Raw genomic sequence first — 60948 nt, forward strand, 5'->3', positions numbered from 1 at the left:
ACACATAGTACTAAATTTTTGAAGTACATAATTTAAAGGCAATCTGACAGTAGCAAAAAGCGGATAGAAAACAGCATGAAAACTTGTGAAGGCAAGTCTCTGACAAACAGCTATGTTCTTAGGTTTTCCACCAGACGATACAAAATGATAAATGCCAATTTTCCTCCTTAGTCCTCAATAGTACTGACTGCCTTTGGTCCCCTGTTAAATAATTTAATCTGAAGTTCATGTGCGATAAATAGATTATGCAAGATTTAAGGTATGTTAAATTTTTTACCTGTTTTTTGTTTTTGAGTTGGTAGCCGTTTAATGTCATGTCTTCATCCTCACTCTCGCTTATGACTCCGATTAGCTTCCAGCCTTTTTTTTTCGGTGCCAACTTTGACTGATCCCTTGCATTAACTGTTTTTTTGTCTTTGATTGGATTCTTTTCTTGTGCAAATCATTATATAAACCAGGTAAACTATGAACAATTAATATATAGATTAAACATAAATAATTCCACAGAACCTTCTTAATCTTAATAGCTTTTTCTCGGTTGAATGAAGGTTTCTGTGATGAAATCACCCCTGCGTTGGCATTCTTCTCTTTGTCGGGCTTGGCTGGTAATTTTTTTTGCTTAGAAACATTATGCGAGCCTTCTGTTTCAACATCCCTGTCCTGCCATTGTATCCAACAACAGCATTTAGTTCAGAATTCATAATGACTAATTAGAGTTTATTACATAGAAATTAATTATGGGATAATAGTAACGGGTTAAATATCAAATTGGTCACTGAAGTGGAGGTCATATATCACTTTGCTCACTAATCTTAACGGGGTCTCATTTTAATCATTAAAGACATAATAAATGTCAATCAAGTACCTCCAAATTTTAGTCCAAAGAGTAAAAATATTATTTATAGAGTTTGACACATTACTTTTTATAACTACCACAACCAACTAAAAGGTTATGACTATTCCTTACAAAAAAAAAAGGTTATGACTATTAGTATTTATGACAATATATTTAGATTTTATCAATCTTAATTTACTATTTATTTTTGATTAAAACAAAGAAAATATTAATATAACAAAAATTAAATAGTAAATAGACTTTATAAAATCTAAAAATATTATCATAAATACTAGAAATCATAATATTTTACTTGGTTGTGTTAGTATTCAAAAATAATGTGTCAAACTCTATAATTTGGAGTTACTTGATTGATATTTATTGTGACTTTACTGATTAAAATGAGACCCGGTTAAGATTAGTTAGCAAAGTGATATATGACCTCCACTTCAGTGACCACTTTGATATTTAACCCTAATAGTAACCTGGACATTGTGGTCATCCTCAGCATCTTCTGACATTTGGTCGACATGTTTAATACTTCCAACATTATCTTGAGCATCCATTAGTATGTCACAGACTTCATAAACTTCACTGATCTTGGATATATTATCTTGATTAATTGATAATGTCAAACTATATTCCTTGTTCAGCATATTTTTAAGTATAAGCGGGAATTTCCCGGCTTGTTCCTAAATTAAATTTCGACGTCAAATTTGGTAATGAAAAATATTCAAGCAAGCAGCAATTAAAATATATAAATATTAGTAATTGTCTCAAACCTCAGTTAGATCCAACTCTACGTCGAAAACCATCTTCCCCGTCAGACGTCTTATTTCGCGATCAGCCAGCATTAAAGGCAGGACACCAGTTTTATCACAGCTAAGGGCAAAGACTCTAAATCTGTAATAATGCACACGTCAACTTGTAGTGTTGATCATAAAAACTACATATTGAATATAATGTGTTAATTCTAAATCACCTTTTCTGTAGCCAAAGAAAGAAATGACTGCATCCACTGCACTTGTATCTTCCATCAATGAGATCGAGCTCTAAGTTGCATTTTGTGCAGATGTAGAAGAACCAATTTAAATGTTCTTCAATTTTTTTAACAGTAACTTTGCAATTAACCTTTGCCTACATGTCCAGAGTCAAGAGTATAAATAAAATTTTATGAACATTAGTTGAGCACATGTAATATCGGGAAAATATTTCGTACCTCTTTGTTCATTTTTTTTATAGCGGCAATGGACATATCCTCGATAACAACTTTTTCTAACTGAGTGACTGTGACTTCCTTCTCTACCAAAAGTCTTATCTTTGGACCTGTATTTTTTTTGATGTGGCGAATATATTCCGTAAAGAAAATAATGAAAACATAATAAGTTGATAAAGATATGAATTGGAATGGCATTGTTGAATAGCATGTTTAAAACCTTTTTTGCAATCTCTTCACTGCTGGGTGATCAACATTAATATAAAATCTTGTTGCTGGATAATTTGTTAGGTTAAGATCACCTAAAGAACAAATCATATTTTAATTAGGTTTTACTTCTAACAACACGAAACATTTTGTCAATAATTTTATAACAATGCTGTAAGATGATTAAATCTCAGTTATGTACTACATTTCTTAGGATAATATTACCTTGAAACTTCCCAATCTTTGCACTACTGAGAATGAACACAATATTTCCAGTAGTTATGTTTTTGATGGCTTCTTCAAACGTCTTAGCCATATCATCAAATAGTGTAACGCCTACATCCGTGCTGTGACATTGATAAAAATTGTTTAGAATTCATCGTAATGTTATTCGAACAAATATAAAGATGAAAGCTAACAAAATTTTTATGCACTAATATACTCACCTCCATCTGTTAATGTAAATTTCTTCTGTTGTTTTGCCTCGTCGCTATCATTCATGTAGTCTCTAAAATCCTGAGGATCTTTAAGAACTCCGCATACATCTTCATTATTTTATATATTTAAAATGAGTTATCATATTTCTTTGACCTAAAATAGCTTTCCAGTTTACCATGCAGTGAGTTAAAGAGTTACAGTTTTGCAGAAAGTACCACAAAGAAAACGTTTATCTTCTTCCATTGGTTGAAGGTCTTTCAAAGAGAAGAGATCCACCACCGGATTTGGTATAGTTAAGATTGTTGCGCAGATTTCCATTTTTGTGTAATGAGAGAAGAAGATATGTTTTTCAAAACGAACGCATCTGTTAAATTCCATTCTTGTATAGTCTTGAACTATGAAATTTGTTAGCTGATAGATTTCCCCTTCTACAATTTCCTTTTCAAAAAGTGGGGCCAATTTTGCGGCAATAAACCCATGAATACGGGTACGCTGGAGGAAAAAATTACACATGATGTATATATCTGTGGAGAATAGTTCATGTACGATTAAGATGTAAAGATGTTTTGAAGGAGTTAATGCACACAAACAAAATGTTTAAGCCTCAGAATTCTTTAGTTTCTGTAGTGATTCCTTTCCAAACAGCTTGCACTCTTGCCTTTATAGTCCATTTTATTGGAGAAGAATTCAAACTTGTGATTGGAGTGTGGCTGATGAATCCCATTTTCTTGATCTTGATAAGTGTATAATTTTATCAGGATGCAGTTCAGTGCAGTGGAAGTTACTTTTAATATATTTGTGAAATTGAGTTTATGTGTTATGGCACATGCATGGAGTGTTATGTTACACTACGCATTTAATGAACTCCGTAGTTGGTGAATGATCACAACTCACAACTGAGTTGTCTGACCTAGCTTTGACAGTAAAGCTATATTTTTTTCGCGCCTCTGCAGAAAGCTTATAAACCAAGGCGTGTTTACAGCTAATTTTCTGATATATACTGTCCTTCGCTTCAGTACTTTTCAACTGTTGTAAAGTTTTGGAAATGCAATCTTTTTTTTCATTTAAGAACCGGAGATTATTCAATTTTTATTATCCTTTTAGCATATGGCGTAGTGTCATTGTCTTTTATATCTGCTGTGTTCGTATTCTATCAATATCTTGTAAGTTATGAAATTACAATAATGTTGAAGAAATATATTCTCGATAAACATAACGACCAACATTTGACATAATAATCATAGATTACAAAATGAAAGCATAATATAATGAACCGCAGCTGCTGAACGATCTACTGATATTGCACTGCTACTCAAATCCATTTATCTCCCAGAACCTTAAAGGATTATAAAACATGAGCATGAACATAATTATAATGTAAATTATTTTGATGTATTAAATTTTTAATAAATTACCTTTTTCTAAGAACAACCTCTCTGCCAGTTTGATAGTTGAGGAAAATCTGTGTTGCTTTAACAGTCCTTATGGTTGTTTCTCCATTGTATTGATTTTTTATGATCTTACAACTTGAAATAGTGATAATTGAAGGCTTGCTCCTGTTTTCATTGACTTGTTTCTGGAATTGAAGTGCACAACGGTCCCACAGACGCACACGTACACGATCACTATTGTTATGATATATATGAAAACATTATTTAGAAACTGACATATAAAATTCTAAAATGAAATTTTGTTTAAGGTTGAAGAGAACTTACATTAGATCAGTCAAATAAAATTCTATGTAGAAATGTTTTTCAAAGCAGGACCATTCACTGGCTCCATAGGTTTCAGATCTTCGACAATACCAACTAAATCTTTGGTAAAATAGAAATAAATGGTTTTAGAAAAAAGCATGTACAATCTGGTGAACTATTGTATTACTAACCAACGTAAAGGGAATATTTAATTACCGATTAGGTAGTCATGTGTTTGAGCAGATTCGATCATCGTTTTCAGATTTTTTAAACAGAATATGTCTTTAGGAATCTGACTATAGCTTCTTGGCATGTCTGTTATAGCAGTGTTGCTATGGAGAACAATATGGAGTTCTGCTTCAAAACAACGATCTTTCTGGTTGAATGGCTCGACTGAAAAGTTGCTGATGACATAATGACATCCTTCGACGAACTTGTCCATCAAAGCATTAACAAGTTCTGAAGGTATCCAGCAGTGCAGACGATTATCCTGAAACAACATGAAATAAGACATGGTTACTAATTACAATATATCTATCTTATAAGTTACTATTCAACAAAAGAAATGGTTACATATTTGTCAATGATGATTAGGTTGATCCCGTGAACACGTTCATCGGAATCAGTCTCCGACCATTTTCTTGTGACTGCAACTTCAATGTTTAAGATGGATTTTTGGTGCAAGTGTAGATCATAAAGATAGGTCATCTCCATATCTGAAAAATGGCTTATGCTGTCGTTAGGTGTTGCCCTTTAAGAGCACTTTATAATGTCCTGCATGGTAAGTGGACGTAATGAATGCTTTCCACCTTTTCATTTTGTTGGTATGGATTTAATAAAGCCTGCATGTAAAATATACCCACATTAAAGATTTTACTTGAAGTATTTACAATGGATGGATATTTAATCATATATCATATAAATTTTATATTCATAATATAGGAGTTAGATATAATTTATTATGCTTTGTTTAATATTAAATTGGAATAAGTAGTTCAAATGATATAATGTAGTAGTATTCCTTTTTATATTATATTTTGTATTTAATTTTTGTTTTTAGTGTTTAAATGACTTTAAAAGAATATTTTTTTTGTAGTTGAAGCAAAGTGTTACGTATAAATTAATTTAATTTAGATATCTAAAGGCTAAGAAAAAAAAAGAATTAATGTAGTTGTTTGAAATATATTCATGGTTTTTGTTTAAACTTATAAATGAATTTTTTGGCTCTAGATTTAAAGAACATGACCGTTGTTTTTGTTGCATTACACTAATATCTGAGATTTATATTATTCATTTTTTAAAAATGTTTACTACTATAATACACAGAACACATATATATATTTTATGCTTAACCCCGAATGAATGAAATATAGTTTTAAAAATTAGGTCGATTTAATTATATATTTGCCCTAGGCTATTATCAGAAATATAATTTTTTAAGCAGAATTGACAATGCAAAGATGTACTATGAGCAAAATATCACTGTTACAAAATAAAAATACCAAAGGCCAGTGCGGTAAGATGTAGTAGAAAACATCAGTTGTAGATAAAATGATGAAAACATTAATACTAAGGGCCTATACGTAATTGTTAAGATCCTGCTTGTCTGATTAAGCTAATCGAAAATAATCTCGAACAGCATCTGAAGAAGAAAACAATAGCTGCATTGGCAATTTCTGACCCTGTCGATATGAGCTGGCCAACTATAAGGTGAGAAATGATCAGCGGGTTGTGTTTTGTAAGATTGACACATGGGAAACGACGGCTTCATAACTTGTCTTGCATCCCATCCTCCGGTGCATAGTCTGAGCCTGCCATTGAATGCCTCCGTGAAACTCTGCAGCTGTCCATTGAAAATTTGGTTATTCTTGAACCTAAAGTGAACAGCTTTTGCCGATACCTGGAAAACATTATTATCGAAGAATGGTCTGAAGATGTGTAATGCAAGAAACGAAAGGTGATCATGATGTGCAAGAATCTGAAGAAGAGACATATTTTGGTTTACTTGGTTATTGAGAATTAGATTGTTGCATGCATTGTAAGCAATGGCATGAATAACCATCATCTCAGTAGATGTTTCTAAGAAACGACTGAATCGAGAAGAAACAACTTGATTCCATGATAGTTTGTGAACATGCATGTTTGTCCAGTCAAGATGATGAAGAAGATTGAAAACCTCGTCATCATTCTTGTACATAACAAAAACTTGAAAGAAATTAGTAAATGCAAGAAAATTATCTCGGAGAAGGAAAGAACATATGGTCAAGATGATGTCCATGTTAAGATTTAGGAGATACTCTTCAGGCAGAGGATATCTTTTCATTTTGGGAAGAAAACAGGCTGTGACAATGGAGAGGAAGTGTGAGGAGAAGTTATGGTTGTGTGTAGCCTAAAGGAGTGTAAACAATCAGTACCTATAGCATAGAGTAGTAGCGGTGCTGTGAACGTGCTAATAGTTTATTACTAACCTTTTATATTCTCGAGGTAGTTTTTGGCGAAGTGTGTAGCAAAAAGTCTCCATAATAACCTGTGATGACTGATGTATAAATCAGAGGTAGGTTACGTTACATTTTTAATGGAAAAAAATATCAAAGTGGTGACTCGTTTCATTAAAATATATCAATTGAGTGACTACTTTCCAATTTGACTAAAGTTAGTGACCGATGCTACTATTATGTATAGGCCGTTAGAGTCAATTAAAAATGTTAACGGTCAAAGAGTGACCTGGAGTGTTTGATGACATGGACTGAGATACAACGGCTCTCTTTTCTCCTCTATATATACTCTGTCATGGCTGTAAGTATATCTAGGGTTCTTCACAACTTTTTAATTTCTTTCTTCCTAACTAGCTTCTTGGTTGTAGTGTTTGGATAGCCATGGCTGGAAGCTCTACTGGTTCGATTGGTTCCATTGGTTCCATGAACATTTGTGATTGCGGGAAGAGGGCAGCCATGTACACATCTTGGTCACTAAAAAATCCCGGAAGGAGATTTTTCACTTGCAGCGAGAAGTCGGTAAGCATCTTGCTCTATCTTCGATGTTGAACTTATCTCCCCATTTTGTTGGTATAATTATGTTTTTTTCTTGTGAAAATAGGAGTTGAGATGCGACTATTTTCAGTGGTTTGATCATGAGGTTCATGGAAGAAATGGGGATGTCATAACACACTTGAATAACCGGCGGAAGAAATATAGCTTGCCTAAACTCTTCCATTGAAGCAAATTTCAACCCAACCTCCCATTTCTGAGTATCACTATATTTCTCATTGTAATATTTTGCTCTCTTCTTCCTCTTCTTACCAGGAACAATACCCACATAACCCTGTTTCAAATTTTCATCCTCACTAGAGGAGTCATCTGTCCTCAGCTCATCATTATTGTAGTCACTCTCAGCATACTCACTGTCACTCTCATCTCCTTTCTCCTTTCTTGCTTTCCTAGCAGCTACCAACTCCTCATCACTCTCAGTTTCACTCACCTCCTCAGCTTCATAATCAGGATCCTCACTGTCCTCACTCTTAAAATCACCCTCATCCACATTACCCTCCCCCTCATCCACATCACCAGGATTTGACACAGAACCCCCAATATCATCATCCTTGTCTTTTAAATCAGGTCTCTTAGGAGGGACACCTCTACTTTGATGATCAACATAGATTTTAATTCGTTTATAACGCAAACTCGCAGAAATCATTTTCCTAACCGAATCATCATCATATAGTAACCTAATCCCCTTCTGAAAACTATGACCATCACAGGGAAAGTACAAGAAATCAGTGCTACTATAATTAAATTTAGCAGCATACTCACTAAGATCAAATATGGTTATCAAGTCGGGGTCAATATCATCAATAATGCTCACTTCACCCCCGACATACCCAGCATTACCCTTAAACGTATTTGCCATAAAATTCCCATGATGATGCAACTCAATTGAAACCCTAGTACACATACTGAAAAAAAAGAGGGACACATTCGATTACACCACATGAACAACAATCAAAAAACATAATCATAACAAATAAACATCGCAATCATTGAAAATAGCAAAACCCATACTTCATCATTCATCAAAAATCAAAAAAGAGAGTGTAATCATCTACAGCGTGAAACCCTACTGAAACCCTAACGACAAGTTGTAGACGTACCTTACAAATTGATTCACTGATGCTACCCAAATCCTTAGTCGTCGACTCGCAACCTTCTTCGCCTTGCTGCAGCGTCTCCTCCGTTCGCTCTGTCGCTTCACTTCCCGCCCATGTATATATCTGTCTGCATATTTTGGTAGTGTTTTGTGTTTTTAATTTGTCTTAATCTAGTCAGCTGCCAACTGGGCTCACACGTGGCGGGGAGGTGTAGATTTAACGTTTATATTAACGTTAAACGTTAAACACGACCGTTTGAATGAATTGACTCTAACGGCCTGTATATAATAGTAACATCGGTCACTAACTTGAGTCAAATTGGAAAGTAGTCACTCAATTGATATATTTTAATGAAACGAGTCACCACTTTGATATTTTTCCCCATTTTTAATGGGGTATTGATGTGCTGTACTCCCTTCGTTTTTTTAAAATTTATCATTTGAAATGTTTGGATTATTCATCTCATTATACAAATGTAATTGACTTTAGCACTATAATATGAAATATAGGCCTCAACAGTATACTTTAAGTCGTCCATTTATCGGAGGTAACCTCGATCAAAATGTTTTTGACTCGACCAAAGTCTTGATCAAGTGTTAATTTGTTAAAACAACATTTTCTGAAAAATCGGTTGAATACGTGAATAATCGTTCAGAAGATTGTATTATTTTACCGAAGAAGGATATTCTTCCACGAATTGATCTCACTATTTAGAAAATCGGCATTTTGTGGATAAAATCATCAATTCATTAATATACAAAATTTTATTATTCTAAGAATATGTTAAATTTGTATATTCGTTCAATAATTTCGATGAAGAAAGGATTATGCGAATAATGTCTAGATGGTACATTTTCCGACTAATTGCAATTCTCGTTTTTTACAACAATGTCAATGAGCTATTATGTTTAATTCATATTGATGAGTATTTTATTCTAATAAATTACTTATATATAACACTAATTTGAAATAGAATGTATCAATCATAAAAAGTATGAAATGTTAAATGTGTCAAAGAGGAACTTGAGAACTAATAAAAAAATCTTGGATTAATGTTTAGGACAGTTATCTTTGTAAACAATGTATCTATTTATTATGATTATTTTAAAATATTAAATTTAAAATTGAAGAAAGAAATTTTGTCATTGTGTAAATGTTTCTTTGGTTCCGAAGAGGAATTAGTTTAGATGACTCAGAAATAACAATAGGCGGTTATGATGATATTTATGATATGTTTAAAGTGGTACATTATTAAATTTAAATTTATCTAATTTAAGTTAATTAGTAAAAAACAAATCATTAATTTGGAAAATTACACAGCACAAACTTTTTTTGTGTTTTATATTTGAAACCGTTTTTAATTTGTTTTATTCTCCATATCTCTGAAGCAGTTTTTGTTATGCTCTGTTAGATCATTTACTCTCATCGTCCACATCTACAATGATATCAATGGACTACCCATCTTTCGTCCCAGATTTTTTCAAATATCTAACTCCGGCTGATTGTTGTTCGATGTATGTGGTTTGTTTCTCCATTTAGTTTTTCAAACCTCGATCCTCTGTACCTTTTTTTTAGTTCATAACTGTGCTTATACATTTCAGATACTTCCTCAAAAGTTCTGTGACATGCAGCGACAAATTCTTCAAGATAAATGGATTTTGAAGTTTAGGAATGGTTAAAGAATGCATGTGTCTTATGATGAAAGAAACTGTCGTTTGGAAGGTTTGGGTGATTTCTTCACAGTTTTTGGACTCGTTGGTGGTGAGGTCCTACTTTTTGAATACGTTGACGGGAAAGATTTCATCGTGTATATATTTGGTGAAGATGGAAATGAGATTGACTATCCTGCAATTGTGAATGCATCGGAAACGTCCTCTTCGGTAACTGGTTAGTTGTGAAGTATTTTAGAGCACTGCATGTCATATTTGATTGTATTTTGATTCACAGATCTAAAATTTTTCGATCTTGTATTTCAGATTCTAAAAAACACGGAAGCTGGAAGTTTGTGAAATTTATTAGTAATGCTCATGTAACAGATGATGAAATTGTAAGTTTGATATTTTCAGTTGATTATAATTATGTGGCTGTAATGAGAAGATTATATACCAGGGCCCCTCGGTAATTTTTTAATAATTATTTTTTTGTTATCAGTGGCTGCCCAGATCATTTAGGATCGAAAATACCTGAGTGGGTCACCTATGTTCTAAAAAATAATTTTAGATTTGGTTGTCACTTTGATTTTCTTGGCCGTAAAATTTCTGGGCTGAGAAATATATGCGATGGATTGAGATTGTCTAGCTTTCAAAAGTTGGAGTTAATGGTTTTTAATTATGATGGTGGTCGGCTCTTTAATCTTAGTCTCTTTGATGGATGCAGTGTAGAAGTATGTCTTGATGTTCAGGCAATCACCTATGGTCAGTTTTGTCTTACATGGTTGTACTATTATAATTTGTAATAAGGAGCTAATTTCTTCAGTATTTTTGCAGGTTATCTATCTATGAATTTTCGTTATCCTTGTGACTTCCAAATCCATGTTATGCCATGTCACATGTTAAAGCATTTCCCTGGGGTGGTTAGTTGATAAAATATAATCACTGTTTTAATATTTCTATCTGATAAATTTGAGAAAATGTTAACTTTTGTTTTCATTTGATGTAGACGGTATCTGTTGATTTCAGCCGCTTAACTAATCAATGGAAAAACAAAGACAAAATATCAGTTTACAAAGGACATTTGTCATGGGTACTTGAAATTAAGAAACGTCGCAGGGAGAATCGGACTACAATACATGATGGATGGATTGATTTGCGCGACAGTTTGCATCTTACTATTGGAGATAAATGTTATTTTAGGTGGATTAATGAATCTTATCATCAATTTAGGGTTGAAATTGTTAAGGGTGATGTCTTCAACATTCGCGAATGAATTTGTAATTGAAAAAATGTATTATATATTTACTTACTAATGCATAACTTGCCAGTAATGCATATGTTGCCAGTAATTTGTTTAAAAAATGCCTAGAAGGATAAATATGATACTCGGGCTTATGCTTGCATTGCAAGTTTTGCCTTTAAAATATGAAAACTGGATGAAATGTTGCGATAAAATATTAACAAATAAACGCTTGATGCTTAAAGTAAAATAAATGCTTGATGGTTAAAATTTAAAAAATTAGAAGAAATTATAGGCAAATTAAAAAAAGTTTAGGAATTTAATTTTTTTAATAGGAGCGTATTTTTAATATAAAAATTTGGGGATAGAGTTATAATTTGTTATTTAATAAAATGGCAATAAACTTTGAATTTTGTGCCTAAAAGTAAAGTAATATATTTTTCAAAATGGAGGTAGTATTTAAATTGCTAGCGAATGGTTGACTAATACTCCCTCTATTTCTTTTTTCTTTCCCTATTTGTAATGTCGGTACTGTTCATAACATGAGGCAGATTACTAATTTACATTTAATCTATAAAACTAAATATAGCATGAGTGATCTTGTTAGATTCGTATTCACGAGTACTTTAATACGGTGAAGTTGTATATTTAATGCTAACACAAAATGAAAGATATTAACGATCAAAAGTGTGTGTTAGTAAACGTGAAAAACACAAACAAGAAAATTATTTAGAGACGGAGGGATTAATATATAAACTGCTTCTGTATTAAATATCATTAAATTATTGTCTCAGACCCTAAAAAATATTCAATCACTAATCACTAAAAAATAAACCCTCTTTCTCTCCAACAACTGGAAGGAGCTCTATTCGGTTTTCAATCCATTTTCCACTCCTTGTCGATGAGGTATTGAAATGAAAAAATTTTGAGTATAAACTATTATGCACAATTCTTATCACTAATTCTTGTGTTTCGTAATTGAACAGGATGTCTGTAAAACCTAGAAAAGGTAAGAGATTGGGGATTGTATGCTGTATTGGCATTACTGTCCTACTTTGTCAAACTAATTAGTTCCTACGAAATCTTCGTCAACAGCTTCTATGCCATTAACAAAATCAAGCGGTAGAAAGTTATTTATATGTCGCATTGTGGAAGACCTGAATAAGAACGTCGTATTGGTATGGGCACAAGTTTTGCAAATCTGTTTTTTAGCTTTTATGTAATTCTATATCATATAGTTTGTTTTTAAATTTTAACCAATTTTTTTCAGAAATTGCCGACCGACTTTGCAGCGTCTTTTAGTTCACTTGGTCTTAATAATACAGGGTTGCATGTACCCCTAAAAAATACATGGATTGCACGCTTTGTTAGTGATTCTGAGACTGTTGAAGGAATAGAGACTTTACTGCAAGCGTATCGCGTAAATCCGTGTTATTTATTTTTGTTAGAGTACATTGGTGGCACTGAATTCAAATTAGAAATGTTTAATGAGTATGCAGTAGAGGTAGATTACAAAAATACTATGTCATGTGCCGAAGACAATGTTCATCTTAATAAAATCAGAGCAACTGGCAGGGAAAGTGTATTTGCCATTAGTGAATTACAAAAGGATAAGCTGCAGTCGACATTTTTTTATAATGCTTGCTCAGATTTTGATGGAGAACTTGAATTTGTAATCAATGGAAAACAGCTTGGGGACAATGAACTGATAGAGGTAATTCTCTGTCACAAGGATATTATTTCTGTGTTGTTATGGGATGGTTAGGTGACATGTATTATTTGTTGCAGGTTCTTATATTTGAGGAAGCTGCGGGCATTGGTATCGATGAAGAAACTGAAATGATTGAGCTGGGTTTTAAAAAGTTTGTATGGAAAATTAAACTGCAATGGCACGGGAAAATGTTGTTGTTCGATAATGAATGGTGTAAATTTGCAAGAGCTTGTGACCTGCAACTTGGCGACAAATGCACTCTTCTAAGCACAGATGGAGAACATAGATTTGAAGTTGCAATACTTCATAAAGAACAATTCAATACTGTTTACAAATGTGGTATATTCTTCATCACAGACTTTTGTTCAATAAAAATAATTCAACTTCTGCTGAATTTATTTGATATTTACATATATGTTATATGATATTATATAATCATTAGGTTCTGTGGAGGGAAAGGGTCAGATGAATTGGTTAAAAGTATTGAACTGGATAAGTGTTCATACCGGTGAAGCGGTGAGCTAAGTTCATAATCAAATTTACTGTCGACTACAATTTTTTTGTGGAAAAGCGTTGGCCACCTAAGTAATATTTGATTTGAACTCTTATACACCGGAAGTTCCGTCAATCTTCGTTGAAAGATATGGAGATGAGATTAGTGATACTACTAAAATTTATTTGGCTGATGGGATAGTCTATAGCTGTTACTTTTCCAAACCAAACAAACTGATGTTTGGCATCAAGACTTTGATGATGGAGTATGGTGTGAAAGAAAATTACACACTGTTTTTCGATTATTTGGGAAATTCTAATTTCTATGGTTCAATCTACAATGAAGAACGATTAGAAATCTTTCACAGTCTACAGGAGAAGTTAATTTCATACAATTTGGTTGAATCAACCAGACCAGAGGTATATATCATCACAGATTGTGATTCTGATGAAGGTAAAAAAATTTGATTGAAAAAAAAATGTCTTCATTCTATTAAGTAGAAATGATCTATATATTCATCTGTAAGTCAGGTGATGAGTTCGCTGGTAATTTGGGAAGAAGTTTAGGGAATGGACAGGCAGTAAAATATCAAGCTAAATTGTAATATAATCAGACATAGCTGGAAATTCTTCTTTTATGTTTTCATTAGTTCTTTAAATTGATTTTACTTTGAATTGTAGTTAAACGTGCTCCACTGGTTGAAGATGATTGGCTCTCAAGCTTTACTGTCAAATTATTGAAGTCACATGTTGATCAGAACAACCATGGGGTGGTATGTCTCTTTCAATATCAAAATTATTGCTGCTAGTTTATAAATGCAAATAACGAATTTATGTGTTGATTATAGTTTCTACCGAGGTATATGCATGAAGTTTATAAAAAGTGGAATAAATCAACAACGGTAAAAGTCACTATGCATGGTAACACTTATGAACTGAAAGTGTTGAGAGGAAAGAAGACCTGCAGGTTTGGAGTTGGTTGGAATGAATTCACAAAGGGGAATGAACTTGATGAAGGAGAACAATTACAATTCACTTTGAAGGAAAAAACCACCTTTGAAGTGAAGAAATCTTTTTAGTTCTAATCTGTCTACTTTAAAAAAATTTATGTTATTCTTAATTAAGCTATTTCTGAGAAAATGAAATGTTTCGTTAGTAGAAATGCTATTACAGCAATTGCTTGAACATGCCAGAAATTTTTGAAGCAAAATTCTTTATGACAGTGCAGCTGACAATAAAGATTTTTTCTACAAAGTCAATCTACACTATTCCTCAGTGCCCGATACCTGAAATAGGATAAGATTTTTGTTAACAGGGGAGCTGAAATGTGATTTGAAGTAATCTAGCAGAATTTAACCTTTTCGGAGCTGATTGTCTTGTGGAGATCGGTAGTTGATAAAAAATCTTGTTGATGGTGAGTCAATCAGTAAAATGTTGTTAGTGAACCGGTTGTATTGCATCCGGCAGCCTGATATTGAAATTGTCATTGGTTCCAAATCATTCTCAGTCCAGCTGTTGAAAGCACTGTTACAGAGCTTAGCCATTCCATTTCTGAATCTTACTGTCTTCTTATTTCTGCATCCTCATATTTTAAATTTTCTTGAAAAATATAAATTTCTTGTTTGTTAAAAAGTAAAGATATCCAAGTGCTTACATGTTGTCCGTTATCTCAAAGTCCAGATAGACTTCCTCTTCATTGTGTTTGTTGATGAATATATCCAAAGCTCCTCTTTTTCCAAGTATGCCAATGATGTCTAAATTACATTGAATCAAGTAGTTTATTGTGTAAGCATAATTTCATTTTGTTAATACGAAGATAGTTAGAGTTATAAGATGAACTTATATTTACCTATACAATGATTTTCTTGAAAATGTTGAACATCTAACATTGAGAGCTTGGTGAATTTGAATGTTTCTGTTCTTGTTAAATAATCTGCTCTTTGCAGGGGCCGAACAATGGTTGTGTTCATGAAAATCATAAAAAACTCATCGTTAGACCACCTACAACTTGATACATATCTGCTGATCATAAAGTTTGTTATTTCATAGCATTCATCTTCTTCCAAACTTTCACCGTAAAACTCTGCCAGATTTGAAGGAATCCAGCAGTATATGCGATTATTCTAAAATGGGAAACAGCAAAATAATAATGTGACATTAAATACGTACATTTGCAGAAAATCATAGAATTGATAATGGACAAATCTTACTGAATTGTCTGTGAGGAACATGCTGATACCTCCAAAAGATTGTGTTTGTGCTGGAATGTCTTTCCATCTCCTTGAAACCTTAACTCTGATTCTTTGTGTGTGTATACCCGATTCTAGTAATTCTTCAATACCATAAAATCTGTTCAGAGCCATGTATAACACTAAAAGAGCTCCTCAGTTGTTTCATGCCTTTGTAGTCTAATAATCTAAAGTTTATGATTATTATTCTGGAGACGTACAGAGTCACGAAGCTTCACGTGATTTCATCAGCTTTCTCTGTTCTATGTATACTTTTGCCAGAACTCCAGAAATAAAATACTGTAAAAGGGACTGCATTGTACAATGCTCTACTTTTAAATAGTTGTAATTTTTTCAGTTTTTAATATTAAATGAAACTTAAGCCCTGTTAAAGTTGAATCTCTTGTTGCATGTATTCCACACCTCTGCTATTATTCTCTTAGGTATGGGAAAGACTTTTACTTTGGTTTTCAATATTGATTTTTGACCGTGCTTGAATATTGTTTTGATATCTTCACAGGGAAAATCGAGGAAAAAGGCAAGAAATATTATTAAAACGATTTACTCTTTCAGACAGTTATTTTTTTAAAGCGTGATTATCGACTGAAGCAGTTATTAAAAAACCAAAAGGTATGCAGTTTAATTCAGTTTTTTTGTCAGTTCGAAAAGCTTTTCATCTCTAGTATATAAAGGTTAAAATAGTGCATGATAAGAATTGTATTTATCTTAAGAAAATGGCTTCAGCCGATGCTGCAAACCATGCTGCAAAGAGGAAGAGATATGAGGACATGAAGAACAATGTTGTAGATGAAATTTATAATCTAGTTATTGCTTCAGATGCTTTTGTGACAGACGTTGAAACAGCGACGGAAGAACTCAGTTCTATCTTCCAGAACATGGAGAAGCGTCAGAGCGAGTTGATTAAGCAAGCAGTCTTAATCAACGAAAGATATGGGTAAATTATACTCTTTTGTTAACACTTGTTTGTCTGTTTGAATTAATTGATATGATATGTTGGGAAATTAAAATTGGCAGGAGCATTGCTGATCTTGTTGAAGAAAACAAAAGGCCAAAAATTGGAGAAACATCCTCCTCGTTCCAAACTTTGCCAATGAGTTATTGTAAGAGTACAATTAGATTTCTTGATGATTCTGAAAGCTCTCTAGAGAGGCACACTGAGAAAACATGTAAAGCAGTGGACAATCTAATCAAAAAGTTTAATGAAAGTGTTAAAAGTTGGAGCAAAAAGTGTGAAGAATTGAAGCATGAGGCTAATGTTATTGCAAACAACAGAACACAAAATCGAAAGAAAGTTAATCAATTCAGGAGTGTTCTCTATGGCTTTATTCCAGGGATCGATTCGGATGACTCAGATGAATCTGGGTAAAGAGTTCATGAACAGTTATTTTACTTGCATGTAGTTGGTTGTTTATTCTTCTTTTTCTATTCTGACTTTGTAATGTTCACTACGTTGCTACATTCTGTTTCATGTTATTATGATAACGTGGATGAAAATGTGAAACTGAAATCTTTTTATGCATGTCCTCCAAAATTTTCAATATTTTTATGTTCTTGTCCTGGAATCTATGGGGAAAATATATTTTAACAGTCAGTGATGTACACAAAAGGAAAATGTTCAATGTCAGGCAATGTAGTCTGGCATGTGAAAGTAAAATTTGACGATATTCTCCATTTTATTTTACTCCTCTCTATAATATAAAAAAAAGGACAAATGACACATGCTTTTAAAAAAATATAGATCCTTAATTAACTACGACACTATATAAAAATTTATTCTTGATCATATTAATTATCGAGTCTTATATCTTTGGCACCACTATACGGGATTATGAAGCATAGTGTCTGTAACTCAATATATTTTGGAAGTATTTTTAAGCTACACACTTATATTTTTTTGTCATAATAAAAAAATGTTTAACTAATAGAAGAAATTTTGAAATGGTGAAAAAAAATGTGTAGTTGCGTGGCAAATTATATAAGGTTTAATACGTTGAATAAATAAAATTTGAGGTTGAATTTTTCATTTTTTATTTAATATTAATCTTAAATATTTTATATGTTATTACTTATTTTTCTATTTTAGATATTTTCTATTTTTTTTCATAAATTTATTGTATAATATTAAAGGTAGAAATTTTAAATTTTGCTTTGTTGTTTTTGTACTTCGCCCAAAATTCAATATTATATTAGAAATAGGGTTTGACTAAAATAATTTCATTATATTCTCCAAGTATTATGAAAAAGTTTGTTAGATAGCATTTAACAACATATTAGATATATTTTAAAATAAAACTGTTAACAAAAATTAAAGACTATTTTCTTATTTCATAGAAAATAATTTCCTTGATAGTTTAATGTCCAGCGTGATATGAAGCCCAATATAAGATATAGTCTGGTTAGTCGTATTCATGGGCTTGTCCAACAAACATTGTCTTCTTTTGAATTGAATTGAAACAAATTAGGGGAGAAGACTTCGTCGAAGACAGAAATCAAAGAAGGGCGTTTAGTACAAACACTTGAGCAAGTTTTTCATCTGTAGCTGAGTGGAAGATCACTTTCTTTTCTCAAATTATGAGGTAACGGTCGTTTCTTTGTCATTAGACAGATCTGATTTAATTTAAATTTTCCAGTGTTCATCTCAAAATTGATTTATTGTGCTGTTATAATATCTTTAGGTCTATTGAGTGTAGCGGTATAGTAGCTGATAAATTCCTCATTCTGTTCAATCGCAAAGACACTTTGTCAAATAAACTGGTAATGTATTGAAAAGTTGAGAAGATTAGCGTACTTGTTCTGCTTATAGTTGTAACATGTTTTTCTCCAAAAACCTAACCTAATTTATTATAGAAACTTCCGGCACAATTCTGCTCGAAATATATTGAAGTATTGGAAGAATCAATGGAAGTAAAAATGCGCAATGGATATGTTCTACGTGTTCAACTTGATTTACTGAAATGCGAAATCAAGGGTTTTTTGTGGTTTTATAAGGACTTGGAGTTGAATGGGGGGGTTGCTTCTTTTTGAATATTTTGGACGTTTGAACTTTAACGTTTATATAATTGGGGCTAACGGTTTGGAGATTAAGTACCCAAGCAGAGTAAATTGCCTTCAACAGTGTTTGCTGAGAAGAGGTTAACTGCCTTTAAAATCATGGTAGTTGTCTTACACATATGAAATTAAAGTAATTATATTATTGTGTCTAATTTTGTAGTAAACCTGCAAGATGGTGGCTGGAGATTTGTCACACCAATTCTATTTCTGGACGAATGGTTTTTGATAAAATTATAAGTCCATGTATAAATTTTCTCACACCTAGTTAGACATTATGGCGCTTGACCATGTTGATTTATATTTTAGGATCCTCCTGAGGCATTTATTGATTGTTGCGGGGAATCCCTGCCTAAGCGTATCATATTTGTTCTTCGTAATGGGAAAAAATTTGTGGGTTCATATAATTCACAAAGTTGTCGACTCAGTGGTCTGCGAAAAATGTTTGATATATTAGGAACCCAGAGTATGAGTGCTTTGCGTCATTTTTTGTTTACTTATGATGGGTCTGAAATGATTTTCATTTCTGCATTTGATCACGAGAAAAATGAGATTCTTTTTCCAGGGACACCACTTTGCATGGGTAAGCCAGTTCATTCCCTTGACGTGATTTTTGTAACCAATTTATATTATTTCATGCATTTAATTTTCCTGACAATTATTCTTTTTAGATGCAAATGGTTCACATCCTTTGTTAGGTCCAAAGTATCGTAGAAGGGGGGGTTGAATACGATACTCACTACAATTTAAAATTCTTTCGAATCTTGCGGATAAATAAATTGCAGTCCTGTAATGGGTTTCGTGTTCCGGATATTTATTGGGTCGGTTTCTGAGGATATTAAAATATTAAACCAACACACAATATTTTCCAAGGTATATCTGTATATTGATAAATACCTCGAAGGTGCTACAAATCCAAACCCGAAGGTTGGCTACAATGACCACTCCTCTAAATATTACAAGCCCTATCCACTACAAATATTTATGGTACAAAACTAGGCTAGGGTGTGTGTATATTTGAGAGAGTTTGTGCAAAGCACTTGGTCATCCATCCCGAAGGATGATGTAAATTGTGAGAACCACAATCACATATTTATAGGCTTTCATAAACTAACCATGGTTAACGAGTTCGTCCTGGACGACTTGAGTTCGTCCTGGACGGATTCGATTTATAAAAATAAATCTAACTCAGAAAATACCAAGGGGTGGCGCAACTTACATATACATATATATGAGTATATATATATATATAAATCAAAGTTGCGCCTCAAATACATTCCACCTTTACAGAAGTCAAACTTTGCGCCACTTCAGTCAACAGTTGCGCTTATACAGTGCTCCACAGTGTTGATCAACTTAGAATTTTCCACAGCTCTTCAAAGTTGCGCCTAGAGATAATGGTTGGAGGCGCAAACTTTGACTTAGTCAAAGTTTGCGCTCCAGGAGACTCTCCTCTGTGCCCAGTGGATTTTCTTACTTAGAAAAACAATACAGGAGAATTGTTAGCGCCAAGTTTGACAAAGTCAAAGGTTGCGCCTTTGACTTTGGTCAAAGGTGGCGCCATTCCCTTCAGTCAAACTTTGCGCCAAACACTCATCCTTAGTGTGACAGTGGTGACTTAGAAATTTTCTAAGTGTTTAAAGGAAGGTTGAGGCGCAAACTTTGACTTAGTCAAAGTTTGCGCTTCATCAGTGATGATGCTTCCCCTGTAGTGATCACTTAGACAAATTTGCACCATTATATATATTTATATTATATTATATTCATAATATTATATAAATATATGTATAAATAAAGATATATATATAAATGTATATAAATAATATTTATATAAACATATAGTAATATATATATATACATATATTTAAATATATTCTCATATATTTAAATATATATAATATACATAAAATTATATGTAAATATAAATATAAATATATATATAGGTATATATATATAATTATCTATAGATATAAATATACACATATTTATGTACATAATATAATATATATATACACTTAAATATATAAATGTTTATGTAAAATATAAATACATATACTATATACATATATATTTATTTAAATATATATACATATAAATATACATATACATATGTTTAAAAAACATATATACATATATATTATATATATTATATTTAATTAAATATACATATATACATATATAATTATATTTGTACATATACAAATATATAAGTGCACACATATATAAAATGTCACTTCTGGATATGGCTTTCTGTGGAAGCTTTGACATATGGCATTTGAGCAGTAAGCATTGGCATAGCTGGCATTTGGCTTGACTTGGCTTTGGAACAAATGACTTGATATGACTGGATCAATTCTTCGATCGATAAATACTTTGCAAAGCTCCGTACGTGCTGACGCTTAGTGCACTGGTCTGGTTCACAAGCGACTAACACTGAAGTTAAACATTGTACCGTCTTTGTCAGCAAACATTGATCAGTCGGTTCCGGGTTAGTTTATGCTTCAGTTTGTTGATTATAAATAACCAACCAAGATATATAGAAATATCTTGCTTCAGGGGTTGCACTGAAATCTTTCGAGTACTTGGACAACATCTTCATTGCTTCCACAATCTTGAATACTTCAATCTTTATTCTTCACTGAGGCATGAACATATTAATGAACTTCTTCCAGTGAACTTATTCCTTCAAGACTGTAGATGGCTTCTTCAACCTTTGTCTTCGTATCTTCCGATTCCGGTGCAGGCGTAGTGTTATTTACTTGTCCTGTTCTATTGTTGAGTTATCATCCCTATGTAACAGATAGGGTTGTCTTTACATTTAGACTTACAATCTCCCCCTATTTGTTTGTTGATCATAACAAGCAAATCCTCTGGAGGATAACTCAACTAACACTAGAAAAAGTAAAGTCCTGGACTAGTAAATAATGCTACAAAGTTTCTGGATCATATAATACATTTCCAGATTTCATGAATAGAAATAACAAATGTGCATATCACTTTTATTTCTCTTGTTCTTGCTTACCTGCCTGAAAGTCCTCATAGTCTGTCTTGAAGAGAATTCAAAACATTCCATTATGCAAAGAACAATCAGCAGCTTCATTGAATTCTTCAGTGGTAATGAATAAGTTCCTTTCTACCACTTACTGAAGAATAATTGTATCACCTTATACTTCTCCTCCCGTTACCTTGATCAGGTTCCCCTTAGTGATAAGTAGTTGTCTCCCCTTAGATGAAAGATCAATCCTCCTCCTTAGTTGAAAGAAGAATCTCCCCCTCAGTAGTACACAGCTAAAGAGTAGTTTAATCCCCCTTAGTTGTAGACAGCAGAAGAAAGCTAACTTACTTTTTCTTCCCCCTTTCATATATTCTCCCCCTAAATATATTCTCCCCCTTAGTTGTGGAATCCTCCGAGGATATGTGGTATCAAATATGGTCAAGGAACGTGTCCAATACATCCTGTACCAAAAGATAATATCCCCGTAGAGAACTAAACAACGCTAAAGCTGGGGTCGAAGAAAGAGTTCAGAAGAAGGGTTTACTTTGATTGGGTTGGTGCCTATGCTGAAAGAATAGGTTCCAAACGGAAAAGTAAGGAATAAAAACTGACATTCCAGTAACAACATCCACTATGTCTGTAGGTATAAATTTGGTAATTAGTGGGTGTCTCACTAAAATGTTCTGCAGGTGTATCACTCAACACTCAATTTTCTCTCGGTTTTTGGGTAAGGGTGTCACTCACGAGTTCTGTAAGTGTATCCCTCCACACAAATACTGAGCTTCCAAAATGCTGAGTACCTGCAAGAAAATCACCTTAGCCACCCTTAAAGGGGGTCACCGGTGGTGCAATGGGAGTTCGTAATTCCCAGTCCCTATAGACTCATCAGATAAATCCGAATCATGGTCCACAAGTTGCCAACCACTAAGTGGCTTATCCAATTAAGGATCCAGAGTTGTTTGCTCTGGGAGGTTAGACAAAGGCTTAATTATGGCAAAGGCCTACGTCCTCCTCAATGTCTGTGAAGACACTTGATTCAAGAGAATCATCAACCATAGGTTCACACCGTGAAATGGAATGAACTATAGTTGCTTCCGTCAATTCTTTCAACAACTTGTGAGCTTTCGATACCAAATAGTATTATATGTACCTCACAAGTGTTTCACTCTTCTCAGTATCCTATGTGTTTGCTCACTCATGCTCACATATTTCTCATTCGGATATCTAACTGGTTCTTCTCAGAATATCACCAAGTGTTTAACTCTCAGTGTTTGGCTCATAGTGTTTCTCTCAGCACTCAAAGTATGGTCTTCTGTACCTGCATGAGAAAATCACCATAGCCCCTTCAAGAGAGGTCACTGGCGGTGCAATGGGGTTTCGTAAATCCCCGATCCTCAACTGACTCATCAATAAATTGACTCATAGTCAGAGAGTTGCCGATCTCCTATAAATAGGAAATCCATTCCGATTGGATCCAGATCTGTTCTTATCTGGGGAGGGAGACGAGAATCCTGAAGATTTGGCAATTGAGATCCTCGTTTCCTCCTTACACCTGTAAAGGCATCAACCATCTTATCTACCGTAAAATGGTAAATGAAGAAGTTGCTTCTGGAACAAAACCTTTAACCTTACTGTGCACTCTCTTGTATTGTGTCCATAAAAAATTTTTGTTTAGGCTCTTCATCAGAGTGATTACTGATGATGTGCTTGACTCAATACAAGATGCTCTGGCTGACGAGCGAATTTCAATGGACTCATCCTGTTGAGAGAATGATTCCAGAGACTGTTTTATTGCCTTTTCAGCTCTATATTCTTTTGAGAGAATACAGATGAGCAACAGTTACCTCAAGTTCAAAAACACCTTTTCTTCTTGAGAGGTAGAGCTGTGGGTACACTATCCCTCACATCCTTATTTGCTGCAACAAGTACAGTTTCTCCCTTATTGACCTCTAGTCTAATAAGTTATTCCTTATCACTCCAGGAGGAAAGTTGGGATGTGTTCTGAATTTGGTTTTATAGTCTGGGATAAAGATTGTTGGTTTTCAACCTTATGACTATTTAGGAAAGCCAAGAAGCTGATTAAGTTCCGAAGAACAGAAAGAGATATAAATGCATTTTAGAAAATCTATGATTTTGAATGAAAGCAATTGCATTTAATCTTTTGAGGAAAAATGAATCAGTTGTGATTGTAAAAATGATTTGCATAAAGAATGACAATCACAACCGATGAAAGAATCAAAGTTTTCCATTAAAAACTGGTTTGAGTACAAGAGTCTGAATCTATGCATAAAAGGTTTAAATGAACTTGTCTTTGAAAAAGACACAGACTCCTGTTTCTCACTACAATTTTAAAAAGGAAACAAGAAAATTTATGCGCTACAGTGTATAAAGCACTCGCCACACTAATTAGTGAAAAGGCCTCATACTAGCACATCGTCAAAACAGACGCTGCAAGTGACAAAGATCACCAAGTACACAAATACAAGATAATCAATATCTCGTCTTATGACGCTACATGTATAGATGCAAAATATTCTAAGAAGTATTTATGAAATAGAGTAGTGGATACCAATTGTTGAAATCAATTGATAAGAAAATTTCTTTGAAGAAACTCACCACTCCAGAACATAAATATGAGACAGAATAAAGATTATGTTGTCTCCCTTGTACTCAGAATATTAAACACCTAAAATATATTAGCACTAGTGGTTTTAAGAAATATGCAACAATATTTCACCAGTGCCAATACATCACAATCAATTCACAAATAAAATATCAATAAAGCATCAGAAATAGATACCAATTAAATATTTCAAAAATGAATTAATCATGCTTCTATTATTCTATCAAAGTCAATCATGAAACAAATAGGCATATAATTGTGGATCACAATTTAACTAAGATAAAATAATAATTACCTACGCAATATCATATAATTATCAGATCAGCATATAACAACTAAAATCATGACAATCATACAAAGATATTCGCAAGCCCGAGGGAAAGTTGAAGAAAAGTTCACGAGTCTTACACAGATAATCATTAAACACCAGTGAACTCACACAACTCCTCGCAGAAAATATTAATACTTAATATTAGTGATCTACATATAAGCATGCAAAAATATCACTAACACTATAAGTATCACAACTAATGTAGTTAGACATGAAACAAAATATCAATTAATAAATCATCAAATATCCAACACAAAAAGTTATGCTTCAAGTATATACACTAATATAAATGGATTCAGCCTAGTGAGAATCTAAGTAACTCCACAAATACTAGTATATCATGACTAAATTCTAACTAGATTCTAACCACATACCAATTACTGATACAAGTCACAAGTCTAGAAACAAATAAGTCATGCTTCAGATTTTATACCTATAAAAATGAATTCAACCTAGAAAATAATCCTAAGTATGTTCACAAATACAGATATATCACGACCAGATTATGACAAAGTTCTCTACTAGATACCAATTGTTAAAGAGGTATAGATCAAGAAAAATAACATAATTAAGTCATGCTTCATGTCATATCTAATCATTTAAATCATGAACAAATAAGTCACTTAATTGTCATGCAACACAATTTAAATAATTGAAATAACAAACACTCATGCTAAAACATATAATCACCATCTAAGCATGCAAAGCAATAAACATGGCAATCACATAGAATAACAAAAAGCACGAGGTACTGGATTTTAAATAAATTCACAATTCCTACGTATAGACAATTTAATACTCATGAATTCATTTAAGAAATACGATAGACATGCTCATGAAAGAAGTAGTACCTTATAGAAAATATAGTATGTGATCCACTTGCAGTTGAGTAAAGTGATGAGTTGAATGCCTCTGAGACTTGACATTTCAGTTGATGTACCTTTCTTGTACTGATCAAGTCCAGTGGTTGTTGGCACAAGTCTTGGCAGGTCTAGAATCTTCCAAATTGCGCATATTCAAAAGATCCTTGACTTCCTTTTATTGCCATCATTCTTTAGACTAGCTAGTAGACCATAAAGAATTGCAACTTTCCAACAAACTCATCATATCACTAATCTGCATTCACTTAGCAATTATCTTGCACAAGTGACGTTAGTCCACATATAATATAATCATGGTATCACAGCACATATAGTTGTATTGTGTGTGCCTTGTATCATGAGAGGTAATAATTTGGATACCAAATATGACTCTAGCAAGCAGATATTTAAAAATAATATGCTAGTCAGAAGACATACCATGTCCGTGACGATCGTTAGGTCTTGGATAACAACTCAATGAGAGCTGATGAAGAAAGAGCATACAAATTCCGTTGGATCTGCAACTGCAAAGTCTTGAAATGTTGCATGAAGCTTCATCTTCTAGCTCACTGTAATATCCTGAACCCGAGTCTCGTCAATGGTGCTTTAGTTCAATCATGAAGGTCGTTGAGTTCCCTAAGATGTAGAGTTCTGAACTTGAAGATTCTGTTTCCATAATCTTCATAACCTTCTCCTTTGTAATAACTCTAAGCAACCAAATTGGCTTGTCCCTCGTAACAGAGCCAAAAACATCCAGTTGGAATCTAAATACCCGACAAATACTAAGTACTGAATTGTTATTAGGTCAGGGTATCAGACTCCGCATAATCTGCTTTCAAACTGACTGAGATCATCTTGCTGTGCAATCACTCAATCTGGATCCATTTAAGAGCTTCTGAATCTTCCTCAAGTTTCACTTCAGATTGAAACTCAAAGAAATAACATCCTTTCACAATAGCTCTCCCAGTCTTCACTTCACCGTTAGGAACATTTAAGAACTAGAACCCGGGAATGATATTGACTCCAAACCCTTTGTCTAAGCAGATACGTTCTTTATATGTCCTGTTCATCTTGTGTGGTGTTGAGTTTGACTAGTAGATCCACCAAATGCTCCCCCTAAGCTGTTGCTGGGATTTCTTTAATAATCCTTATCCTTGCAAAGAGATTCTGCTTGGATCTAAATCATTATTAAACCAATAATATCACCTTTAACAGCTTGGAGCAAAGTGTCGTTCAATCTCTTGTCCAGACTTACAATCACCTTCTGTTGATTAATCACAATCACCCTGTAGACTGCAGACTCCATAGGGTAGCCGAGGAAAATATTCTTTGATCTTCAAATGCAAGACTTGTAAAGAGGCATTTTCCTCCAAACACATACCAAGAGTTAGTGTTTGCTTCTGATTGGCCACTGGCAAAAATGGTGTCTTTCTGGATTTATCAATGATCAGGGTTCATCTTGATCAACCTTCATTTGTGACGTCTCGTCCTTCGAACACATACGAACAACACGAAAGAATCTAGAGGAGTCAATGATCATCGCAAAAAGATATCTAGCTTTGTTTGCAGACATGACATTAGCTGATCCGTAGAAATCCATACGTATCATCTGAAGAGGCTCAGTAATGTTAGTCATATCTTTGCTTCTGTGCGATGCTCCTTCGACTTCCCTATTGACATACCTCATGAGCTTCATCCATATTGAATTCCAGATGAGGTAGTCCTCTCACCAATTCTCTTCTTACGAATAGAAAGAGCTCCTTGTTTTGACATACAAGTGCGAGAGCTTCAAGTGCCATAGCTAATACTCATCTGATGAGGCTTCACTATCAAAACAGCTCACTCCATCTTCAGTTGAAGTTCCATATTAGCTACGAGCAAAATTCACATCCTTCCTGATTTGAGATAAAACACTATTCCATGAACTGACATACTGTCATTTGTTAGAGAACAGTCTGATACTAGGAATTTGTGTGCTTTGACTCTTCCAAGAAAGATATGCTTCCATGATGACATTCCAGGAAAACAGGCATGTCCCGCAAGAGAATCTTTGTTGTCATCTTTCAAAGATTATTGACGGAACTGCTCATACGATCACATTTGCTAACAGGGTACTTTTGGTGAATCATATGATTTCAGCTACTCAGCAAACAGAGTGCACCAAAAATCACATGGAACATATGTAACCTGCAATCACAAATGGAAAGAGTTCTATGGTCCCCAATCATAACTGGGTCCTGATGGATTAGAGATTTTTCTTTAACAATGGTAACAACAGAAGCAACCTTAACATGCTAATTCTTATCTAGACATTGCCCTAATGTGATTCTCAAACATGCTTTTCTAAATTCAATGCAAGTACAAAGAAATGCATTCATGACATGAAAATAAGCAGACATGATGTTGAATACACATGGCAAACAATCAAAGATAAGACAAGAGCAAGACAGGCAGTTATGCAATTCAGAAGATTCAGTACTCTCTACTTAAACCAATTAACACAAGTGCAACAGGTATAAAGTAGAATTACATATATTCAATAATCTTCTAAGAGCATAAGGATCTGATTCCAATCTGTTGTTATATGGCATTATACTATCTCTATTACCTAAGTCAGTTTTAGATCTAACATGAATACCTGAAAGTTCTACTGACACAAGGTAGACATTCCATCATAGAACAAAATAAAATCCTTAACAAAAAATTCAGATTAGATAAGCAAATCTAATTGTACAAAGTTATACATGCTAGGATCATAACCCCTAAAACTAAGAGTTGTGTTCCAAAGGAAAGCTTCTAATCTCACCATTGCAAATAATCAAATCCTAAATATTCATACACATGTTAAGAATCTGCTAAAGACACATGCACAAGATTATCATCAATCCTAGTTACCAGAATAGTGATCTAGCATACTAGTCCAATCATTATCTATTGTGATGTTATCATGCTTGTGCTTGTGTGTTAAACAATTCTACTCAGAGATTTATAACATGCTTTGAATATAAAGAAATATGTATTGCATAGTTAGAAAGAATTCGTACCTGAGATGTGCGAGTTGAGTCATCTTCAGAGAATGCTAGGATAGCCAGATAACCATAATCATCCTTCTCATCAGCAACTGATCCAGCTCACACCTTTCCTAAAATAGCATAAGAACTTGTTGTGATGTTTCTTTCAAAACATCCACTTGAATTTCAGACAAGCCTTATCATCCTTGTTTGTCGAGGCTTCAATATATATAGCAACCCTTCTTTGCTAAAGATACCAATCAATATTGTGTGTACTGACCAACTCAGTTTTCAAACAACCTGTCGAACTGAACCCTGAAGAGTCTCCACTTGAAACCAATGGATTCCGTCTGAATCTGACATGACTAAACCTCTCAGACAGTGTTATGTTAATCCTTGAAGTTCTGTCCTCACATTCTTCAAAAGTGTTAACTTTCGTCGACTTGAGCTTCCTCAAATTCAGCAGTTACAAACTCTTCTGTTCAATCCTAAGGTTCTGACATAAATGCACAAAACTGATTTGGTGCGGTAGTAACTCGATAATTATATCCATAAACCTCCACAGTTCTCTGTCTTTGGTTCAGTTGATTCTGGATGGATTTAGTATTGATACAATTCACTATGTAATTGTATATCCCTGAATCACTGAGTTAGATTGAAATCCCTTGAAGATTCGTCCGTAAAAACTTCTCTTTTCCTACTACCAGTGGTGCCATTCAAAGTTGACATTCCGAGCCCTGGGAAGATGCACTCAACACATAAAGCAAGTTCCCATCCTGATCTGGTGATCTGATAATCAAGTAGGAGTAATTACTCAGATCAAGGCCTGAAGTACCTTCTTCAAAATCCACTATTAGTAGTACCAAATTAGTCTTCAATAGAATCTTCTTCGAATCACAATCATCTTTGTCGAACATAGAAAACTGCTTCTAATAATCCTTTGAGAAATCAATTGGATTGGGTCATCAATGTACTTCCATTACCGGTTCTGAGAATCTGGTATTTGAAAGCCCGGTGTTTGTCTTGTAATCTGTCAGCCTGATCTGTCTCAACTAAATGTCAATCTGATTTGTCTTGGAGTAGAATAATTAAAAAGGTTACGGGACACTTGATTATTTAAACTAAGTTTAAATTATAAAGAAAATAAATTTAAAAATAAGTTTTAAAAGATGAAAGAAAATAAAGTATAAAATAAACTTAGTTAAATCTATAAAGTAAATTTAATTATATTTAAAAAATAAATTCAAATAAATTCATAATAAACTGAATAAGTTTAGAATAAATTTATTTCAAATTTATTTAGTAAATATATTAAAATTTATTAAATAAATTTAATTTTTGAAAATATTCAAGTGTCTCGTCTCCAATTAAATCATAGCTTCCAGAACAAATGAAATTGAACCCTTGAACTTGAACTTATATCCATAATCAGTTAAATCCTCTTAAATTTATATTTTATATTTTAACTTAAATTTAAATCATAAACTATACAAATTTAAATAATAAATTTATAAAAATTTATGATAAACTTGATAAAGTCTAAGAGTAAACTTTACAAGTCTAAAATAAATTTAAGCAAATTTATTAAATGAATTTAGCAAAGTTTATAAAGTAAATTTAATTAAGTTTATAAGATAAATTTAATTAATTCATAATAAACTCAATTAATAAGTTTAAAATAAATTAAGTCAAATTTATAAAATAAACTTATTAAAATTTAAAGTATAAATTTATAAGTCCCAGTCCAAAGTTCAGTATCCGACGGATAATCCTTGCTTAGGCCTACGGACAAATTCAGCAACACAAACCGGAAGAACATTTCCCCTAATCAAATATCGAAAGCTAGGTTCTTGATTTTCCGTACGATTAGGATCCTGATTTGTATATCAATCAACCTGGCTCTGATGCCAATTGTTAGGTCCAAAGTATCGTAGAAGGGGGGGTTGAATACGATACTCACTACAATTTAAAATTCTTTCGAATCTTGCGGATAAATAAATTGCAGTCCTGTAATGGGTTTCGTGTTCCGGATATTTATTGGGTCGGTTTCTGAGGATATTAAAATATTAAACCAACACACAATATTTTCCAAGGTATATCTGTATATTGATAAATACCTCGAAGGTGCTACAAATCCAAACCCGAAGGTTGGCTACAATGACCACTCCTCTAAATATTACAAGCCCTATCCACTACAAATATTTATGGTACAAAACTAGGCTAGGGTGTGTGTATATTTGAGAGAGTTTGTGCAAAGCACTTGGTCATCCATCCCGAAGGATGATGTAAATTGTGAGAACCACAATCACATATTTATAGGCTTTCATAAACTAACCATGGTTAACGAGTTCGTCCTGGACGACTTGAGTTCGTCCTGGACGGATTCGATTTATAAAAATAAATCTAACTCAGAAAATACCAAGGGGTGGCGCAACTTACATATACATATATATGAGTATATATATATATATAAATCAAAGTTGCGCCTCAAATACATTCCACCTTTACAGAAGTCAAACTTTGCGCCACTTCAGTCAACAGTTGCGCTTATACAGTGCTCCACAGTGTTGATCAACTTAGAATTTTCCACAGCTCTTCAAAGTTGCGCCTAGAGATAATGGTTGGAGGCGCAAACTTTGACTTAGTCAAAGTTTGCGCTCCAGGAGACTCTCCTCTGTGCCCAGTGGATTTTCTTACTTAGAAAAACAATACAGGAGAATTGTTAGCGCCAAGTTTGACAAAGTCAAAGGTTGCGCCTTTGACTTTGGTCAAAGGTGGCGCCATTCCCTTCAGTCAAACTTTGCGCCAAACACTCATCCTTAGTGTGACAGTGGTGACTTAGAAATTTTCTAAGTGTTTAAAGGAAGGTTGAGGCGCAAACTTTGACTTAGTCAAAGTTTGCGCTTCATCAGTGATGATGCTTCCCCTGTAGTGATCACTTAGACAAATTTGCACCATTATATATATTTATATTATATTATATTCATAATATTATATAAATATATGTATAAATAAAGATATATATATAAATGTATATAAATAATATTTATATAAACATATAGTAATATATATATATACATATATTTAAATATATTCTCATATATTTAAATATATATAATATACATAAAATTATATGTAAATATAAATATAAATATATATATAGGTATATATATATAATTATCTATAGATATAAATATACACATATTTATGTACATAATATAATATATATATACACTTAAATATATAAATGTTTATGTAAAATATAAATACATATACTATATACATATATATTTATTTAAATATATATACATATAAATATACATATACATATGTTTAAAAAACATATATACATATATATTATATATATTATATTTAATTAAATATACATATATACATATATAATTATATTTGTACATATACAAATATATAAGTGCACACATATATAAAATGTCACTTCTGGATATGGCTTTCTGTGGAAGCTTTGACATATGGCATTTGAGCAGTAAGCATTGGCATAGCTGGCATTTGGCTTGACTTGGCTTTGGAACAAATGACTTGATATGACTGGATCAATTCTTCGATCGATAAATACTTTGCAAAGCTCCGTACGTGCTGACGCTTAGTGCACTGGTCTGGTTCACAAGCGACTAACACTGAAGTTAAACATTGTACCGTCTTTGTCAGCAAACATTGATCAGTCGGTTCCGGGTTAGTTTATGCTTCAGTTTGTTGATTATAAATAACCAACCAAGATATATAGAAATATCTTGCTTCAGGGGTTGCACTGAAATCTTTCGAGTACTTGGACAACATCTTCATTGCTTCCACAATCTTGAATACTTCAATCTTTATTCTTCACTGAGGCATGAACATATTAATGAACTTCTTCCAGTGAACTTATTCCTTCAAGACTGTAGATGGCTTCTTCAACCTTTGTCTTCGTATCTTCCGATTCCGGTGCAGGCGTAGTGTTATTTACTTGTCCTGTTCTATTGTTGAGTTATCATCCCTATGTAACAGATAGGGTTGTCTTTACATTTAGACTTACATCCTTTGCTGAGCAATTATTTTCAAATAACGGTTGAAAATAAACACATGCGCGATGACTGCATCGGTGTTGTAAGGAGATCTTATCCATTATTTCTATCTGAAATTAGTGTTGGAAAATATTTCTGATATTATGTCTTCAAACTATTTTTCATTACCACAGGAGATCTCGAATGAATTTAAGGACTTGTTTGAGGAGTGGCAAAACTTTCAGTACATTAGCATCTATTCGTAAACTTGCTATTGGAGACTTCTAATAAGGAAACGGGACGACTTCCACTGTGCGACAATCGAAGACGGGTGGAAAATACTACGTGATGGTTTGGAGTTGAGTGTTGGAAACATATGTATTTTTGAATGCCCAACACTATCTTATGATCAGTTCAAAATCAGAGTTTTGGAAGGGGACGAAGAAATATGAAGACAAATCGAATACCCATATGTTTTCCATTAAGCTTATAAACTGTAATGTTTAACTTCTTAAACTGTAGGATTGATTTCAGCAGGTGTTGAATTTGTGTTGTTTTTCAAGCCTCCTAGTATGAACAGACATAAATCTATGTCTTTTGATTTTTATAGCATGACATAAATCTATTTGTGACATGCTTCATCTTTTGGTTAATTTGAACTACTTTCACTCTTATTGTTGTTGTTTCTGTTTTGTAATCATTAGATTTTGACCATGTTTCAACCATCTAAACTTTAACATAAGAAAATTACATCTATTTTCAATGTTTTTTTATTTCCATATATACTAAACACGGCAAAAAACATATCATACAGTAGTACAATTAAAAACTAAACTTTATGAAATAAAATAAGTTTTCTGTAGCAAATATTCAAATACAAAAATAGGAGATTGAAAATATCTAGAACATGTTTCTGAAATTGTTAATTAGCTGAACAGATCAAACTTACTCAAACTCAACACTTGTGTTAGTTTATCAACTGCATAAGTGAGTTTACGAATTTTCTTGTTTAATTTCTTCATCCTCTTTTCCAGCTTTCCTTTTGTCCTAGCCCGCTTTTCTCTCTCCACGTACTCCGGTCCTTTAGATTCACTTGTGCTTGAAGTCTAGGATGATTTTTCCCTGGAAATTTAGTCAAAAATTGGAACTCATCTTTGTCTCGAAAGAAATAATCTTTATAGTTCAGATAAGTTGATCATCTTACATGAGCCTCATCCTTTTTTTGTTTCGAGGTGACGGCGGCGGGGTTGGATACTTCGCCCTGTAATTAAACAATATCGCAAAAATGATTATAAGAGATAAAATGAGAGATTAAATGATTATATATGTTCTTACATCGGTAACATTTTTCTTTTGTTCTTTGTTGTCACTTTCTCCCTCTTTTCCCTGTAATTAATTAAAACAATGTTGCTGAGCAAAAGAATCAGAATAGATATGAGAAGAAGATTGTGAACTTACATTGGCACCATCGTCTCTATGTTGTTGTCTTCGTTCTCCATCAAGTTGTATGAGCTTCTCGAACCCTAATTTCCTTGAAATGTATTCTTTCGCTCCTTCAGAACTCTTTTGCTGTGTTTTTGTTTGTGGCCTTATGAATCTAAAATTTGGGCCTAAACTCTGTGTATTGGGCTGCTTAGCACTTATTTTTTATGTTTTTGATAAACTTTTGCCATTCATATACTGTGCACAGTTTGTGCTACACAAATGTAATAAAATTGATCATAAAAGAGTTTTTTGTGCAAAATTTATCGTTATGATGCATGTGGAAAAGGGTTTAACAAATTGTACAACGATAACAATATTGGAAATATATAAGTGACCATTACAAAAAAGTGAAATAGTTGTTTGCGATAGTAGTTAATGATATAAAAAAAGGCTAACCCTTTATCGTTGTATTCTCTTATATGACGCTACAATGAAAAAAATTCCTAAAATTTAGAATTTTAAGATTCAACAATGGTCAAAATTTCTATAAATTATAAAGGTTGAAAATAACAAATAAATTTGATATTATAGGAATCCGAAATATGTGAAGCCTTTATTTGTTTATATGAAGTGGTGAATTGTAATGAGTTTAATTAAATGAAGAATATGGTGAGGCTTTATTTAGATTTGTTTTTACATTATGTGAATGTTTGATTAGAATAAAAGTGAAAAGAAAACAGCACTTGATAAATTAGTTTCTACCGTAAAAAGTAATGCATTTTTAGATTGTATTATTGAATATATAAATTTATTGAATCCAATGAAAGAAGCCATTCAGTATACAGATTCTACTGCGAAGAAATTTTGGATTAGCTATAATGGGATATGAATTTTTATTAAAAATGAACTTTTAACATATTAAAGAAAAACTTATATTAAAGTTTTTGAATAAAATCTTTTGAGAAACAAAATAGTTTTGGTTTAAAACTTTATTGTAGTGCAATTTTATAGTACATTAACGTAATGAAATCCGGTGGAGCTGATTTCGAGAATTTGATTGAAAAACTTTATTACTTAAGTATCTTGCATCGCCTAAAATTAGCCTATAAGATAGTTATAGCATTACACGGCAGTAGGTCTGCGCAGTTTATTTAACCTTTTCCTATTCTGTGCTACTAATACTCTATTACACCTATGAATTAAATAATCGAAAATAGCTACTACCACTAAAGACAGTACATGCAGAAGAAACCAAGCGTGCGTGATGAACCAATTAATGATATCAGCATTGACATGCAGGTAAAATAAATGCTAAAATAGCAAAGTAACAAACCTATTGATATGAATTGTGAATAATATTATATAAAAACAGAGATAGTTAATTAAACGAACTGTAGATTACAAACTTGATTGGATTAATATCCTCGGAATATTTTGAAGTTGATCATGAGAATCATGCATTCCGAGCAAGAGGAGTTCACAATCTCCTTGTATGAGCAACCAAGACCAAAAACATCCATATTATGATCCTCCTCAGAAACATAAGAGGAGTATACACCATTCTGGGGGAAGATGTCTGGGCGACCATACCAAAGCCCATTGTATTTTCTATAACGTTCTTTCAAAGTAGTGCAGTTCTTTTCAAAATTGGCCCTAAATTCTGAATGCGAAGCGAACTTGAGATGGAGAAGGAGAGCGTTTTCCTGGAGTGTGGATGGGTGATAAAGAGTTTGGAATATGTGGTAAGCAAGGAAGGACATACTGTCATCACCTGATATGCTTTGCAATATTTTTAGGTGATGGAGAGGATTTCTTGCTTTAATCAGCTTCTTACATGAGACATAGCACATAGCGCCTTTGGCACCAATCTTTGCGCTGTGTTTGACAAATTTGTTGAACTCATGAACTCTACTCCAATCTAAATTGTTGAGCAGCGTCCAGGGACGTATCCAGGATTTCAACCTCATGGGGGCAAAATAGAGGTGATCGCGGTGCGGCGGTTTTTTTCTAAACCGCAAACCAAACCGCATAGGCAGCTTAGTGGAAAATTCAAACCGATAAAAAAGAGGGGAAGACAGGAGAGGCTTGAAAACTGAGGTGGGACAACAAACAAAAAGCCTAAAAAAAGAAACTGGGACAAAAAGCCTAAAAAAAGAAACTGGGACAACAAAAGAAACTCAGCCAGGAGTCGAACTATAGCTGATTCCACCAAAGTCCCCTGCTTGAACCATGGGGGCAAGTCCTCGATTTGTGAAATATGTATACTATAAATTACCAAATACTATGCAGCTCATTGGGGGCAAGTACCCCCACTGCCCCCCAGTGTGTATACGTCCCTGGCAGCGTCGCCAGAGTCTCCGGAGTTTGAAAAGGGAACCAGACTTCAATGAAGAAGAATAGATCAATGAAACCATCTTCTTGCAGCAGAGAACATATTTTCAGAATGATATCAACATCAAACAAAATCAGCGGTGACATCGAAGTAAAAACCTTCCGCTTCTTGGCTGGAGGTGAGTTTGGGAGTTGATTCATTTTGTTGAAGATGGGCGAATGGGTTTCTCAAAGAATCCTGGTTATATGTAGAAAGCAGACAATGGGAACGACTCTTGACATGTAATGTTGCAACATGAATAAATTAAGGACAAACGAACAAACGGCCGTGTTTCATTTAAAATGTTTTATATATGAAAAGTTATTTGTGGTCATTAAAGTGAAAGCATCATAAATTCCTGTGCATCTCGTGTTATTTAAAATTCAGAATTGTATTATATATATCGCGGTTTCATCCTTTAGATTACAGCTAATCGAATATGTTCAAATTTTAGTTAAAATGCCACTTGATTAGTAGTGGGAAAATAAATAATTGATTCAAACATATTGGTGAAAAATGTTTATAAGAAACATGGCTAAGTAATTTAACTATACTCCTTTTTTCTCTTTTATATGAAAGTTTTGACTTGTGCACGTGTTTTAGGTAGTTGGACCAGTATTAAAAATTAATTTTTGTAATTGGTGAATTATGTGAATAAAATGTTTGATCATGTACTTTTATTAAGAAAAGAAATTAAAAAAAAAAATTTAAGTACCCGATCAACGCACTTAAAAGTGTGTGTAAAAAAGTCAGACGTTATATTATAAAAAACAGACGGAGTAGCATTAAACAATAGTGTTATGGTAATTGAGGATCGGACCTAATTGGTTGAGTTACGGATTAAGTGAAATATTGGAAATAGTCGATTAATCTAAATGATTAATTTAGATTTTTAATGTTATATATTTGTAATATAAAATAAATTAATTTATATTTATTAGTTGTTATATAATCTATTTAGTAACGAATAAAACATTTAGTTCATGGACAAACATTTAGTCACATGTTTTATTCTCAGTGAGTTATCTTTTTGACATAATGCATTCCTTGTTCAAATAAACGAAAGTAGGAGTAACTTGTTCAGCAAAAATATGAATTTAAGAACAGCTGTGAGCTGTACATCAAAAATTAGGATACTGAAAATCTGCAAGTAAGCTTCTTGCAGTAGCAAAAACATAGTCTCAAATTAGCAGGTGTTTCATAGGGTAATTCTATCTTAGACTATAAAAAACCTCTAGATACACAACATTTTCTGTTCTGCGACTACATCTGCCCAAATCGTCATCTATGAAAAGTCGTAGCCCTTCAGGAGAAGTAACACGGCTGATGGCAACATATAATTGGCCATGACTGAAAACAGCTTTCGGAAGATATAAACCAACAAATGAAAGGGATTGACCTTGTGATTTGTTGATTGTCATTGCATAACAAATTTGTAGCGGAAGCTGATTCCGAATAAATTTGAAAGGGAGCTTCGTATCACTGGAACAACACTCGATTCTTGGAATGAAAAAAATGCAGGCCAGTAGAGGATCCACATATAACCTCACACTACACAGAATGTTTGAGGCATTTTGTGACTACCATCCGGGTTCCATTGCACAGGCCTACTGTCTGATCAAGATTCCTCATCAACATTACCATTCCACCTTCCTTCAGAATCAGCTGATGAGCAGGAACACCAAGCATATTAAAATTGTGCAAGTACTCGGATGGAAAACACATAGGAAATTCAGATTCAGATCCACCAAACTCCTGAGCTTCATCTAGACTGTAGTATGATACTGCTTCCCTTGGCAATTTATCAACAATCACAGAGTTGATCTCAGAAGCAGTTTTGTTTGTTGGAGTAAGGATTGCTCTTTCGGCAAGATATTGTGGAGAATGGTACAACTTTTGAAGGTCAGGAAATACTGCATCAACAATTTTTTCAACTGAGTTTGAATCTGACATGTTGCAATAGCAATCAGGCAGATCAACATCAAACTCATTGATGCCATCGTTTGATGTATCTACATTTGGAAATAAACCATCACCAATAGATAAAACCCAGTTGGCAAACTGCCTCAAGACCTCATTCCTCTCTTCACTATCTGATTGGCCTAAGCGCATGTTACGATTTAGTGTAAATACCTTGCAAAAATTCCATATCCGAGATCGGGTGATGCTAGCATTGACAACATCTGCACGAGAGGCGAATGGAATTACGGGAAGAACTTGTCTGAAATCACCACCAAAAACTACTGTTATTCCACCAAAAGGTTGATGATATCGTTGTGGATCAACTGATTTCATCAAATCACGCAGTGTACGATCTAAACATTCAAACGCGTAGCTATGAGTCATTGGTGCTTCATCCCATATAATTAAACTTGTTTCTTTAATCAGTGCAGCGATATCAGAGTCGTGTGCTATATTGCACACAGAAAAATCATCAAGAATGATTGGAATTTTAAAGCGAGAATGAGCAGTCCGGCCACCTGGAAGAAGAGTTGTAGCTATTCCAGAAGATGCTACTGGCAATACAATTTTACGCTGTGAACGTAACTTGTGTATTAGAGTTCTCCAGAGAAATGTCTTCCCTCAACCACCACTACCATAAACAAAAAAAACACCACCCTGGCCTTTCTCTACTGCAGTAATTATCTCTTCAAAAACTTTCATTTGATCTTCGTTGCAATTCTCAATCAGTTTGTCAAATTCATTCTGCATGGCAAGAATATCATAGTTTGTCTCGTCCAGTATGAGATTATTTGCTCCTGTATTTAAATAAATCGGTGGAGGTTGTGGCAGCATTGGATAATTAGACAAACTCTTTCCAACAGCCTTCAACAACTTATGAACATCTGTAAATGAGAACATAAAAAGTTATGAGGCGGAATATAATCCACTGCATTTAACGTGGTAAAAATTATTATTTTTGCCTGCAAGAGCATGATAAAGAATCTCCTCATCACTGAGATTGAGTAAGGGATTGCCAGTGCTTTTTCGTCGTTGCTGTAATATATCATCAGTTAAAGATTCAATATGCGAAGACCATAGTTTGAAAATATCGTTCACCTGGCTATTGACAATGATGTGAACAAACAGTTGTCTGATCTGGGATGCAAACCCACATTTTGCACACTCTACAATAACCTCATGCCATTCATTATCATCATTGAGAAAACCATAATGATTGGCAGCTTCCTGAAAAGAATTGTACAATTTTCCATCTATAGTCCTTAGAGCCTCGAATGAGACTGGTCCTTTTATCCGGGAGAGAAGCACACGTAAATACTAGACATCGCCGCTACTATGGTGGCAGTAGGTCAATCGCCATATTTGGAATCCCTTTTTACGGGGGTTCAAAGAACACAAAGAATCGTTCCAAACATAATGTTTTGGAATTTCATCGTATGTATACTGCCTGGCATTAGGGTCAATGGTATTGAGATGAAAAAATGCCTCCAACTTGCTTCTGCGAGATTTTTCTCTGTTGGCAATCTTTTTCAAAGGTTCATTTGATCGGAATGTGCATGAACGTTTCCCCGGAAGGTGGAAAGGTAATCGCTCAACGGATATTGACCTATGATGTATGTCAAAACCAAAGGTACGATATGCAGATTCAGCGCCACAGATATATCTTCCATCAAAATATTGTTGAATCTCGTCTACAGGGTCTTCTGGCTTAGTTTTTTGGATTTGTCTGGAACCACGTTCTTCAACAGTTGCTCTGTCAGGACCTTTCAAACAATATTTGAACAAATATTTGATGCTGCGAGCATGACAGCATATTTCGATATTGATATGACACTGGTATTTTACCAACAAATCTCTGTTGTAGGGGACAACCCATTGATTATCTAACTCTGCGTTTCTAACATTAACTGTAATCCCAGAGTTCGTCCTCTTGTACACGGGGAAACCGGATTCATCAAAAGTTGTGCTATTTGCATACCTGTTTGATTTTGGTTTGTAAGAAAATATGAGGTAATAACATTAGAGTTATGCAAGTAATGGTTGTTGTGAAGTTGAAATCTAAAATCTGTACTTACTTTTTGGGAAAATGCCTAGAACACTTGTGATTAACTATGCAGGGAGATTTTGGGAATTCAGGATCACACGGGCCATGGATCATAAACTGTTTGACAGCTTCATAACCAGCTGGATCAATTTATGGATCAGGTATTTCAGCTGAAACGAATTTGTCAACATCTCTTTTCAATTTAATCTTCGATTCTAAATCAAGCCATATGAACATATGAACGTGAGGCAGACCGCGCTTTTGGAATTCCACAACATACATAACTGAAAGCAAAATAAGCAAAGGCAAAAAAAATTTAAGGTATAAATTGACTTGAGTTATCAATGAAAATAGAGTATTAGTTTTGAAAGTAATGTATGCACTGAATATTATACCTCCAATGCATGTTCCAAAGAAACTTTCTTGCCGGATATCATGGAGTAGCTGATTAAGTTTTAGCTTAAATACTCTAGCAACGATATCTGGATTGTCAACAGGGGTACCATATGGAATCAGCTTCATCATCTCAATAACCTCTGGCCACATAGGATTTGATGTCATTGTAAGGAAAATATCCGGGTGACCAATGTGCCGACATACAGCAAGAGCATCCTGAAAATTCTGTTGTATATATCGCTTTGATCCAACATAGCCCGTGGGTAGAATGAAATTTTTGCCAAGATTAGATTTATCTAGATCACCAGATCGTATAGTATCGCATATGTGACTGTACAACTCACTCCTTAGAGTGGTCTGATGAGTTCTGTACCACCAAAGACGTGCCTGCTCAATTGTAGAAAATGCATCTACAATATACTGTTGAAACAGTCGTCCACCAAGTCTTGGCGACATGCCTACAGAACCAAAATACCTATGAATAGGCAGGTATACAAAGGTTTATCAAAGGTGGGAAATATTATAAAATACATACATTCACTGTGTCTGACTTGAAGTTTGTATGCATAATAATCTTTCAAGGTGATGCTTTCTCTTGTTTTACCACGCTGCTCTTCAGTTGGCTGATATTTTAATCCTAGGTGGAAGCCATCTTCACCATTAGGAAAAAGTAAAGGATACTGCAACGCCATTAATTTAGGGTTAATGTTGGGAATCCGTTGTAGTCCTGATTTGATCTCATCAACTATCACATCACGGCTCTGATCAGTCTCTTCTTGATCGCCGACCAAGATTCCAACAACTTCGTTTGAAGGTCCAGGGCGATTTTCCCTACCATCACTTGCTTTAGATACTTTAAAAATTATATCCAATTCAACAACATTGTCCTTTTCAAACCTGTCACGGGCAGTTCGGAATTTTTTCACAATTTTATTCTTTTCATCCAACATTACAATCAGACCACTAACAATTTCTTGATTAATTTCATCTGAATGATCAACCCCAATCCACCTCATTCTGTTTTGAACCTCATTAGCAGTGTCATAGATATATACTTGTGAGAATTTGGGATCCTTCCCTTCATCTGGAATCAAGGAACCAAAAAGGTGATGGTTTTGACCATTCAACTTATAAATGTAAGGCGATCCACCTCTATTTATAGATGTATCGACATTGCCACCAGTTGATTTGAAGGCAAACATAGTATTGTATACCCGTGTATTACGGTGAAAGTGAGGACCTTTGACTGGATCATTATAAATTGCCAAAGGTATGATGGTGTACTTGGCGCCGGTGGAAGCTTGACTTTGCCATTGCCACAGCATATAGTGTACTTGAACAAAGCTTTCTTGACACCTTTGTTAGATCTCTCCTCAGCCCACATTATGGACTGACATTTAACACATTTCCCCGTAGGTGGACCTAGGAAGCCATACCCTTTTGGAACTGCGTAACATTGTGATGCAGTAATTTATGCGAAGAAATCATAAAATCATAAAAACAATTATTACTTGAATGGATCATATACCAGGTTTTAGGTTTTTATCATATCTGGAGTTAAAGTCCTCGTCATGTTCGGAATAATCTAAAATTAATCCACAGAGTCACGAAGAGCAGAAAGATTATGTAAGAGCAAGAAAAAAATAGTTTAAGAAAACATGACAATACCATCATCGCCAAGGAAGTCATCATACACTTGATGATCTGCAATGAATGAGGATTCTCCTGTATATAAGCATAAGAATGTTCAGTTTACTGCATTTATGCACCTAAATTGGGAGGAGTATCTATGTATTTATAGATGTTTTTTTAATTTCTCAGTGGAACACATACTGTCATCAAGATGAGTAGACAAAACAGAAGCATCAAGTGGATTTGTCTGATTGGTTAAAATGTTTCTGGTAATACAACTAAGATCCTCAGCCACATGAAGTTTAGATTTCTTTGTTCTTTGTTTAGGCGTCTGTTACGAATGAACAACCTGCTGATCATCAGCTGGCTTCCTTCTCTTACCCTGCACAGCTGTAAAATAATATCTGATGTAAGAAAAGTAATCTACATTGAGAAAAAAAAAAGAAAAAAAAAAGTCATACTGGAATGTGGTCTTATATTAAACCTATGGAGTAATTCAGAGAGAAAGATTATGTAAGAGCAAGTAAAAAACAATTTAAGAGTACACAACAATACCATCATCGCTAATCAAGTCATCATACACTTGGTGATCTGAAATGAGTGAGGATTCTCCTGAATATAAAGCATAAGAATGTTCAGTTTAGATCATTTATGTATATGTTTATTTTATTTCTGAGTGGAGCAAATACCGTCATTAAGATGAGTGGACAAAACAGAAGCATCAACTGGATTTGTTTGGTTGGTTAAAAGTTTCTGGTAATACAACTAAGATCCTCGGCCACGTGAAGTTTAGATTTCTTTGCTCTTTGTTTAGAAATCTGTTGCGAATGAACAACCTGCTGATCATCAGATGGCTTCCTTCTCTTACCCTGCACATTTGCAAAATAATATGCTTCTCTAACAAAAGTAATCTACACCGGGGAAATAAAAAGGGATAAAAAAGATCGTACTAGAATGTGGTTTAGTATTAAACCGCTGAAGATGAACATTGAAATGACTCTGCACAGGAGTAGCTGGGCTATTGACTGAATCATAAAAAGTGGTCAAATAATAGGTTACTTCCTACAGATGCATGAGCATAATTATGTCATTGATAAAAAGCTGAAGGTGGAATAGTTTACCATTATTGTTTTCAGAAGAGAACAAACCTCTACTTGGCAGATGAACATCGGCCTAGCAAACAACAATTCGAACTTTATTTCCGAACCAAAAATCTTATGGAATCTTAAGTAAGTGTACATGTTTCAAAACAGCAAAGAACAAACCTTGTGCAATAAATCAATGGAACCAGGAGATCTAGAAACACAATCAGCACATGCAGCAGTCAATCCCTTTTTAGTACTAACAATAATGTTGACTGTTATAGTGGAGCAAAAAGACACGGTATGAGGCCTATGATTTATAGCTGACTGAAACGCATAAGAATTTAAAGACGATTTGGGAGAAGAACAGTTTGTTAAGTTTGTCAAATCAGTGAAGGGCGTCCTAGGCGATTTCCCTGAAAATGAGTGCAAAGAACTTAACTTTGAAATAAAATCAAACAGATGGGGACATAAAAAGATTTAGCAAAATAAAGTTAAATCTGTAACCTTTTCAATTCCTGTTTTCAGAAGCAGCAACAGAAGAAAGAGGACATCCACTTTGAAGCTGAAAAACCGAACACAGTTTTTGTATAATAACAGAATCCTGATTAAAGTTCATGCCGGAAGGGAAACAGGTAAAGCAATGTGAATAATAAGATTAGAATTAAACTTATATCGTCCATGAATTTGTGCAGCTGAAGTGTCGACTCTCACTGAATCGCCCAAAAAAAAATGGAGAGCAAAAAGGAGTGTGTGTTTTTGAATTTGAAATTCAAAATGCAAATATGGGGCATTCTGATTAAAAACACATATAACATTGAGGTGCATCTGAATATAAGCATTAGCCAGTGGTTCGCTACGTTACCCAACAGTTGTGCCCGCCAATTTTAAACATATTAAAAGCAAAAGCAGCAAGCCTCAGCAGTTTTGAAAGTAATGCACGTGGGTGTTGGGAGGACACGTGAGTCTTGGGGAAAAATAGCTGATTTTTAATGGCATGAGCCGTGAATAGAAGGGTGAAGAGGGGCAATGGGTGTAATCTACCAACTAAAATGGGAGGAGCATCTATTAGGGATGGGCACGGGGGCACTTCGGGGCGGGGAGTGCTATCCCCGACCCCGATCCCCGAATTGAATACACATCCCCGATTTTGCCCCGAACCCGAAACGGGGATTATTTTCCTCCCCGATCCCCGCCCCGAACGGGGAACGGGGATCCCCGCGGGGATTCGGGGAATTTTAGTTTTTAATAAAAAAATTATAACTTTATAATCGATAATATACTTTTTAATAAACAAACAAACTACTAACTCCTAATATACTAATAAAATATTATTATTTTATATTTTCGATATCAAATCATATTAAAATTGATTTATAATATAAATAAACGACAATTTAAAATATATTATATTACAATATATTTATAATCAATCAATAAAAATAAAGATTATTTTCTAATTTTTATTATATTATAAAATTTATCTATTTTTAATAATATATTTAGTATAATATATATAAATATATTATTATTTATATATGAGTTAATGACACCTTGTACCCCCTAACTTTGGCCCAAAAACAGTTTAGCCCCTAGACTTTGAACTTTGACAGGCTGCAATCGATAGTTTACAATCTCTTGCAATGTGTAACCTCTGCTCACTTTTCCGTTAAAAAACAGAGTTAACGTTAAGTGGTAGAGAAGTATGCTGGTAAATGCATGCATGGCAGAGTGTATTTAAATAATATATATTTAAATATTTAGTTATTTAGTTATAATATTAATCATTTAAAAAATAAAATTATGTTGTGATAAAAAATTTAAATTTATAATATTTTAAAAATTATTTTAAATTTTTATCGTTGTGTGTGTTCAGAAATAATTTCAAAATATAATACATAAACTTTGAGGAGTCACAGGGCGTAAAGTAGTTGTTAGAAACTAATATACACACTGTTAACTCTCAAACAGTTAAAGTAGTTGTTATAAATTTAAATTTTTTATCACAACATAATTTTATTTTTTAAATGATTAATATTATAACTAAATATTTAAATATATATTATTTAAATACACTCTGCCATGCATGCATTTACCAGCATACCCCTCTGCCACTTAACGTTAACTCTTTTTTTTTAACGGAAAAGTTAGCAGAGGTTACACATTGCAAGAGAATGTAAACTATCGATTGCAACCTGTCAAAGTTCAAAGTCTAGGTGCTAAACTGTTTTTGGGCCAAAGTTAGGGGGTACAAGGTGTCATTAACTCTTTATATATATACACAATCGGGGTCGGGGATCGGGGCGGGGAGACATCAATCCCCGACCCCGCCCCGATCCCCGAATTTTTTCTAGAACTTTCCCCGATCCCCGTCCCGCCCCCGAAAAATTCTCCGAATCCCCGACCCGAACGGGGCGGGGATCGGATCGGGGTCGAGCGGGACGGGGTGAATGCCCATCCCTAGCATCTATCTATTTATAGGTATACTACAGCACCGACAAAATTAGTCAACAAATTAAAAATGAAATTACATGGAAGCTCCTCTAAGAAGTAAATTAACAATTTATGCCTTGTATTGAAATCTATGCTATACTATCTTAATCAGTCAGAAGATTATTTTGTTTTGAAAAACAAAAGAGTCGCATGATATTCTTTGGGTTTAAGAAGACATAGTGTGATCAACAGAGAATTACATTTATATAAACTCGAATTATAACAGAATTTAAAGAACAAAGATCGAACTAGATTTAAGTAGAATAGTACTTCTTCCTCAAGCTCTCTCTATTTGTAACCATTACCCCATCACATATCGCTATCACATCGGCTAAGAGCTTGTTATAGGTACTAAGTCACCAGCATGCAACTCTATTAAATCCAAGCATGACAATATCACTATGCATCAACAATTCAACACAGGTTCAAAGCTGTGACTTTGCAGCACATGAGCACAGCCATGATCAGAACACAGGGTGACAGACTAGCACATAACAGAATTCTATTATGTTAGAGCATTCTAGAACATTCTATTATGATGTATATATATTCAATTGCAGACTGTTTGTAAAGTAAGTTTTATTCTTCAATGATAGTAGTTGAACATCTCTCTCTTTCTTTCTCTAAAAACTATTCATCAGTTTTTGCTACTACACCATTGTTTCTTTCATGGTATCAGAGCCTGGTTGTGATTACAACTAGCTCACCACAGTTAAACACCCATTCATGTACTCGTATGCTGCTGCTTTAACCGAAAGATCTTCAAGCTCAGCTTTCATGGCGACAACACCAGTTATTGATATTAATCATCCCTACTACATAAGTTCCTCAAATAATCCTGGTATTTCACTGGTTAATGAATTTCTCACAAATCAAAATTACAACACCTGGAGTCGATCGATTAATATTGCTCTCTGCTAAACTAAAGTTAGGGTACACAGGTGAAACCTGCAAATAACTCACCAGTGTTATCGTTATGGATGAGAAGCAATGATCTGATAATCTCATGGCTTCTAAATTCCATTTCTTCAGATATCAGGAAAAACTTAGTCTACATGACCACAACGAAGCAGATCTGGGAGGATTTGGATGCTCGATACCTGCAGTCAAATGTTCCTAAACTCTTTCATCTTTGAAAGGAATTAACATCTCTCACACAGGGTACTAAGTATGTTAGTGCCTATTTTACTATGTTCAGAGGACTTATAAATGAGCTTGATAGTCCATCTCCCATTCCTCGTTGTATTTGTGTTAATTCAAACTATAATTGCAATAATTTTGTGAAACTGGATCATTATGAGCACATCACAAAGCTTAGTCAATTTATCATGGGACTCAATGATCAATTTACTAATACTAGAGGTCAGATTTAGTTAATGAATCTTCTACTTGATTTTGTTAATGCCTATGCAATGTTACTTCAAGAAGAAAATCAGTGAGATTGTGCTAATCAGATTTCTCCAGTTGTTATTGAAAACCTTGCCATGCTTGTTAAATTTCAACAACATAGCTCTGTCTAATCAAAGGCCTACAAGAAACCTATAATTACTTCTGTAATTTGTGAGTACCGCAAGCTATCCGGACAAACAAAGGACAAGTGCTTTTGTCTTAATGGCTATCCCGAGTGGCACAGGCTTCATGGACAGTCAAAACCTAAGCCTCGAAATGCCAGCAACAAGAAAGCATCAGCTGCAAACGTGCAATCAATTGTATCAACGAATTCAGATAACCTCATAAATCTTACAGATCAACAGTATGATCATTTGCTCAATATGTTACGAGCTAGACTCTGAGATTCTAACTCTGAATCCAGCACTGAGCATCCTCAAGCCAATACCCCATGGATTCAAGAAAACACTATAAATGCTACTCACAACACACAGAATTCACCGATGGCAAGTATCAATGTGACTCATGCATTTACTACTCATTCTGCTGTTCTAATCAATTTCACAAAATTCACTCTTATCAGCACCACCTGGATCATTGATTCAGGTGCAACATATCATATCACAGCTCACTTCTCTATACTGAGCAACATCAAACCTTTACACTCACAACTACAATGGTAATACCACTCATGTCACACATATGGGTGACATTAAACTGCCTTGTAATCTTACACTGAAACAGGTGCTCCATGTTCCCTATTTTCAGTGTAACTTGATCTCAGTTGCTCAGTTCGATATTGATAATGCATGTGTTCTGTAATTTAATGCTACTAAGTGCCTTATGCAGGACCATGTTACACAGAAGAAGAGGTAGATTGGTGATCTAGAAGATGGCTTCTACAGACTAAATACTCTGAAGTTTCAAGCCTCTTTCTCTACTGTTAGCACTATAGCTTCTTATCCTGATAAAGACGACTCACTTGTTTGGCATTATAGATTTGGACATCCTTCTCATTATGTACTCAGTAGTATCGCAAATTTAAAGTATTTGTCAAAGTTGATTTTGGATTGTGAGATATGTCACCAGGCCAAACAACAAAAACTCCCATTTTCTAGAAGTGACTCTTGTAGTACTTTTGCATTTGATCTTATACATTGTGATGTGTGGGGACCTTATAAGTATCCCACACATGATAAATGTCATCATTTCTTGACAATTCTAGAAGATCTTCCAGGATATACTTGGGTATTTCTTCTGGCTGATAAAACTCAAGTGCCTCCTATACTCAAACATTACTTGACTTATGTGCAAAATCATTTCAAAACATCTGTCAAAGTCCTTCGATCAGATAATGGCACAGAGTTTGTTAATAAGAATTTACAGACTTATTTACTTGATTTAGGCATTATTCATCAAAATAGCTACCCTAGAACACCTCAACAGAATGGCTTGATAGAAAGAAAACACTAGCATCTGTTAAACGTAGCTCGTGCCCTTAAGTTTCAATCTAAACATCCAATCACTTTTGGGGTGATTGTGTCCTCACAGCAACTCATCTTATCAACTTACTACCATCAAAACATGTTGGTTTCAAATCTGCCTTTGAAATATTATTTCAAAAGTCATCCAAGTATCAGAACCTCAAAGCATTTGGATGCCTTTGTTACATCACAAATGATGATGCTAGTTCTGATAAATTTGATCCTCGAGCTCTCAAATGTGCATTCGTTGGCTATCCATTTAATCAAAAAGGATACAAAGTGGCAGACCTTCACAACAGAAAATGTTATACTGCTAGAAATGTTCACTTTGTTGAAAATGTTTTCCCCTTTCATCAGTCTCAAAGATCTGAAACAACAATAATTTTCCCTACACCACCTGTTGATGTAAACACAGAGAATATTGGCACACCTTTATCTATACCTACACCTTCATTTTGTGACTCCGATTGGGCTGGTGACAAGAAGTCCAGGCTCTCCTTAACTGGGTATAGTATCATGCTTGGCCCTTCTTTAATCTCCTGAAAATGTAAAAAGCAACACATTATTTCCAGGTCCTCAGCTGAAGCTAAGTATCGAAGCATGGCTGATACAAGTTGTGAGCTCACCTGACTGTTAGGTCTCTTCAAGGCATTTGGCATTCACAAGCTCACTCATACACCTCTTTTCTGTGACAGCAAGTCAGCACTTCACATTACAAATAATTCTGTGTTTCATGAGCGCACCAAACATATCGAACTTGATTATCACTTTGTTCGTGAAAAACTTAAGATTGGGATGATGCAGCCGTCTTATATCCCCCATTGCTTCTCAACCTACAGACATTTTTACTAAGTCTCTTTCATCCGCCTCCCTTCAGCTTCTATGTTCCAAGTTTGGTGTCCTCAATCTTTTTCAGCCTCCCAACTTGAGAGGGATGTTATAGATACTAAGTCACCATGCAACTCTACAAAATCCGAGCATGACAACATCACTATGCATCAACACAAGAACTTTGCAGCACAGTAGCACAGCCATGATCAATAACACAAGGTGACAGACTGTCACATAACAAAATTCTGTTATGTTAGAGCATTCTAGAACATTCTGTTATGATGTGTATGTGTGTGTGTGTGTGTGTGTGTCTATATATATATATATTCAGCTGCAGACTCTTTATAAAGCAAGTTTATTCTTCAATGATAGTAGTTTAACATCTCTCTCTCTCTCTCTCTCTCTCTTTAAGCTATTAATCAGTTTCTTCAGTTTTTACTACTGCACAATTGTTTCATTAATGATAGTAGTGATGAAGATATCAGTATCTTCATATGAAATTTCAGTAATTCATTATAAAACAAAAAAAGATACCATCACTTACGAATATACACATTCGCATTTATATATATATATATATTATAAGCAAATTAATTATATCTAAAATTAAAAAAAATGCATTAGTATATTATATACTTATTTATATATATATATATATATATATTGGAATATTTTTCGGATTTCGGTTCGAAATACCTAATATCCAAACTCAAATTCTTTCAGGTTTAAAAAATAATCCAAATCCAAATATAAAGTATCGGATTTGTGTAAAATCCCAAAAAAGAGTGGCTCAGACCAAGAAAGGAAAAGAAAGCCCAAAGGCAAAAGAGTGGCCCAGCCCAAAAAGGAGAGAGGACATTGGAAGAAAAACCAAGAGAATAGGTTGGCGCCAACAAAGTGTTGGTGTGGTGGTAGAGCTCTTCTACCTTTTTGTGGGAGGTCGACTTCCCACGTGTGTGTAATCAATTAGCGGAAAAAAAAAAAAGAAGAGGTTGGCAATTTGAGAAAACGAAGTTCCACAGAAAGGAGAAAGGAATAACTTCAACACAACTGAATGCTCACTAGTCTTTTTTAGTGATACAAATAGATTGATAATAATAGTAATAGTATATATAGACTGTTTCCTTGTCCGTAGCAGATGTATGAGGATTGAAACAGACATCTGCTCTCTTTCTCAGAAAATATTGCATTACTTGATGTTCTTTTTGCTTTCTCATTCTTGGTCTTCCTCGTATTTCAATCCCGATAACATACAAAACACTAAGTTTGCCTGTTCAATTGATTTCGCGATGAAACTAACAAAGGTAAGATTCCACGACTGCTAGAAATTGTCATTGAATTTAATTTCTGTTTCAGACTTGGTCGATAAAATGTGAATATATAAATGTATGGAAAATGATTTCATTCACTAATGTGTAAGCTTATGAATTCTGAATCCAGTGGTTACTGCTTTGGAGGGACAGGCTCTGCTACGGACACATTCCAGCGTAGATCATATCCTAATAGCCTCGGTTAAGATGTCTTGGAAATCTTTCGACAATTGTCAGATTTGTCAGCAAATAACATATCCAAATCTCCGCTAAAATGTCTTCTAATTCTCCGCCAAAATCATCAAATTCATCAGCTCAATCACCTCCACCACCAAGCTCGTCTGCAAAATCGCCACCTCCCCCTGACAACAGCAACAAGAAGTCCCCACCGCCACCTTCCCCGTCCAAAGAAAATTCACATGGTGCGCTCCCACCTCCACCACCACACAGTGGTAGAGAACATTCTCCCCCACATAAGTCCAAGTCGTCATCCTCAGCTGATTCACAATCATCCGGAGGCATATCTGATGTTCAGAAAAAAGCCATCATAGGTGGAATTTTCGGAGGGGCTTTAATATTGATCATTCTTTTGGTAGCATGCTGTTGGTCATTCTGTAGGAAGAAGAGAAACAAGAAGTCGAATGACCAGATGATTTACTATAGGAACAATTCCCGTGGAAAGAGTACGAACTTCGCTGTATCCAATGTACCATGTTGTTATCAATTATACATTTAACTTAACCTTCTATGCTCACCCAAAAGAATACTGAATTACTACCACATTGTTCTAATACTACTGAGGTCATGAGGTGCATCATCTCCGCCTTCCCCCCTGTTTCAAATCTAATTTTTACTTCATTGTTTCGTGAAGGTAATGCCAACTACAACAGTGGAGCACCCACGAGAGAGATTAACCCTCCTGCTGAGCATCGTGTTAATATACCACCACCGGGAATGACTAACAGTGAGGTGAGCTCATCTTATTACTCATCCGGGCCTCAACAAACTGCCAAGCCACCCCCACATCCAACCTTGGCCCTGGGATTCAGCAAGAGCAACTTCCAATACGACGAGCTAGCAGCTGCAACCGGAGGATTTGGGAAGGACAATCTTCTGGGAGAAGGTGGTTTTGGTTATGTTTATAAAGGAGTCTTATCTAATGGCAAGGAGATAGCTGTTAAAAGTCTTAAATCTGGAAGCTGCCAGGGAGAACGAGAATTCCAGGCTGAGGTTGAGATCATTAGTCGTGTTCATCATCGACACCTTGTCTCTCTGGTTGGTTATTGCATGGCGGATGATAAAAGGATGCTAGTTTATGAATTTGTCCCAAATGGTACTCTTGAGCATCATCTTCATGGTAAGCTCTTGGTCCCTTTTTCCTATCATTTCACTTGTAATATTTCATTATGCACCTACTTTTAACCCATTAGGGAAGAGTGGTGGAGTCATGGATTGGCCATTTAGGATTCAAACTGCAGTTGGATCAGCTAAAGGTTTCGCTTATCTTCATGAGGATTGTAAGTGACTAAATATATCTTCAGCTCTCGCCCCGTATATAAATATTTGTTCATGTTGTGTGGAAAACAGATGTGATTTATGTGGACAACTATTCTCTGTCTTGCACAGGTCATCCTCGCATCATCCACAGAGATATCAAGACTTCAAACATATTACTTGACGACCAATATGTAGCCAAGGTATTATGCTTTGGTTTAGAAAGATAATTATAAGCGGGTCAGTTTATGTCGAATCAGGTTTTGACAGACGTATGTTGCAACATGTCAACACATATTTTGCACTAATTATTCTCGAAATGATGGAAACCGTCATTTTTCTGCCCTAAGCAAGTATAGTAAGGGTATACACAGTAAGGGTATAGACATAAAAAAAAAAAAGTATTTTGTTACTCGTTGGATAATATGCAGAGAAAAGATACGCTATCGCGTAATATGCGGGTAAGATACGATGCAACAATCATGTAGTGCTTCCATTGATAATTAATCTCTACACACAATCCTTTCTTAACAGGTGGCAGATTTTGGATTGGCTAAGCTCTCTTCTGACAACTATACTCATGTATCAACGCGTATAATGGGAACATTTGGGTAATTCCAAGTAATTCATATATGAACTTACAGAGACACTATTGAACTCTTGTTAACAAGTGTGTCTTCAATTGAAAGATGTAAAATGTATATGCACGAGAATGCAGATATCTAGCACCTGAGTACGCATCAAGCGGAAAGCTGACGGAGAAATCTGATGTCTATTCTTTCGGTGTTATGCTCTTGGAGCTGATATCCGGAAAGCGTCCGGTCGATGTCAACTCAGAAGGTGATACTCTTGTCGACTGGGTATGTACAATGAATCTCCCACTCTATGGTTAAGCTTATCTAGTTTGGTGAAACTAGAGTGTAATGCTTTATACACTTCTGTAGTTCTGTCCTGTATTGTTTTTTGATGGATCTACAGGCGAGGCCTATCCTAATGGATGCAGTAGAGGGTGGAAGCTTCGACGAGCTGGTCGATCCCAGGTTGGAGAACAACTATAATCCTGATGAGATGCTACGCATGATAGCCTGTTCTGCTGCATGCATCAGACAGTCTGCCAGGAGACGCCCAAAAATGAGCCAGGTGTGTGTTCATTATCTTTCATTCTAGGCTGATATATAGTTGCTTTGTGAGCCAAAATGTATGTTGTAGGAAAGCCTCATATAACTACTAAGCTCTAGATGCATATGTTACGTGAGTAATTCTATTATTACGTTCATTGGTAACAGGTGGTTCGTGCATTGGAAGGCAATGTATCACTCGAACGCCTGAGTGACGGAGCAGGGACTATGCAGAGTTCACCGTCAACAAATTACATGTCTGAGGGGGATAGTTCATACAGTGCGGATATGTAGAAGCATATAGACATGGATCTTCTGGGCAGGAATACAGCCATTTAAGTGGTATATAACAAGGTTGGTATTCCAGACAGGCATTGTATAATCCTTGATTCTCCAGAGTCACAGGCACCCGCTGTAGGCAAATTTTAATGGATAGCGGTGTTTCAGAGGCATCTACTTGGTGAGAGCAGAACACGAATGACGCCTTGTAAAGCTGTAATGTGCAAGAATTTGTAAGGAAATGCAGGATCACAAGAAATTCGAATTATGTCTTCATGTTTTCTAGGTCACAGCTATAGTTGATTATAGTTACAGATATGTTGAAGAAGTATGCATCACTTTTTCTTATTATTTTTTACCAAAAAATGAATCCCGAACATTCCTTTCAAATGAACAGGCATGCAGCTAAATTATTTGATGTACATACTAACTAAACAGAAGTAGGGTTCCTGTTTTCAGATAGATAAGCACATAAGAAATGAATAAAGCAGAGCATGCCTCATACTTAAAACACTAGTCATTGCCAACCCCATTATTTTTGTTTGTGCCTGTCAACTTGTTCTCTTCAAAAATTCACTTATATTATCGGATTTTGAACCCTGCACAAAACTGTTAGGCTAAAATTAATATTTATTCTTTTTACCGCCCGCCAAAAAAAGAAAAGAAAAAAGGAAGTGCTTACTGCTCCAGGGTTCTCAGAATCTATAGTGCTTCAATATCGACCAAAATCATCTCCTATGACCTATACTATATTTAGCTATTACAATATATTTCTTTATTCATTTTGAAAATGACACCTACAGTAGATATAATAGTTTATACTCTCCTTGATAACAATCATATACTCCAACAAATGGCCTTCATATTCCCGAAACCATTTTATTCTTATTACATAAGAATTACACAAAGTTACATGATAAAACAGTAATGGGTTATGGTCTTTACCACTACGGTACTCCATCCAAGAAGGGCTGATTGGTTGGATCAGGGCCTAAAGAGTCCAGAGACTTGTTATACAAAGTACTAACAAAAAATTCATATCACTCTTCTGTGCCCTCCAAAAGCCCAAATCTGCCAGTGTAGAATACAATGTAAGTCCGAAATTTATGTATCAAGATCAAGCTGTAATGTAGAAAGTATTAAATTATGTATCAAGATCACTTTGTAATGTGGTAAGCATTAAGTTATGTATCAAGATCAATTTGTAATGTAGCAAACATCAATTTGACACAACTTCTACTTTCTAATGTTGTGTTCAGTTAGGGTGAATGAATATGGAATGAATGGAATGAAATTTGAACTATGTTATGGGCAAATGTTTACAAATTTCATTCCTTCCTCCATTCCATTCCTTACACCCTATACTAAAGATCACACTCCCAATTTGGGAAGGAATGCTCCATTTCTTCATATCCTCATTTTCTTCTCAAATCTCATCATAAAAATTTTGCACTCACCTTAATTTTTTTTCAAAACTTTCCTCCTACCTCTATTAGTTCCATTCTCCCCAACCAAACACAACATAATAGTTGTGCTACACGAGGCGGTGTAACCTAAACTCTTTCTTGACATATTTTGCAAAGAAATATATTCCAAGAAGTTGCTTAATTTTTAATTCACCATGCATATATTTCAATTTATAGTGACTAAAACTTTTATTTTAAAGTAAATGAATTTTTAAATTTTGGGCTGATTTGGCTGTGACTAATAATCCGAAACCATGGTAAATTATCATGAAATTGGACTTCAGTGAATATGATCATCATCTTTACAGATACCCAAATTTCGAAAACATTAAAGACTATTTTGAAAAGCCAAAACAAGTTATGCCAAAGCATTGCTTCAAGTTAAAATAGCAGTTCTATGTTATGCATGCATATTCTTACAAACAAAAGTAACCTAATACCCAGAGAAATTTTACTAACCTTTAGGTTTGTATCCCAACTCCCTGTACATAGGGCGCTCCCATCAGCTGACAACCCTAAACAACTTATTCGACCTTCATGTGAATTATGGAGAGACCCCAGGTTCAACACCATCTATCATGCCAAAAAAATGTAGTGAGAAAGCATACCAAACTCAACATGATTTCTAGCATAACATAAGTGCATGGACATATATTTAAAGACTAGATGAAGGGAATAGTTTTGCGAATTTGAAAATTCAACAGTAAATTTGTACACAGTTCCGGCCTTCTATACTATACAGAAACTTTACCAAGCCTTCCAAAGAAGCACGTGTTCCAGATGCTAATTAATAATGTAACTATACATGGTTTCACATTGTTCTCATTTACATTCTCATTCTCATAAATTTATTAATCAACCACACAAGTGTGACGGATGATGATAGATTTTAATCTCTGCGATGATTGATGGCTAATTGCAGCAAGACACATCACATAACCATTGTATATGCACTAATAATTGAGCAAAAGTTACTGGACGCAGACAAAAAGTTTTACATGGATACTAAGTTTGTACCTTTGCCAATAAAGTATCCCAAACATAACAGTCACCATTGGCGTAGCCTGCAAAAAGAAGTCGGCCTGATATGGAAAATGCAATCGAAGTCACGGGAGGAATATCATTATCAGCATGCCGCTGATTATATACTTGGAGCTGGTGCCCAGTTCTGATGTCATATAATCTACATGATCCATCATCAGAACCGGTTCCGAATCTATTTCCATCTGGAAAAAACTTGACGGAATTGATATCTCCCTCATGGCCATGAAAGGTCCGAACTGCTCGACTTGCAACACGGGAGTCCCATAGACGTGCAGTAGCATCGCAAGAGCCAGAGACAAAGGTTCTTGAGTTTGTTCCGTTAATCGAGACACTGAATCAAGTGAGTGCGGATATTGTGAGATATTAGTACGAGACATCTTTATACTGCACCATATATACATAGAGCAAAGTTATTTAGGAAAAAACTCTTTGGATTTTAAAAAGAAGATTGTTTGTCTGGGCATTAAGCCCGGGCTTAAAGCCATTTTCGACTTAGCTGAAAAATGTTTGCTTGTGTAATAAAAGCCGGAAACTAACTTAAAGCCAAAATTAGGTCGGATGTACTTTTTTTATGAAGTTAATTTAAATTTATGATTATTTTTTTAAATAAAAGTCAATTTCAACACTAAAATAAACAACCTATCAAATTTATTTTTATTGTTATATTTTTAATAAGTCATAAGTCACTTATAATATAAAATTACCCAAACACAATTTAAGCTGAACACTTATCACATCAAGTCACTATAAGCCATAAGTCATTTTAAGCCAACCGAAACGGGCCCTAAAACATACACTTTGTAATTAACCAAAAAAAAAAAGCACTTTGTATGCCCTGCAGTGAGTTTTAGGTATTCAACTAAATTACTTTACAGCAAAATAAAGAGGCCAGTTAGGAATAAAATAGAGCTCTTCAAGATCGCTCACTTATCTTCCGTTTTCCTTTTTTGACCAAGTAAAGATTTTTTTTGACATGATGCACGGATCCTTCAAATTTAATGCTTAACAAATATATTACTTAATATCACCCTGTGTCTAAGATCTGTTTTTAACTCCAAACCTATCCAACATCGGGAACTGTAGTGACAGACTTCAACAAGTCTGTGCAGCACACAGATCCATGTAACAGAGTTCTAGAGATCCCAGAAATCCTAAGTACTGGCCATGCAATCTGTTCATGCTTTTGAACAACAGAACCGAAAGTTTAGGAATAAACCTATTACTTATGAAGCTGATTTTTTCCAAATTTTCTCCTTCAAAAGAGAAAAACATGGCAGAATTTCTTAGAATGAAACAGATCAACAAAGTTATAGGGTTATTTAGGTACAAGTCCTTTTAACTGTTAATCTATGCGTCTATAATGATGTACAGCAGTGAAGTAAAGAATAAATAAGGCACCAGTTGTCAATATCTATAGAGAGAGACATATTGACTTGAGACCATGTTACTGACCTTAGCACATCACCTGTGTGCCCCGATTGAAACTCACCCCCAAACACCGAAGTCCTCAGACCTGTAGTTACATCCCACAAGATACATGTTTGATCCCCAGAACTGGTTATTAGGTGAGTGTCTTCATTTGGAACGTACTGACATGAAGAGACATATCCCTTATGACCACTTAGCATCTTTGATACTGGTACATTTCCATCTTTGTCGGTGGGAGTATTTAAGTTAAAGATGGAGCACACACTATCAAGGCCACCACAAGCAACAGACTGTCCACTTGGAGAGAACGCGCACGTCATTACCCATGCACATGGAAGCTTAATGGCATGAGTTTTCTGGCTTGTGAGTGAATTCCACACAATCAACCTCCCATCTTGGGATGCACTAACAATACGATTCTTTTCAGGAGTCCAATCTAATGAATATACCTGAAGAAAATGTAACTTTCATATTTATTTATACAACATTTAAAATTATGCCTGTAACTCATCAAAATTTTGAGCAATTTTTTTTTAAATCATAAAGAAATGAACCTTGTGTAGAGCAGAAGTTGCTAAGAGGAAAAAAAAATCAGTTAAGGTAAGAGGCCAAGAGAGGGATAGCGCTTAACGAAGAATAAAAAAGGTTTAGAAACAGGAAGAAGTGCAGACACTACTAATAACTGATCCTGGTAATATATGTAAAATAGCTTTAAAAATAAAGAGCATTAAATATTCAAAGTACTAAAGGAGGCTTTCCTTGGTTCTTTTAATATCAGGTGTCCATATTTATTCAGTAACTCTAGGTCACAAATAGCTATATGGTTTGAATTGAGTCTTAGCCTAACACTTTAAAAAAAGAACAACACAGAACACTATCATAACACTTTATTTTTCATAAAAATGATTTTAAGATTATAATTACATAGTTAAACATCAATTAAACTTAATATATGAAATCTAATATTCAAGCTCATCCAAATTATTAATATGAAAATATTATAGAAACCATAATGGAATCCAGAGTAGAATAATTTATATTTTTTTGCACAATTAATTTTACATAGAATCTTGTTATTTTTAATCCAAATTTATTGTTAAACATGTTAGATACTGTAAATATTCATAATAAAAGGTTAATTAGCTTAAAATTAGAATTTAATTCAAGTTTTATATGAGATTCTATATTCGATTCTAAAGTGTTCTTTTTTTAAGAGTGTTCTTCTTTGAGCAATGCTATATATACATATATGGGTCATGCCACATATATCTACTTTCCATCAAGAAGTCAAGCTGTAACTAGTACAGATGATAATTGCGTATTAGACTTCTTCAGCACTGTTAAGGTAAACTAGCCACTTGCCAAATAATATAATATTACTATAACAAAGAAACCGAATAAATATTTTATGGTGTTATTTTCTACCTGTAAATTTGTAATCGAGGTTCAAGTACAACTCATGAATCCTTTATCTTGCCACAAAAAGTAAACAACAATCACATACCCAGATGAGTTAGAACTGTGAACATATTCTCAAACGAATAGAAGTCAAAATTTAACAACCTCTGTACTAACATTGACAACCAAAGTTCCAAGTCACAATATTAAGAGGTTGGAAACTAGAAAAAGTCTAAACTCTGAGAATTGCAAGGCCTAGTTAGAAAACGTGTCTCGGATTATTGAGAATAATAGTCAGGGATCTATTTTCATGGCTTGAAAAAAAGCTGAATATCCACATTTTTACTAACAATAGGCGCTAAATCATGACTCGGATACCTACATTACTGACCTTTCCATTAAAGCACATATACACACACATACGAAAACGAATGAAAGAAATGAGGATGAAATTAAATAGGAAATACGGGAGGCGGACCTTTCCGCTATGACCTTGCAAAGTCCTGCAACAAACCAGATCCGTAGGTCCAAATGTAACAGGAGTCTTGCCTTGCGATCTCGCGTACTCGGCAACTGTAATTACAAGCAGGAAATTAAACAGATCCAACTAATTAATTAAACAGAGACATAGCTTCTAGTTACACGAAAGTCAAAAATGGAAAGAAATGAAACCATCGGTATCGAGGAGAAGAAGGCGCTTCTGCTTCAATTTTTCTTGAAGAGAGTTGACAGTTTCTGTAGCTTCCAGGTGCCGCTCTTTCAGTTCAGTGACTGACATGTCCTCTCTCTCTCTCTCTCTCTCTCTCCCTCTCTCTCCCCCCTCTCTCTCTCTCGCTCGCTCTCTGGCGTCTCAAATGAGGAGGATTAAAGTGAATACGAATGTGAAATTAGGGTTCAGTTTAGTGCTGATGTGGGGTTGGTTATGGAGTGAACGGAGATAGTTCTGGGTGAAAGTGTACCAAAGCAAATTGTAGCTGTACTACTGGTGAATACTGCTCAGGAAAAAGTAGTAAATGTTAGGCTTCTGTCCTGGTTGTCAATTATAAACGGCTTACCCAAGTTTTACATCGATGAGATCATTTATAAACAACTCTAACTTACGGGCCGTTCCGTTTCAAAATACAGTAAATTACTTTTTTTTAAAATAGAAAAGTGAGTAAAACTTAAAAATTAGTTAAGATTTATAAGTGATTAAAGTGCTTGCAAAAAATGTAGAAGTCATGGAACAAAAATTAGGATTCTTAACTTTTTATAAGTGTTTCTCGACTTTTTACACAAACGGTACGAATAAGTGTGTTTAAGTTATAACTCCATAAACGGGGCTTAAAAACTCCACCCAAACACCCACTTAATTTGTTACAATCATATTTGCTTTACAATTAAGTTTGTAAATAGTTATATTTATAGGTTAATATTCCACATTTTGTAATCATTATATTAATATTCCTCAGTGTTATGTAAAATATTCTTTTTAATACAAATTTTAAATTTAGAAAAGCCCTGCACAACGAACATAAATACTAGTAAATAGATAGTTTTT

General features: G+C 34.4%; 4 protein-coding genes across 5 annotated transcripts; 1 reads left to right on the forward strand and 3 right to left on the reverse strand.

Annotated features, from left to right (window-relative positions):
- Positions 1 to 37836: 37836 nt before the first annotated feature.
- On the reverse strand, positions 37837 to 39401 carry LOC108198500 (uncharacterized). Its single transcript, XM_064088088.1, has one exon. The coding sequence runs from the start codon at positions 38902 to 38904 to the stop codon at positions 38110 to 38112; it is 795 nt and encodes a 264-aa protein (XP_063944158.1). The 5' UTR covers positions 38905 to 39401; the 3' UTR covers positions 37837 to 38109.
- Positions 39142 to 46946, reverse strand: LOC108219459 (uncharacterized). The gene is made up of 17 exons (XM_064084067.1): positions 46875 to 46946; positions 43858 to 44001; positions 43714 to 43765; positions 43148 to 43204; positions 42942 to 43015; positions 42794 to 42839; positions 42629 to 42685; positions 42489 to 42545; positions 42245 to 42406; positions 41496 to 42044; positions 40960 to 41418; positions 40819 to 40848; positions 40596 to 40704; positions 39934 to 40498; positions 39619 to 39747; positions 39483 to 39555; positions 39142 to 39404 (listed from the first exon to the last, which is right to left on the reverse strand). Exons 1-17 carry the CDS (start codon positions 46944 to 46946, stop codon positions 39142 to 39144), a joined length of 2898 nt encoding a protein of 965 aa, XP_063940137.1.
- A 5127-nt stretch (positions 46947 to 52073) lies between these two features.
- Positions 52074 to 53842, forward strand: LOC108205196 (putative proline-rich receptor-like protein kinase PERK6). Its single transcript, XM_017375037.2, has 6 exons — positions 52074 to 52538; positions 52612 to 52698; positions 52808 to 52878; positions 53210 to 53286; positions 53394 to 53535; positions 53654 to 53842. Exons 1-6 carry the CDS (start codon positions 52136 to 52138, stop codon positions 53840 to 53842), a joined length of 969 nt encoding a protein of 322 aa, XP_017230526.2. The 5' UTR covers positions 52074 to 52135.
- LOC108205195 (guanine nucleotide-binding protein subunit beta-1) lies at positions 53143 to 60446 on the reverse strand. 2 transcript variants are annotated; one of them, XR_001803904.2, is made up of 7 exons: positions 60081 to 60446; positions 59887 to 59981; positions 58035 to 58459; positions 56556 to 56913; positions 55998 to 56111; positions 55018 to 55143; positions 53143 to 54286 (listed from the first exon to the last, which is right to left on the reverse strand). XR_001803904.2 is itself a non-coding variant. In XM_017375036.2 (6 exons), the coding sequence occupies exons 1-6, from the start codon at positions 60184 to 60186 to the stop codon at positions 55108 to 55110; spliced, it is 1134 nt and encodes a 377-aa protein (XP_017230525.1). In that variant the 5' UTR covers positions 60187 to 60446; the 3' UTR covers positions 54831 to 55107. The 2 variants fall into 2 exon arrangements, 1 of the variants encoding a protein (XP_017230525.1); XM_017375036.2 differs by lacking the exon at positions 53143 to 54286 and having other exon boundaries at positions 54831 to 55143.
- Positions 60447 to 60948: the final 502 nt, after the last annotated feature.

The sequence above is a fragment of the Daucus carota genome, chromosome 1 (assembly GCF_001625215.2).
Source record: "Daucus carota subsp. sativus chromosome 1, DH1 v3.0, whole genome shotgun sequence".
NCBI classification, from domain to species: domain Eukaryota; kingdom Viridiplantae; phylum Streptophyta; class Magnoliopsida; order Apiales; family Apiaceae; genus Daucus; species Daucus carota.

Bases quoted from the DNA above. Each gene is read 5' to 3' on its own strand.
- LOC108219459 (XM_064084067.1), bottom strand. From the start codon at position 46,946: ATGAAAGCTGAGCTTGAAGATCTTTCGGTTAAAGCAGCAGCATACGAG. The intron at 39,556-39,618 runs GTGAACGATATT...GATATATTACAG, and splicing joins ACATCATTGTCAATAGCCAG to CAACGACGAAAAAGCACTGG. The intron at 39,405-39,482 runs GCAAAAATAATA...TCTCATTTACAG, and splicing joins TCTTTATCATGCTCTTGCAG to ATGTTCATAAGTTGTTGAAG.
- LOC108198500 (XM_064088088.1), bottom strand. From the start codon at position 38,904: ATGACTCATAGCTACGCGTTTGAATGTTTAGATCGTACACTGCGTGAT.
- LOC108205196 (XM_017375037.2), top strand. From the start codon at position 52,136: ATGACTAACAGTGAGGTGAGCTCATCTTATTACTCATCCGGGCCTCAA. The intron at 52,879-53,209 runs GTATTATGCTTT...CTTTCTTAACAG, and splicing joins ACGACCAATATGTAGCCAAG to GTGGCAGATTTTGGATTGGC. The intron at 53,536-53,653 runs GTATGTACAATG...ATGGATCTACAG, and splicing joins GTGATACTCTTGTCGACTGG to GCGAGGCCTATCCTAATGGA.
- LOC108205195 (XM_017375036.2), bottom strand. From the start codon at position 60,186: ATGTCAGTCACTGAACTGAAAGAGCGGCACCTGGAAGCTACAGAAACT. The intron at 59,982-60,080 runs GTTTCATTTCTT...TTGTAATTACAG, and splicing joins TCTTCTCCTCGATACCGATG to TTGCCGAGTACGCGAGATCG. The intron at 55,144-55,997 runs GTTAGTAAAATT...CTACACTGGCAG, and splicing joins GTTGGGATACAAACCTAAAG to ATTTGGGCTTTTGGAGGGCA.